Here is a 67,323-nt window from a genome sequence, read left to right as displayed (position 1 = left end):
ACCTGGGCACTAGCCTGGTCCTGCTCTTCCCAGACCTCCCCTTTCCTCCAAAGGGCTCTTTTTGGAGCCCTTTGAAGGGAAGGGAAGGGAGCAGGGAAGGCGAGGACTCGGCGGCTGTGAAGGACAGCTCCAGGCCTCTCCTCGGCGGCTTCATTTTCCTCAGGCCAAAGGGAGCCTGCAGAAAACGCAGCCGCCCAGGAGAAGCCTGACCCAAGCAGGGAAGGTAAGTAGGGAACTAGGGAGGGAGGAAGGGAAGGAGGGAGGGAGGAGGCAAGGTGAGGCAAGGCAAGGGACTTTTGTCCCCAATCCGAGGTCCCATGCTTCTTCACCAAGACTCTACTGTACACAAAAAGTGCATGTTGGGGGGGGAAAACCTTTGAAAATGGGCACGCACCTCCTTCTCCTCCTGTTTCCCCCTCCTCCATGCACTAAGAAAGGACGCCTTCCCCTCCCCCTGTCTGGCCCAGAGTCTCACTCCTCCCCCTCCCCCTCCAAGAGTCCACCTCCTTCCTTGAGGCTGGCCAATGGCAGAGTGGGGCTGGAAACAGCTCTGCCCCAGCTGCTCTGCCATTGGCCAGCCAGCCTCAAGGGGACGAGTGTTCCCTTTAGGCGCGATGGCTGCCGGCCGGGGCCCAAACCCGGGATTTAGAGTGAACCGGACCGTGACCGTGCCACTACTCCCAAAACCGTTACAATCACGGGCGCAGCCGGGTTATGGCATCCCTATATACATGTTAATCTGTGTATTCTTCTGTTGTTGAATGGCAAGGCCTCGGTGTCAAAGTAATGATCCGTTGTCTGCTGGGAAACCCCCTCACTCTGAGTAGTTTTTATTTGCATTTGCTGGGTCTTGATTTTGGTGTTTTTCAGGACTAGTAGCCAAACTGATTACTTTAAGGGTTTCTTCTTTCCTGTTGAAGTTGTCCAGGTTTTTTCAATGATTTCCCTGTGCTTTCTGGCCTGACAGTTGTTGGCAGGGTCCAGAATTTCAATGTTTCAAATGGCATTTTTGACAGCATTCCAAGCACTGCTTTTTACATTGGTAGTTTCAGTCCATTTGAAGAAAGGTTTCCAAGATGTGCTTTAAACAGAAGAATCCAAACTTTTTCCTGGTCTCTCTGGGAAGGGAGTTCCAAAGTCTGGGAGCAACCACTGACAAGACCTTTGTTCCCACTAAAGTAGTCTGGGAAGGTGGTGGGACAGAGAGGAGGGCCTCTCCAGATCATCTTAAAACCCTAATGGACTTATACAAGGAGATATGGTCCTTCAAATAGTCTGGACCCATGCACTTTTTGCTTTTAGTTAGTCTCAAAGGTGCTACAAGATCCCCTTGCCCATGATCTAGACTAACATGGCTGTGTCTTTGAATTCTCACATATTTGAAACAACCCCCATTTGCTGATTCCTCTTTCACTTTCCAACTCCTTGCTACTTCTGGTTTTGTTTCTGAATCCCCATACATGCTCACAATGACATGAACAGAATGCTAGGCTAGATAGGCCTTCCATCTGATACAGTCAGGATGGCTCTGCTTATGTTCTTATGGGTTCACTCTCCACATAACAGTATATAGGATAAGTGGCTTAATGTTTGTTAAGGTTTTAAAAAGCTATAGCTATACTGTTTTATACCCTGTTTTATGAGATCTGTTCAATATAAACTGGCACGGAACTGCATTAACTGGAATGTGGCATATCGTTTAACTATAACAAGAACAACATAATAATGGCTATAGCAGAGCTGTCCCTCCAGATGTTATTGGGATGAATCACTTGTGACCCTCCAAATGTGGTTAGATTGCAATGATATTTCACCACTATTTCAGCTATCCAACAACATCTGGAGGGTCACATTTCCCCACATTTCCAGTAAAAGTAAAAATTGGCTAAAAGGCAACAAATTGGGCAGTACACAATGCATTATGCAATTAACTGCATATCTGTAGAGTTTTAAAAACAAGATGAATGATTTCAGTATAAAATTTATACTGAATTTATACTATAAATTAATAAATAGATATGTAACGCTATGTACATAACTATGTACAACCACATCTTTAATAAGCATGCATCATGTAAAGTACATGTGGGTGTTTATCAGACTCTGTATACAGGACACAAAACAGATACTCATAGTTCCAGAATGTGTGACTCCATGGTATATGCAAGGTTAAAAAAACCAAATTGTTTTGTAGGCATTTAAACCATTTTGTAGAGAGATCTGAGGGGAGAGATTAATGCCAGAAGACAGAACACAAAATCCAGACAGAGTCAGCTGTGCCTCAGTCTCTTTGAAGCCATAAATACAGATGAAGGGATTCTGAAGGTGGAGCTACCTATGTAGCAGAATGGGATGGCAAAATGGATAGCATCACGTCAGACAACACACAAGGGATGCTGCTTTTAAATACTGCTGCTATGTACTAAAGCAAGGAACAAACTGTGCTAGAATTTTTCCTTCTGCAGTTTCTATTTTATATGTTGGAGTGGGGGATTCAAAATGACATGCACTGCTTGACTGAAACAGTTAAGTAGTCCCTTCTTAGTACCTAACACTGCTGTATGTCTAGAGCAGGCCTAAAGTAATGAGTGGGAAACCTTTGGTCCTCCAAAGATTTTCAACTACAACTTCCACAACCTCTTTCCATTGGCTGTGCTAGGCAGGATTTAGAAGGAGACCAAAGCTTTCCTACCCTTGCCTGGAGATAATTATAGTAGTCACATCAAAACTGAAATACAGCATTACAACTTACTATCGACACCGACATAATAGTAAGACAAATGATGGATCAGCTTTAACTCTTGCCCTTAAGCAAAAAGCACACATACAAACAATTGCTTAAGTCTTACATGTCTGTTTATTAATTCATACTGAAACCAGTCACCTTGTTTTTAAAGGTCTGCAGACAGTCAATAACAGCGTGAATCCTTCTGACAGTATATTGGCAAAAGAAAACATGTTGCTTACAAGAGGCAAGTTGGTTACACAAGAGCTGCTAATGAATAGTCCTATTATAAATGTGTTTGGAAGAGAAGAAAATCAAGTTGGCTCAATGTAGTGTGTCATTTTACTGAATTCTGGAACATTAGCAGAGGGGAATGTGTTGGACAAGAAGTATTATTTATAGTCTAACACAGCAGCAGATGAAAGGTAGAGCAATCCTACAGGAGTTGAGAGAGGGAGAATGTGTGGCAGAGGAACCACTGCTTCCAATGAGGGGGTGGAAAGACTGGGCAGATGGAGGGGAAAATAAAGACACTAGTCCCAGGGTTGACATATTTTCCTTTTGAGGGGGATACATCAGGGGAATGGGTAGGATTTGGATCTTGTCATATCCTCTTAATATGCTTCAAGATGTGTCCTCTCAACCCTGCCTGTGGTAAGATTTTGACTCCAATGTCAAGGCCCCTGGCACTGAATCTTTGTCTTCACAGAGAAAGAGTCCATGGTATTCTACAGTACTCTCAGGGTCCATAGGATTGCTCCCTAAATGAGTTTCTTTGTTTATTAAATAGAGCCAGTGTGGTGCAGTGTTTTGGGTGTTGGGCTAGGACTCTGGGGACTAGGGTTCAAATCCCCACTTGGCCATGGAAACCCATTTGGTGACCTTGGGCTTGTCACACTCTCTCAGCCTCAGAGGAAGGCCAGTGGCATCACTGGTGAGGCCTGCACCAGAGGACACCCTAAGTGCTCCTCAGACCACTGCTCCTCAGACATCTACATTTTGGCAGAAATGGGCTGTGGCATTTGCCTGTATCTCTTTAAAACACTGAAGAGATGGTGTGAGTGGGGTGAGGCTCAGTGGGAGGAGAAAGGAGAAACCAGTTTTTTTTAAAAAAATTAGAATTTCAAATTTTAATTTTAATTTTTTACCAAAATTTTATTTAAAAATCACATTTTACCAAATGTTCATTTTAACCACATGAAACTACTGCTACGATTTATAAGTAATTTAGTACAAAAACATTACTAAGGATTCTGTATGGTGTGATATGGGAGGAGGTCAGTGTGGGGGGTGGGGGTTGACACCATGTGTTAATGCATTGGGTGACACCAACCCTAATGGCGCCACCAAGGAAAGCAAAGCCTCTCTGAACAAATCATGCCAAGAAAACAAACACTGTGATAGATTTGCCTTAGGGTTTCCATAAGCTGGAGGCACACAGCAGCAACAACAACACAACTGATTAAATATTGTCCAAGAGTTACATTATTTACAGATGAGGTATACATGTGGAGGTTTGGGCAAGTGATCTTTATAATTCAAATATTTTTTTAAATTACCAAACAAAACCATATCAATAATAGCAAAAATGCTCCAGGAATTCGATATACTGTGATTTTATTGTATAAACTTTTAATATATATGGAAGCCACATTAGGTTTTTTGTTTGATATGGTTTTGTTTGGTAATTTTTAAAAAATTGAACTATAAAGGTATGATAAAAAATATATATTCGGTGGGTTCTTGTTATACGCTGGGATTTGGTTCCAAGATCCCCCGTGGATAACAACATCCGTGTATGCTCAAGTCCCATTAAATATAATGACAGCAAAATGGTGTCCCTTATAAAAAATGGAAAATCAAGGTTTGATATTTGAAAATTATACTTTTTTTGAACATTTTCAAACCATGTATGCTTGAATCTGTGCATAAAAAATCCGTGTATAAGAAGGGCCAACTGTATCTTTAAAGGTAAGTGAATAGTATTTAGTTGACATTACAGCCATTAGTCAATCAGCTCCATCAACAGCTGTCCCCTCCTGCCATTCACAGTGAATTGAACCCTAAAGCTGAAGCCCTGGCTTTTTCATAACTCAGCCCCAGAAAGAAAAGGGTACACCAAATGTGCCAAGGGCACTTCAAAACCCACCTCCACTCCTCTAGAAATTTTTATATATGTTTTCTTCCTCATTATCAGTGGGGACCTAGAAAATATCCTTGGTGCTGAAGGAGGTAAATTGTTTATTTTTCAGTGAAATAAAGTAAGGAATCAGTTTTAAATGTTAAAAAAGTTTGCAAGTCTTCAATTATAATTACCTTCATAATAATAGTGTGAATAGCTGAGGCTAAGATAATAACTTGCTCAAGACCTCCTAGTGAGCTTAAAAATGAAAGGGAACAGTGTTGGCATTGGAAGACTGTGCTTAAGCATGACAGTGAAAGAAAATTACTGGAAATTGCTGTTCCAGTGAGATCCCATTAAAGCCTGAACAGATGTATAATTTGGATTCTGAAGACAGTTGGATATGTCAGGAACTTGGAACAATAATTTTTGATATATTTTAGCAATGTCCAGTTATTATGATTTATTGGAAATAAATTTTGGAGAAAATAAATGAAGTCCGGATATGAGACTCCTTTTAATCTGTGCAATGTGTTCTGATGTTATTTTAGGGGACCAAGTTAAAAAATTTGGAATTAGCAACATGTTTGCTGCTCTCAGAAAGAATGTGACTTGCAGCAGCTTCAAAGCACATGGACCTTGTTAAAGTATTGCATATGAGTAATGCAAAAACATTACTTATTAAATTGACTTGCTATTGAGGAGGGGAAAAAACAAGTAGATTACCAATTAAGGTTGCAGAATGGTGGATTTGAACAAATCACTGGTGAATAAATACAGCCTATTCTGCAATATCTATGACCAGGCTTCATTTTTTCTGGACTCTGTATTGATGAAATGTAGCTGGCATATGACTCTACTGAAGGTTAACTTACCACTAATTAACTTTGATTGAGTCACATAATCAATAGAACATCCCATAGCTCTTCAACTATATACAGTACGTCCTCCGCTTGCCTGTATCCTGCCTGTGGATGGGCTCTAAACTTGGGTGCCCTCCCACCCCCATGGCACAAAGCTTCTGCATTTCTCACGCCCTGTTAGGCGAGGCTTAGAGAGCTGGGCATGTTTAGCCTGGAGAAGAGAAGGTTAAGAAGGGACATGATAGACATGTTTAAATATTTGAAATATCATACTGAAGAAGGAGCAGCTTTGTTTTCTGCTGCTTTAGAGACCAGGATACAGTGCAATGGAATCAGGCTACAGGAACAGACATTCCACAGTAAGAGCTGTTCAACAGTGGAATGCACGGCCCTGGAGTGTAGTGGAGTCTCTTTCTTTCGAGGTTTTTAAACAGAGGCTGGATGGCCATCTGTTAGGAGTGCTTGATTGTATCTTCCCTACATGACAGGGAGTTGGGGTGGATGGCCCTTGTAGTCTCTTCCAACTATAATTCTATGATTCTATGATGCATTTTCCCACCCAAAGCCACAAATCTTTCTCAACCAGCTTTATTATAGCACCCTTACTAATGCTATGTTTTGTTTTGTTTTAATTGTTGGAAGAAGGCTGAAGCCAGGAGTCATTTGGCATAGATTTGATGGATAGCTTCAGCTTGTGCCAGTCCTTCTGCCCAAAGGTAAAGGCTTAGTTATCTTTATCATTTATCAGGTACACCATTTCAGTACAATTGTTTAAAAGTAGGGCAGGGCCCTTTTCCTTACCTTAATTAGACTATAACTCATTGGCTCCAAGTGAGCCTTCATTTTCTAATTATTTAGTACACAGTTTAATGTCATTAAATATCTTTTGAGTGGATGGAATTGCTCTAAAAGCCTTCACTCCAGCACTCTAATGTTAGGTTCTTGGCAACCATCCCTGTGTGTGGAAAAGCAGCCAGTTTGTTTACCAGGAATTCAGACTCACATTACAGGGCAAATTAGCAGCCAGCTATTAGTCTGATTCAAGCACTTAACAATTACTGATCATCTCCTCCTGGTCTGTGGATAATGGAAGTGATCAGCTGCAAATGGAAAGAATGAGGGGCTGTTTGCTTGTGTTCACAGTAACCTCTCTTGACCCCAAGCTCTGCAAAAAAGAAAGATCCGAACAGGGGAGGCCATTCTGAACTTGGATGAACATCTCCATTAGAGACCAAACCATCTCTCACTCAACTATCTTTCCTTTATCAGAGCAAAAGTTCAACCACAGTGTCTCAGAGGCAGATGTAATTAGTTGCTACTGCTGCTTACCATGGGGACTATTTCACAAGAAATAAATGCAGGACAACAGTAACTGTATAATACCTTGACTGAAGCCCCAGAACCCAGTTGTATACTGCAGACTAACCTTGTTGATGTCTCTGTAAGGTCACACAGGCCTAGGTTATAGAACCACGCTATTGTACTAGGAACATGAGTTCAATAAAAGTGTACATAAGAAATTGTGAACAGAGAATCACCTCCATATCACTAAAAAACCTATTCTCACTACCATATAAGCAACCCCATAGTCAGAATACAATTGGGATACATGCCTGTGAGGGGGCAAGGAGGAATGGAAGGTAGAGCTCACAAAGTACTGTGCAATTCTCAGTCCATTTCTGTGAAAACTTGTCTTATACTCACAGAGTCAAACTAGATATTAAAGCCATATTCCCTATGAATAACCCAATTATCCTGTACAATGCGATTTACTCAGAGATACATGCCTCAAGGATGAGGGACTGCTTGCCTGTGCTCCGAGTAACCTCTCTTGATCCCAAGCTCCGGAGAGCTAGGATGATGGAATGGTTTGAGTGTTGGGTTAAGACACTGGGAGACCAGGGTCCAAACCCGCCTTGGTCATGGAAACCCACTGGGTAACCTTGGGGAGATCACACTCTCTCAGTATCAGAGGAAGACAAGGCTAAACTCCATCTGAACAATTTCTGCCAAGAAAATCTGGCAATAGGTTCTCCTTAGGGTCACCATAAGTCAGAAATGACATAAAGGCACAAAACAGGAACAAAAATATGCCTCAAACTTGCATATTAAGTCCATGTTTATCTTCCAGTACCCAATTAAAAATGCTAAGTGCAAGATATATAGATAAAGAAAAAGTTATGCTGTTGCAGACATCTTTTCAAACTTGAGAGAGCACTTGTGTTTGTGGTGGAGACGATGACATACTAAACAGATTATTCAGTGGACTTTTAAAGACAAATTATTTAAACTAACTAGCCTTAAATTAACTGTAGGTAACTGGGTGGAGCAAACACCAGGATTACTCCTTTAAGGTAATAATTATACATATCTGGGGATAAACCCTACTGACCTCAGTGGAGCATACTTCTTCTGAATATACATGTTTAGGAGTATATGTTTGAATAACAGAGAATTTACAAATTCCATATTAGAACAGTAAGTCAGTATTGTATATCACTTCATAATTAATTATAGATCAACAGTGTATCTTCAGAGCTCAGAGAACTATCCCTGATAGTCATCAAGAAGGACTAATTTTAAAAGAGCATTAAGTAACAGAGCCATTAAGGAATAATCTGTTTGTTCAAAGCTACTGGAAGGTATTTGGGAAATTAAGAGATATTTTATATGCTAGTTGTGACTGACAGACCTATCCTTCATTAACTGACCTATCTGAAAATAAAATTTTGGTTTTGACCTTCAAAGTAGTCTCAGCCACTGATGGCTATTATATACAATATATGATTAACAAACCACCAAAGTTGCTTCATTGATGAGAAAACATATATCATGAAACATGTCTTTGCAAGTATGTTTGCATTTGATTATTTTATTTATTTATTTATTTACAGTATTTATATCCCGCTCTTCAACCCTAAAGGCTCTCAGAGTGGTTTACAGATTATTATTCAGATTATAACATAGACCACCTAGTTATATATATATGTGTGTGTGTATGTATCTATGTATTGATATACCATCTTAGGGAATGAAATTTCTCTAGGCAGTTTACAGCAATTACCCAACTTATTAAACAACCAAAATACCTATCTGGAGTATTTTAGAAATAACAATTTGGTGTTTTTTTTTAATGTATATATTAAAATCTTGAGTACTTTCTCAAAAGTGATGTGTGATGTGAAACTTTAGATGTTCCTAGACAATGCTTAAATCTATGGATAAAGAATTCATGGATATGGGGTGCCAACTGTACATCCCCAGCAATCTGTTCAGCACTGTTGTAATACATGTCTGTCCTTTTTCTGTGAATTCAGTGGGTGCCTGTCGGAGAGTGCCTACCATGAACTCAACCACATTTACTCTGTGCCTAGTATGCTTGGTGAAATACAACTGGATGACCAAAATGTATTTCTGCTATCCTACAGCATAAATCTAGTACTCGAACCAAGAAGCTACATATGATTTGTTTAGCTCACTCTCCACCATTCCACTGATTTTTATAGGATCTGTGGAAATCCTTAGGCATTAGGAAAACACAAAACAGTGTTGCCCCTCCACTGCTATCTCCTTCAGTAATAGTCCCCTCCCATATTCCATTATATTTGCACTTATCAAGCTACTGGTGTGGGATTAGAAGATTAATGCATTCCTGGCAGTCAGATGGTGTCACTTCTAGGGCATGAGAGTTACAACAAATGCAGGACACCAAGTAACTGCTGGGGAGGTTCCTGGGAAACATGTTTTTCCTTTCATTTTATTGTAACTAGATAGTTACCCATACTTGTAGAATTCTTGTTTATTGGCCAATGTATCCAATTTAAAGCCTTTCTATTCTGCTTTTCAGCTTTTCAAGTAGTCATCTTACAAAGCAATAAAATCTAATTAACAATAAAATCCATCAATTTAAAAGAAAAAAGTAAACAACAAAAGAAAGCATTAACAGAGGCATAAGCCATCACCCATTAAATGCCTCAGACAAATAAGGCTGAAAGTGCCTGAAAGGTAATATAACTGGTGGTGGGCAAACACCTAACAGATGGAAGGCAGCAGTGGGGATCCCAACATTAGTCATAAGGAATATGCAGCAGGTGCTCATGAGGAAGAGGCAAGCCTTCAATGCCCCAGGATTTATTGGTTAAAGTTCACACTTTCAGTTGCACCAGGAATCAAACCAGGGTCCAGATAAGCTATTTTAGGTCTGGCACAATATAATCGGTTAGGTGGGTCTGTTAGCAATCTGGCCACTCAGTTCTGAGGCAGCTGTAGTTTCCAAATGCCCCTCCAATGTACAGGGCTTCACAGTGATCCATCCTTGATGTTGAAATTTGGACAATTAGGATAAGGTTCTCTCCAAGAATTGGTGCAGCTGGCAGGGAAAGAGTCACAATTCAGTGGCAGAGCATGTGCTTTGAATGCAGAAAGTACCTAGTTTAATCCCAGATCTGTTTGAAAAAACTGCTGCCAGTCAGTGTTGACAGGGTCTGAGTGGCCAAGGAGGATTATGCTGAGGGGCTGAAGGTTGCTCACCTGACCAATACTGTAGCTGAGGAACAATGTTTCCAGCATCTAATTAGATAAATACAACTGAATTCTAACCATGTAGGCTGACAGGAGGGAACAGACAGATCTTTCTGGCTGTTTTATTTTTATACCTGTTGTGAAAGCTGGCTGCATTGTGCTGTCATTACAGGGCAGAACATGACATTCAATGCATCTCTTGCAGAATGCAAAGGAAAGAGACTCCCAGAATTGTAAGGTAAATTTTATTTTGGATATTATGGGCTGAATTACTTTTCTAAGATATTGAAATTTACATTACAGCAGCTGTGGATGCTCCCACTTCCTCTATGTTTGCCAAGAGACACAGACTGTAGATTGAAGATGATTGATAACATTTTAGGGATTTCTATTGCCCTGCAATTTCCCCTTTCAGTAGAGGCATGGGAGTTGCTAATGGATTCAGTACAGATGAAATTTAACTGTTATAACCATACAGGTAGTATGAAATAATTCAACAACAGAGAAAAATCAACAAAGACTCAATACTCCAGTGACAAATACTGGAAGTGTAGTTTTACCAGAATGTACTAGACACAAAGACATCTAGGAGATGGGACATGATCCAGTCCACTGCAAGTACTGTGAGCATGGTTTTGTCTCATCCACAGGTGCGGAAGCAGTGCAAGAGACCAGTCAAGTGAATAGTAGGGTGCAGCTTCGGTGCCTGCTTCCCTATTGTTATCCACTTTCTCTTGTCAACAGTTTAAGTGGCTAATGATTTGGAGCATAGTAATTTGTGTTGGAGTCAAAGAGAGGCATGAATGAGGGTGAGGCAACACCCATTCATCCTAACTAAGGATGGGGAGCTCTACTTACTTTCTGCACATGGGTGCTGCACCTACCCTGGACTGGAGTGTGCCCTTAAAACCCTGCATTGAGCTTCTTCTTGTGCAAATTAATAATTTCTATTTTGGTAATTGATCTTAGTTGCTCTATTGTTATATCTACATATGTTGTGAGTTCACATGAATTCACATTAAGTGCTATAACTTTAGAAGAGAAAATAGAAATAAACCTGATCAGACAATTGAACTAGTAAAGAAAACTGTGTTCTGAATTTTTTAGTTAAACATTAGGACTTAACTTCTTCTTCTTTTTCTTCTTTTGCAGCTGCAGACCTGGTCACCCTAAGGAAAGGTGCAGACCATTTCTACTTCTGAAAAAGCCCTCAGCACACATGGATTTTAGTTCTGTTCTACAGTCTGGATTCACAGAACATTTCAAATACAGGGGATCCATCCCTATATTGTGTTGTTAATATTATATTGCCAAACCCAATATTCCATAAGCTTTTGCTATTAATACTTTTAGTATTTTGTCTTTTTGCTTTTTAAGAAACTATGCTGCCAAGTTTACTTGTATAGGCATCACAGGTGCCTTTCATAACCACCTTTGTTAAGGATCTGAAATAATGAGAAACACAGGAACTACTGCAGAATGTGTTGGCAGTTCTATGCAAATCATACCTCACCATCCTACACTTAGTATACATTGAATGAATATAGAAATAAAGTGTATATGCTGGTGAGCAATTAAAAGACCCATTCATTGAGCAGGAGTAGGAAGAGACCAATGCTCAGCTAAGAAAAATGCAAAGCATAGTAAAACTGAGCAGTGTTATTATCACAGAAGCATTACTATGTGATCCAGCAAGGACAGAGAATCTACAGCTCTAATCACATGAACAATGACTGATGGGAGCTATACCTGCGAGGCCACAGGTTCCCCACTCCAGTGAAACGGCCCTGATCCTTGCAAGTATAACAGTTAACTCTTGTAACAAAACCACCATATTCTGTGGGGAAGGAACAGAATGCATTGTTGACTCTATCTTCCACAGTCACCAAATACCTACACAGAGAAGTTGCTGGGATTGGCTTGCTAAACTAGTCAACAAGGTAGTGATCACATGTAATGGTTATTAATATAGCTTCAGAATTAACATACCACTGATTGCAGCATAGAAGAAAGCAATTAATGCCACACAAATCTTTACATCCAGACTAATTAGACCATGGATAAGAAGTCTAGTGCCGTACAGAAAGACACAGGATGAGATGCTAGATCAGTCCAAATTGGAGAACATCTTTGCTCTGTGGCTGTTTGGTGATCCCAGGGAACGTCGATGAAGAACCTTCTTTAATGAATATTCCTATGATTGCCTGAAAGGTTAATACAATACTGGAAAAGGAAGACTGATGTCATTTAACTGAAGCTAACCTGGATGCATTAAATTTTTCATGAGTAGTAAAAGATGAAGATAATTTGGGTAAAAAGGGAACACTACAATTCAGCATCACAGCCTTTATAGAGGCTGCAACTTTGTTTTGTATATTTAAAAAAAACTGGACAAGTATACAACATAGTCCCAAAAATCAAGACTAAGGGCAGTGATATAGATATTGCTACATCAAATTCCTCTCCTTTGCCTTAAAATGAAACCATGACACCTTGGGAATACACTGAAAACATGATTACTCTTATTTCAGTTTTGACAAACAGGTCTTCAAAATCTTCTGTCTGCCAGCTTCTTTTCCTCTTTCCTGTTGTGGGCCCTGGAACCAGCCCCAAGCCTGGGATGCACAGAAGAACAAGTGAAAGTGTCAGAGGTCTGGACAAAGGCTGCACTTTGAAAAGAGGCTTGCAGTGATGGCTGCATCCTCTTTGGCATGAAAGAGTCCAGTTTCCCTTGCCATGAAAATACATGAAAGAAGCATCACCAGTTATGTTATATTAAGGTGGACCAAGTAATAAAAGGAGAAGTGTTGTGGGCAGAATGAAGGAGGAAAGCCAACCTCTGGAATAAGAAGAATTAGAAATATGGAGTTGGTTATTCTTAGGACCTTCTGACTGAATCTTCTTTTGCTCTGATTCCTAGAAAGAGAGAAGGAGAAACTGTCAAATTAATGCTTGGATGCATCTCATTGAAGTCTTCTTAAGTCCTGTACATACTGGCCATGGGGGTGAAGTTGGGGCATAGCATCCTCATAATGCATGCCTAGCTCTGCCCCCAGGACACTCTGATACTCTGTGCTGCTCCACATGGCGCACAGCATCATGGTGCTCCTCTGGCACTGTGTCCATTTGACACAGTGCTGAAGAAGTGCCATATAGCCACAGCACTTTTTGCGGCTCTGTTTTGTGCCCTCGAAAGGCTGGATCAGGGCCGTGACGTGAGGTTGCCATGGCCCCAATCCGGCTAGGAAAGAGGTGCCATCTTGCCACACCTTAGGGGCTGTATGTACAGCCCCTTACACTGTAAGGTGTCTCTCCTTTGCAGATGTTTCTTGTTTCACATTCAAAGGCCTCTCTCATATCAAAGGTAACAGTTCCTTGGGAAGCTAGGGATGTGAAAATCTGCTCCCTTTATTTTCATTGTGTTTCTTAAAATCCCACCAAGATTCTTGTCCTATCCAAATTATATACTGGGTAGTGATGAGCCTTTTCTACCTCTTCTTGCATGGATTTTCATTCTGTTTTGGTACACACCTTTCTTAATGCATGTATTTTATTACAGACTTTCTGCACTGACCAAAGCACATGTGCAAATACATTTTCAAACATACATATTTATAGCCATGCATATTTGCATACTTATAATTTTAAAAAAACCTCATGGCTCCTTCTTATGATGGAAAACCAGAGGATATATGAGCATTTTCATTAATAGTCTCACACACCACAAATTGGATATGGTCTAAAAGTGAATTTATTTTCTATTCCTCTATTGAACTTTCACTCATAAGAGAATACATCTAAATGACAATTGATTTAATGCTAAATCATTTGTATATTACATAACATTAATTATATTTTGAATGTTTCTGATCTATTTCATACCCAATACATTTTTGCAGTAAAAACTGTACTGGTGCCATCTCCCTGGATGTTTAGGGAAGGTGTAAACTGCAGCTGCTCCTGAACATCTGTATACACCTGGTATGGACTCATCTGGGACTGGATTGCACTTTCTGCAATGTAGAAAACACAGAAGAGATTATGTGAGGATCTGAAGCTATATTTACAATCAAGGTACAATTTCTGTGCTCTGGGAAGGCACTGGCCTTTCTGCTGCAAATGTGCTCAGCTGGAGAAACCATAAAATATCTCTGTTGCCTCTGGATCCCTGACAGGGCTCTGATCAGAAATAAGCAGACATTTTCTGTTCTGCTTCAGCTCTGTAGTCTTCTGCAATGATGAAATGATCTATTGCTAGGGATAGCTAGGCTAGAACTCCTGCATCTACATTTAATAGTAGTGTAACATGGTCTAGTGGTTTGAGCTTTGGACTATGATTCCAGAGACCATGGTTCAAATCCCTGCTAAAGAATCTCTCAGTCTCAGATTAAGACAAAGGCAAACGTCCTCTGAACAAATATTGCCAAGAAAATCCTGCAATAGGTCCTCCTTTGCGTTAGCATAAGTGGAAAATGACCTGAAGGCACACAGTACCTTCTTCTACACAACTGTTAAAAGTGAGCACAGGAGACATGTTCTCTTATTTGTTGGAGGAGCAATAATTGACAATTAATGCACCATCAACTTACTCTTGATGAACAAGATGTTTATACCCTATTCTAATGCAAACTGTCACTAGGCTGAAAACCCCAAGATTAGGCTAGGGCTGTTTTCCCCCCATGAGGTGGCATCATCTGCCTGGGACATAAAGCAGCCAATGTTTGCAGGGCTCTCTATAAATCCTTCCTGCTCCACTTCCAAAGGGGAAAAGAGTACTTAAGAGCAGTGACCACATCTTAACTGTATGGGCACAATAAACCTCTCGCCAAATAAAATCAAACAAATGAAAAGGTGAGACATTAAATATTTAAGAAGTTTGGTTCTTTATTTAAGTTCCTCATAAAATACTGTCTTTTACGTTCATAAAATATTTAAATCTTAATAAGGCTTAAGATTATAAGAGATGCACTGACAATGACAGATAAGGAGGAAGTCTTGGACACAGCTCTAACCCACATCTAATGTTCTTTCTCTCTCATTCTGAGGGATCAAGAGGGTCACTGTTATACTGTTCAGCTAGTTGGCACAATAAAAACTGTCAATTCTGTAGTGTTTAATTAATAATATATAAGTACAAGTAAAAACTTGGTAAATTGGAGCAAAGGTTCATTTAGTAACTGATAGTCATGCGGCCAGTGCCTACATTAAGGATAGCTTTTCACGCTCCCAAGCCTTTCCCTATTGGGGAGAGGATGTGTGCCAGATAAAGTACATCACTGGTTAGAGATAACAGCAAAACTCCCCACTCCTCCACACAGCACTGGCCTTGCCAACTGGGAATGTGTAAATGGTGCAGAGTTCCCTCACATTTAGTTCACCCATTGTGGAGGGAAAGAAGAACCTCTCCTCTGGAAGTGTGAACTGGGGAAGATGTCTCACTTTGCTAGAAGCCTCTGATGTTTGTTCTTTAACATCTGGTGTACAGCCTCTGAATGTGGAGGTTTCACTTAGCTTATACAGAAGTTTGCAGATCTGTCCTTGGCAAAATTTCTGCATTATTTTTTAAAAGCAATAACCTAGTGGCCATCACCACTTTCCTGCTATTTTGAACTCCTAGATAGAAAACAAAATAGAAATCTAATGTACAGATGAAGCCAGTTTTTGGACCACAACTCTCAGAGCCCACCAGCACCCAAGATCACTGATGGCTACTGGATTCTGCGAGTGGTAGCCCCCTCCGCTAATAACATTTCCATATTCTGCATTGTACAGAGAAGTACATTTTTGTTTGCCCTGAATCAGTTGCCAGTTGTGAATTGGAGTTCTTGGTGGGTTTTTGAATTCTAATTTTATATTTTATCTATATGTTATTATAGCTAGCTCCTTGAATGCTATTTTTCAGGAAAGTGTTATATAAATTTAATAATGTATGACTATTGTAATTATTATAATACTATCTGTTTGTATTTATTATAATCGTTGTAATGAAGGTAGAAAATATATTTAACTATTTGTTGTTATTATTAACAAATTAATAAAATTTATAATGAACTAATAAATAATATGAGATTGAGTGGGATAGTAAGCTAGATGAACCTAGTAGTCTGACAGTTGGTATAAGACAGTCTCCTATGCCCATGTGCACCTACTTAGACATCTGTTGTCAGCAAATGATCCAAGGATTTCATCACAGTCCTCCTTCTCATTTCCGCTGTTCTCGCAGGAGCACCAGAGAGTGACATTGGCAGTGGAATTGTTGATGTAATTGGGGGTCATGAGTGTACCTATTTCAAGTTTCAGAAAGACAGTCACAGTTTGGCCATGTACAAATCCAAGCAGATTAGAGACAGAACCACCAGATTATGTATACTTGTCATGAACATAATGTCTGTAATCTGGCAAATAATTCAGAGAATCAAAATCTTTTAAAAAAAATTATCAGTACAAATTGTGTCTCAAGATTAGGGAGGGAGAAAAAACTCTGAAAAATACTCTTTCATTCATTTCTTGATCGCTACCTGTAAATGCCTTGCCAGCGTAAGCCCTATTCTGGACATGGTGCACAACCTGACAGTTGCCCCAGGATGGACTTCTGCTGCTGCTGTGTATTGTTATGGACATCTCACTGCTTGTCTGTGAGAAGAAAAAGGTGGGTGCTCTCCATACAAAAGTGCACCTTCCTGTCCACCTCTCCCATGCAGAATGCAATAAAACCAGCCATTTCTCCATGATCTGAATACCACCCCCGCTCCCTCACTGCCTCACTAGTACAGGACAGCAGCAGGGGGCCCTTTTGGGTTTGTCAACTTCTGGGCAGCAGGAGAACAAGAGCCTGCATGGGCAGAGTAATGCATACATGTAGGATCTCAATCCCTGTCTCTTTATTCCAAGCTAGAATGATTTTAAAACCAGGAGACGAAGCAGAATTAATTTCTATGTGCATGCTTAATTATTTGGACTGTTCATTCTGACTGAAAAAGTTATCTTTGCACATAATGAACAGAGGCCTACATTCAGCCCTGTATTCTTCATTCAGTGCAGTTATTCATACTTCATCACACATACTCCATCCTTCCTTTGACTTTGCAAAGCCATGATAGGGGCTTAACAGACGAGCAGCTCCATGCTGCCCCTTTTAGCCCCACATCGTTACCGCAGCCACCAAATGGCGCAGCAATGATGCACTCCCTCCCGGGAGCAAAAAAAAGCTACCTAAAGCATCTTCTTGGAAGGGGCATGATTAATACATGCGCATGCCCCAATTGCGTCACTTCCTGCCAGCGCCATTTGGGCACTACCCAACACTTGCACCATCATGGCACCACCCATGGAGGCTGCTGGGCATCTAAATGCTCAGCCTCATCTAGCCCTAGTTCGCAGTGAGGACACTGCAAACTGCCTGTCTGTACTGGACCTTAGACTCTTAAGCATCACATTCATTTTTTGTATACTGCAGACACTGGCCAATTCAATGCCATGCTCTCAAAGAGTCCTCCATATGATGTTGGGCATCATGACCATCAACATCTGCTTGAACCAGGTGTGGGAATCACATGGCCCTCCAGATGTTGCTGAACTGCAGTTCTGACCATTCCTCCTCACTGGTGATACTGACTTGGGCTGCTGGGAATTATCATAGAATCACAGATTTGGAAGAGGCCACAAGGGCCATCCAGGCCAACCCCCTGCCACTCAAGAAGACACAACCAAAGTTGCAGTCCAACAAGGAGGACTGCACAATTCACACCCATGGATTAGATTATCCCATCTATGGACACTCCAAACACAATACTGGTATGGACACACCACAAATGTGTAACAGGTGATTAGTTAGAAGGAGAAATTAAAAGATAAATTACAGCTAAAAATATGACTGTTTTTCCAATTTCACAGTGAATGTCAAAATGGAAAAGTACCCAGATGCACAGCTGTCCATTGGAGGTAGACAAGCCAAGTCTTTATCAGTGGATGGACTTTGGGTGTTTTCTACAACATGATTAAAAGCTACAGCTAGAGACATTCATCAACCCTTACCCCTTCCTGTATCACACACCTTATGTAAGAGCACATCTGATAAATTTCTTGTTGGATAGGTCTACTTGGCATGACCTACATAAATCCCACCACCACCACCATTACATTGGGCTCAGCACATACCAATCATCCCCATATATGACTCTAGGCATACAGCATGATTGTGGCGATGAAAACAGCCATCTGAGGATGTGCCTGAAGGCTTGCATTGTTCTTGGAAGTCAGCCAGCCGGGATCTGGGAGAAGACAACCAGTATCAGAACATGAGCCCCTTTTCTCTTCCCAGAGCAACCCTTTTAGGGATCTGACCTGTAATCCAAGTAGATAAACTAAAGCCACTTTGTACGCAGAAAACAACCACAGTCATAGCACCTCTCCTCAGAGGAATATATGTGATAGAAACAGGCAACTGATGACCCATGGTCAGGATGTGGCCTCTGGCCCCTATTTGTCCTACCCAAATGCCCCAAATTATACAAAACAAGATATCCCACCATTTACTTTTACATCTCATCTGCCTTTGTAATGTGTAAATGCATACAATCAGCTCATACAATCCAAATGTGTCCATGCAATTCCTACGCCTACATGGTGTCCAATTTTATTAATGGACCTGATCAACATGATGCTTCTGGTAATTTGCTTTTCAAAAAGATTGCATTTTAATATAAAGTTTTAATTTGATCCTGTACTATATAAATTGGCACACTGGATGGGAGATTCTGGATGCTCTAATAACTCCTCCAAGTTCTGATTATATACAAAAAGTAATCTATCCAACTCTGACACATTGTTAGAAATTCCTTTGCACACCATCAGGTCAGTTTCTTCCCTTATTTCATCACATTACCACTCTGAACACACCAAATCTCTTCTAATTTCAGAATTTAATCAGGGTTTTGCCTGGTTAGTACTTGGATGGGAGACCAGCAGAAAACATTAGGGACTTCTGGATAGGTTTAAGCGAGATTCCTCCCTGAAATCCTGGGGAAAATTGACAATACTGGCCTGTGGAACTACAGTCTGACTCAATATAAGGTGGCTTCTTATCATCCTAGGTGTAGGTCATGGCAAACTACCTACTGCATGATATAAAGTGTGTGATATCAGCCATCTCAACGCATTTAGTGAGAGACTTACCTGCAGATATTGTCCTTCCGGCAGGAGTCCAGCAGGAGGAGGCAGTTTGGTTTGCTGCTGCTCTGGAAAGAGCACTCAGGGACAATGGTGTTCCACCGTCGCTCTCCACAAACGTCATCTTGACAAGGACAGAAGAGTAGTGGCTTGGTGAAATCCACACTGACCTTCTGAAAGAAGTGCCTCAGACCTCGATGGCATCTGCGCTGGTCACAGGTGTATTCTGTGCTGCAGATCTGGGCATAGGCTGAGCGGAGGCGCATGCACTTGTGGTCCAGATGGCAAATATTAGCAGCTTCCAGGCAAATGTTTGTGCTATCCCCAAATATACGAGAACCTATAAAGCCACAAAAACACAAGTAGAATATAGCAAATGCCATCATAGTGAAGATTAAAAGCTCAATCAAGTAACCTCTAGCAGCTTTTCACAAGTCAGAGCTATTCTCTTCCACTTTACTTCCATGTCCCTTTGAATTGTTGTTTGTTCCTGTTTCAGATACTTGATTGAAAGCCTGGGGTAAATATCCCTATCCTTACCCCTACCCCACCCCTACCCCCCACTGCAATATTTCTTAGACTATCTGGAAGAAAGCAAGTTCAAGGAGGCTTAGTAGCTTCGCCGGTGAGCTAAACAAAAGCTGTCTAGATTAAAATTTACAGTCCCAATAAAACAGACTAATGGATAGAACACAATATGGATTTGTAATTGTTACCCTGCTTTAATTCCAATGAGCATGTGACAATGATAAAGAAAGAAAATCTCTTGTATCCCAATAAATTAAGTTAACAGACTAGTCACTAAAACTGATTAGCTTCAGGATAAATCAGGGGTGGGTGGCTGCCTGGGGTTGGGAGGTTACATTAGTCCCCAGCAGCACTCTGGAGGGCCACCCTGCTGCCAAACACATCCTGTTGTTTTCTCCCCTGAATCCTTTTTCCAAAACAAATTCTGGAGGCTCAAAACACATACACACATACTAGGGGATCTGGGAAGGCCAATTTCACTATGTTTCTGGGGGCACGTTCCCATTATGCTCTAAAGTGAATTGCTGATCGGTTTATAGGACCGTTGTTTCCATTTGAAACTGGTTCTGATCCTACTTTGAGCAATTTCTGTCATGATAAAGTGGGGCAAACGCAAAAAAAAATGGGGTTTTGCAGTTTTGGAATAGATTCTGAAGCATGTTCAGCAAGTGGGAATGTCAGATCTGAATCGCATCATCCTGGAAGGAGGGACTAATGGTAGAGGGGTGTTTACCATCCCTTCTCAATTTTTGGTAGATCCACCCTTCCTCCCCCCCCCCCCCACAAGTGCTTCCTTTGCGCTTGTGGTGTGACCTATGGGCACATGATTTTTTTTAAAAAATAAAATTGATAGAAGATTTTATTAACTGATTTTGCAACTACTTGCAATCAGTGAAGCAGGTAGTTGCAAAACCAATCAATCAAATCTTCTATCAATTTTTAATAATTTTAATAAAATTTTAATAAAATTTAAGAAAATTGATAGAAGATTTGATTCACTGGTTTTGCAACTACTTGCCTCACTGATTGCAAGTAGTTGCAAAACTACTGAATCGCATCTTCTATCAATTTTTTTTTAAAAACAAAACTATATAATAGTTCACAAGCTGGGCTACCCGGGCTGCCACTTACATCACTGATGATGCACAGATGACATGTATTTTTAAGTGGTGCAAACTAGTGGGGATGACAATCGTGCCAAAAAAGAAGTGATTACAAGATGATAAATAATAAATAAATAAATAAATAAAACTTTTATTTTTATCCCGCTTTTCTGTAATAAAACAAAGCAGCTAACAACAAGTTAAAACATTCATATACAATATTATATCACAAAATCCTCTCCTTACAAAAGAATTAAGCATAATCCAGTTAAAATATTAAAATATCTATTAATAGTGAACATAACATGACTGGTGTGGCAACCTAATACATGGAGTGAGAGGGCAATCATTCTATGAGCAGCCAATCATTCTATGGCTGCTTTCAGAGTGGGAATGACAGATCTTTTGGAATCGATTTACCAACATGGAACAAAGGCGAATCGCACACCGGTTTAAATGTAAGCAGGAATGAGCCCTGGGACTGTTTTAAGCCCAGGAGAGGCTGCTATTTAACAAGGAAGTAAACTGGAACTCAGTTTCTGGTTTACTTCCTTTTTTAGCATAGGCATCTCCTGGTCCTAAAAGAGCTTTGGGAGGGGGATGTGGAAAAATTGTCCCCCACAGAGTGGTGTATTCCCAAAAATGTTTTTGGAAAGACTGGGGAGAGTCTTGGTCTGTGTGTGCTGGAGCTGATTGTCATCCTTGGCTGCACCTTCCACACCCCTGCGGTAGATGATGATTTGTTATTCTTTCTGAAAGAATTAAATCATACCCTTTTGGTTAATTCCTTAACCCAGCTCCTTTTCTTTGCTATGTTCCTATTTGAGCAGTGGGGATCATGGGATCAGTTTGTGATCTCCTGTGTTGGTACACACACTCTTCTTGGTTCCCTACATTTGTCCCTTGCCATTCTCATATCCATGTCCTTTAGTCTAGATTTAAAAATATAACTACCTATAAGACAATTCACTCTCCTTACAAAAATTCAGTCTTGAACATACCACCTAATGAAAAGAAAGGAATCTAAAAGAAAGGAAGACAAATACACAATGACTTGTCACAAGTTCTACCTGAGGCCAAGGAAGCCAGCTTGTTGTATTTAATCTTTGAAGACTCTTCATCTGCTATATCCTCATAGGGTGACATCTCCAAATGAAAGTCAGCTGTGCAGGATTTAAAAGAAAATACATTATTGTCTGTTGTGGGTATTTGAAACATGGGCATGAAAGAGGCAGTTTTAAAGATTGGATTGCTTTCTCTCATTCCAACTGAATATGAAGGGGGGGGGATTTCTTTACCGAGCAACATCTGATGAGGTACAAGAAAGCTTATGCCGAATAAAACCTATCTTTACATTTGCCACAAGACATTTTTTCAGTTCTGCTTTATTTGCTCCCCAATGTTATCTCTACTATGCTAAGGATGTTAATCTTATGTGGAGGATTCCCAAGCAACATTATTGTCAAAGTTAAGATTTCTAAGATTTCCAAAAGCTGAATTTTCTAGACTCTAGATACTGAAGCAAAAAATTATGTGATTTTGCAAAACAGCTCACATCATTGGCAAATTTCGCAAGAGAGATTGTCAAAGACAAATTATAATTTTATTTATATTAATTTTTTTTTGCTGAACTTGGATGATGTTTTAGCAAACACTCTTAATTTACAATACAGTTTTAGCAAGATTTCTTCATTTATTCCTAGCTACGCCATTCATGATAAGAGAAGGGCCAGCATGGTAAGCAGGGTATTAATGTTGTTGTTTTGTGGGCCTTCAAGTTGTTTTCAACCTATAGTGGCCATAAAGCAAGCCTATCATGGGTTTTCTTCTATGATTTGTTCAGAGGGGGTTTGCCTTTGCCTTTCTCTGATGTCAAGCCCAGTGGGCTTCCATGGCCGAGCAGGAATTCAAACCCTAGTCTCTGGAGTCTTAATCCAACACTAAAACCATTACACCATGCTGGCTGCCAAGCAAGAGATGCTTTAGACCTAACTCCAACACTAAAATAAACCTCCAATTACTGCAATCAAAATGCACAAATTATCCAGATTTATTATTTTGTACACACACACACACACTATATGCAATTTGTATGTCAGAAACTGGGCTTCTATAAAGCAGAAGCTTTCCTGAGGGGGCAGCGAAGGAAAGTCCAGCCTGCATTGCACACCAGCGTTTTGTAATTGCATCATTAAGCTTTGACACTGCTCATTTCAGCATTACTGTAATAACCACAATGGGTTCTTCCCAAAATCGAAGGATAAGAAAACCCCAACTCATTTGAAGCCTCAAAGCCCTTCTTTATTTGAGCATTTCTAGTGGTTTGCAAGCTATCTAGCTACTTCTCTTCTTCAGTACAGTAGTTTCTCTTCCTCAGTAGTCATCATAAGCAGAACATGTAGCAGCCTTCTTCTACATCATGTCATTTCCTTCCAGCTAGAGCAGTGGGAGACAGCAAAGTGGTGACTGCTCCATCATCTTGGCTTTGGAATCCTGCTTCTTTCCCTTCCTCAACTGGTCATACACATAAATTGGTCACTGTGTAAGTTCAAAGACTGGCACCTGAGTCTTCATGCCTTCCTCTTCCCTTCCTACCCCCCCCCCCCCTTTGTGCCCTTTAGGTTACATGCCTGTAGACAGGAAATGTTGTATTTTAATGTACCACACTCAATAAATTTTGATGTTTTATAGATTATTAATAATACAATTAGTGACCCAGCATGATCTAGTGATATGAGCACTGGAGTAGCACTCTGGAGACCAGGGTTTGAATCCAGGCTCATCCATGTAAACCTACTAGGTGATCTTGGGCAAGTCACACTGTCTCAGGAGATTATCACATTAGGGATGGGGCATCATTGTGCCATCCCTGTCCTATCCTTCCTGCCCAGTTGCAGGAAGGACTTTCACAAATGACCTGCACTTGACCCAGTAGAGAAGAACACATGAAAGTGAGCATGCAAATCACTTTCACACGCAAGCGCGCTGAACCTGTCATTCAGCCACTCGGGAAATGTGAGTGAAAGTGATAGCACAAATCACTTTCACATGAAAGCGGGCTGAAAAGCACTTTCAGCCGTCGTTTCCAGGCCTTTGTAATAAAGGAAGAACACATTACTGCAACAACAACAACAACAACAACAATAATAATAATAATAATAAATTTTATTTGTATACCGCTTTTCCATAGATCAAAGAGGTTTACAGACCATATAAAAACCATTAAAAACATCTCATAAAAATAGATAAAAATAGATAAAATCCACTAATACAAATTATACAAAATCTGAACACAATCATTCAACAGAGTAAGGCAGAGAATCGATGGGAATGGGAATACACAGCTTCATTTTACAGGGGGGAAGGCTTGACAAAAGAGGAAGGTTTTGAGCCTCTTTTTAAATGTTACCAGGGAGGTCACAAGACGGAGCTCCTCGGGGAGACCATTCCAAATTTGTGGGGCCGCCATTGAATAGGCCATCCAGGATGTAGAAACATGTTTGGAAGATGGAATTTCCAACAAGTTCTTCCCGGACGTCCTGAGTGTGTGGGGCGGATTATATGGGGAGATGCGGTCCCTCAAGTAACTCGGGCCCAAGCCATATAGGGCTTTATAGGTAATAACCAACACCTTGTATTGTGCTCGGAAGCAAATAGGCAGCCAGTGGAGATCTTTCAGAATAGGTGTTATATGGTCAAACCCGGATGCACCGGTGACCGGCCAAAGGTAATGATATCTGGAAGCTGCTGTCCGAAACATCTGGAAGGCCAATGGATGCCTATTCCTGGAGCCGTGTAAGACAGTAGCTTTTTGCTTTTGGCAATGGGTTGAAAGATTCCCTTCTCCCTGAATTCTGGGTATTGTTTTGGGGAGGGGCTCTCATTACTATTCCTTTCCTTCTCCTGTTACTGATTGTATAAAATGTGGGGTGACTGAAAAGTTTGTTACCTGGGATCAAAGTAGAATGAACAGTCCAGTAGATTCGCAGACACCGCTCCTCCTGTTTCCCTGTGCGCCGGTGACATTTGCATTCATGAAAATAACTGTTTCTAATAAAGGTTTCAGCCTCTTGGCATCTATCCTTCACTCCATGGTGCAGAAAGAAGGAACTGCTCTTAGCAATGGATTGGGAACAGTTTTGCAGGATCAGATAGGTGGCATTGCACACAGGGTCAGTCATACAAAGGTTCTCAGCAGTTATGCAGTTGTTTGACTGTTCAAGGGACAAAACAAGGCCTCCTGTTCGAATAGAGATAATGTGTTAGCATTATATACTGTATATGAATACACACACACACACACACACCACAATCACCTTTTTGTTTCACAGTCCAGGTTTCCAAGGGAGCATTTACAATCTTATTCTTTTTTCTTTATTTTCAGAATTAATCTGGAATGTTTATTGTACCTTGATATCATTATCACAATCACTAACGTGAATTCGAAGCACCATTTACTTAATTTCAAAAGCACAACATCTGGTGGGAACGAGTTTCATTACTGGAATGCAGTAATAGAGAGGTATAACCCTTTTAAGAGAAATAGACCAAACAGGAAAGGAGTAGGAATAGCATTATATGTCAGTGATATTTACACCAGTGAAGAGATCCAGGACATCAGTCCTGGAAGCCAGGTGGAGCGTATCTGGATAAAAATTAAAGGGAAGGGAAACAATGGCGATGTTATTGTGGGAGTCTTCTACAGACCCTCAAGTCAGATGGAGGAATTGGATGATGCCTTTCTAGACCAGATGACTACACACTCAGAAAGGAGAGATGTAGTAGTGATGGGGGACTTCAACTATCCTGATATTTGCTAGATGTCAAACTCAGCCAAATCCTCAAGGTCCAGCTTTGCTTCAAAAACAATTTCATGGTCCAAAAGGTGGAAGAGAAAACAAGAGGATCAGCTATTTTAGATCTGATCCTAACCAACAAGGATGACTTGGTTAATGGGGTGCAAGTGGTGGGATCCTTAGGTAAGAGTGATCATGTTCTCCTGAAGTTTATTATACAATAGAAAGGAGAAGCCAGGCATAGTCAGACACGCATTCTAGACTTTAGGAGAGCTGATTTCAGTAAACTTAAGAGAAATACTGGGGGTGATCCCATGCTCAGGAACACTAAAAGAGAAGGCAGTTCAAGATGGATGGGAGTTTCTCAAAAGGGAGATACTGAAGGCACAATTTCAAACAGTTCTAATGAGGAAGAAAAATGGGAGGTGTCTCAAGAAACCAGGATGGATGACGAAGGAACTTTCAACTGAGCTAAGTTTAAACAGAACACGTATCAGAAATGGAAAAAGGGGAAATCACCAAAGAGAAATTCAAACAAATAGCAAGCATGCATAGGAATAAAGTCAAAAAAGCTAAAGTGCAGAATGAATTCAGGCTTGTTAAAGAGGTTAAGAAGAATAAAAAGGGCTTTGGGGGTATGTCCGCAGCAAAAAGAAGAAGGAGGAAATGGTAGGGCCACTGAACAGAGAAGATGGCAAAATGCTAACAGGGGACAGAGAAAAGGCAGAATTACTCAACACCTTCTTTGCCTTTGTGTTCTCAGAAAAGGCAAATGGTACTCAACCTGAGGAAAATGGAGCAGAGGACAGAATAGGGGAAATTCTGCAAAGAATAAGTAAAGAGATAGTACAGGAATCCCTGGTTAATCTAAAGGAATATAAGTCTCCAGGACCAGATGAACTACATCCAAGAGTATTAAAAGAACTGGCAAATGTAATATCGGAGCCATTGGCAATCATATTTGAGAACTCCTGGAGAACAGGAGAAGTCCCAGCAGACTGGAGGAGGGCAAACGTTGTCCCCCATCTTCAAAAAGGGGGAAAAGAGGATTCCAACAATTATCGTCCAGTTAGTCTGACATCGATACCAGGAAAGATTCTAGAGCAGATCATTAAACAGAGAGTCTGTGAACATCTAGAAGGCAATTCCATAATCACAAAAAGTCAACATGGGTTTCAGAGAACCAAGTCTTTCTTTGATAAAATTACCAGCTTGTTAAATGAAGGGAATGCTGTGGATATAGTATATCTTGATTTCAGTAAGGTCTTTGACAAGGTTTCTCATGACATTCTTGCAAACATGCTTGTAAAATGTGGGCTGGACAAAGTAACTGTTACATGCATTTGTAATTGGTTGACCGGCCGAACCTAAAGGGTGCTCAACAATGGCTCCTTTTCATTCTGGAGGGAAGTGACCAGTGGGGTCCCACAGGGCTCTGTCCTGGGCCCAGTGCTATTCAACATCTTTTTCAGTGACATGGATGATAGAATTGGGGGCATACTCATCAAATGTGCAGATGACACCAAATTAGGAGGAATAGCTAATACCCCAGAGGACAGGATCAAAATTCGAAATGACCTGAATAAACTGGAAAGCTGGGCCAAAGCTAACAAAATGATATTCAACAGGGAGAAATGTAAGTTACTGCACTTAGGGCTTAAAAATGAAATGCATAGATATAGGATGGGGGGCACTTGGCTTAAGGAGACTACGTAGACCACAAATTGAATATGAGTCAACAGTGTGATGCAGCAGCTAAAAAGGCCAATGCAATTTTAGGCTGCATCAATAGAGGTATAATGTCTAGATCAAGGAATGTAATAGTGCCATTCTATTCTGCTTTGTTCAGGCCCCACCTGGAATATTGTGTCCAGTTCTGGGCACCAAAATTCAAAAAGGACATTGAGAAACTGGAGCGTGTCCAAGGGAAGGTGACTAAAATGGTGAAGAGTCTGGAAACCATGTCATATGAGGAACAACTTAAGAAGCTGGGGATGTTTAGCCTGGAGAAGAGAAGGTTAAGAGGTGATATAGCCCTGTTTAAATATTTGAAGGGATGTCATATTGAGGAGGGAGCAAGCTTGTTTTCTGCTGCTCCAGAGACTAGGATTCGGAACAATGGATGCAATCTCCAGGAAAAGAAATTCCACCTCAACATTAGGAAGAACTTCCTGACAGTAAGGGCTGTTCGACAGTGGAACACACTCCCTCAGAGTATGGTGGAGTCTCCTTCCTTGGAGGTCTTTAAACAGAGGCTGGATGGCCATCTGTCGGGTATGCTATGATTGAGAGTCCCTGCATGGCAGGGGGTTGGACTGGATGGCCCTAGTGGTCTCTTCCAACTCTATGATTCTATGAAAATTAATTTACATCTAAATATATAAACAAGCAGCCAATCAATATACATCCTCATCCACAATAAAGTAGAAACAAAAGACTGCAGGAACTATAGGAACACAGCATTAATTTCCCGTGCTAGCAAATTCTGCAACATAGATTCCAATCATACATGGAGAGATAAATCCTAGAGGTGCACCATGGTTCAGGAAAGGAAGAGACGCTAGGGATCACATTACAAACATATGATGGCTAATGGAAGGAACTAAAGAATTCCAAAAGAAAATTAATATGTGGTTTATAGACTATAGCAAAGCCTTTGACTGCATAGATTGCGGAAAGCTAGAAGATGCACTTAAAGAAATGTGAGTTCCACTACATTTGATAGTCTTGATGAGGAATCTGTACTTAGGACAAGAAGCTACTTTTGGAACAGAACATGGAGGAAAAGAATGGTTTCCAACTAACAAAGGGGTCAGACAAGGCTGTATGCTATCACCCTGTTTGTTCAACCTGTATGCAGAAAATCTCATAAGGAGAGCAGGTTTAGACTCAGAAGAAGGAGGAGTAAGATAGGCAGAAGGAATATCAACAATCTGAAATATGCAGATGATATCATAATACCAGCAGAAAACATCATAAACTTGGAACAATTGATAAGGAAAGTTAAAGAAGAAAGTGCAAATGTAGGCTTACTGCTGAACATAAAGAAAACAAAAATATAGTAATGACTATGTAGGATCTATATAAATTCAACCTAGATGTCGAGGAAATCAAAATAGTTGACCATTTCCCATACCACAGATCAAATATTGACCAAAATGGTGACTGCAGTCAAGAAATCAGAAGAAGACTAGTCATGGGAAGGACAGCTATGAACAAACTAGGTAAGATCCTAAAATGAAATATACAACTGAACACTAGTTAGAATCATCCAATCCATTGTATTCCCAATCACCATGTACAGATGTGAAAGCTGGATAGTGTTACTGAGTATGGATTTATATAAAATTTTGGGTGCCATGCGATCTGAAGCCATGACCCCTGACTGACCCCACAGCAAGCAACCATTAACCTAAAGGCGAGCAGATCATGTAGACAGCAGCCTTGCAAAGGCATGGTCTCAAGATTTGAAATTTTCCAGAGGAAGTTTTGGGAGTTGCTAGACCAGATTTGCAGAGACCCATTCACAGAGGACAATAGCTATGGCTCCCTCCCTCCTTAATGAGTCAGTGATTAACTTAACGGCTCAACCATCAAGGTAGCTGCTCTCCTAAAAGGTGTCAGACCTCTTGCATTGTACAACCATTGCGTAGATTTCAGTTTAGACAAAGATAAGCAATCAGAGCCTTTGTCCACCAGGCTGCAATCGCCTGAGGATACGTTTAGCAGTATATAAGGACCCCACTTTTCACCCTTCAGTGGGCTTGTTGAGCTTCCAGTTCCGAGCCTGAGTTCCTAGAGCATCTTGCTCTGCTGAAATCACTTGAGCGAAGCCAAGTTCACTGTCACTGGGCCTCTAAGTTAGCTTTGCCCGCCGCAACTCAGCTCTTAAGCCACCTCGACCGCTCTTTCCTTTTCCCCTTCCCGCAGCCATGATCCACTATCCATCCTACCTCTCATCCGGTTCCTTGGAGAAGGCGTCTAAGGTAAATATTCCCAACTGTGCCTCTCTCTCTTCCTTCCTTTACTCCCTGAACTCACCCCTCCCGCTATAGCATTGAATGTGTGTGTGCATGTGTGATCCCTTTTGTTGTGTGGTTTTAATAAATGTTCATATTTTAATTGCACCTCATTGGCATTCTAGTCTCTTTCTCTTTGGGGTTGGACTAGGCGACCTCTGGTATACACACAGGGACACGATCCTGTGCATGCGTTGTTAGGACATGCCTCTCATAAATTTGAGCTAATTAAAATTCCCCAAATTCGATCCTTCCTAACAATAGTGAAGAAGGCAGACAGGAAGAAAATCAACTCATTTGAGATATAGTGCTGGGGGGGAAAGTGCTGAGGATGCCATGGATAGCCCAAAAGACAAACAAATGAGACCTAGAACAGATCAAACCCAAACTCCCCTGGAAGCCAAGATAACAAAACTGAGGCTGTTGAACTTTGGTCACATCATAAGAAGGCTTGACAATAATGCTAGGAAAGGTAGAAAGTAGTAGAAAGAGAGGCAGAGTGGACACCAGAGGTCGATCAGGGCCTGAGCAAAGCAGTGGTGGATAGGCGGGCTGGGAGATGTCTCATCCACCAGGTCACCATGAGTTGGGGTCAACTCAAAAGCAGTTAACAACAAGAAATATGCTTACTGTACTTTTACCCTGGAGTGCAACCCTGTACTTGAGATATGCCAACTGGGGGCCAATTGCATACATCAGAAGCCCCACTAGTTTGGCCTTCTTCCAATAATGCTGGGCCAGTGAAACTGACCTGGTGTGTGACACTGTCTATATGGCTATAATCTGACTGGCCAAAAAAACCCCACCCATCTCAGAACACATATACACTGTTCACATGACACAGGCACCGCAACATGGTAGTTTGCATGAGGCCAGCCTTCAGTCCTCTTTGGTTGCTGTATGCTTACTGTCAGTCCCAAGAACATCCCTAGATGCTGAGTTCATAGGCAGTACGCCTACAGATTTTAGCTGTGCTGTCTCCCAAAATGCCCCACTCTTGCCCTGATATCAACAGACGGCTACTGCCTCAAAGCTACAGCAGCAACTGTTTGAGTCTTTGCAACAGCTGGCACCTTTGTTATCTGGCATGTGTGAGAGCAATATGGCTTTGCTATGCAACCCTGGTTGTGGGACGCAGCCATGGCTGTCATTCCCAGTGTGTTGCAAGTGGAGAGGGAGTTGCATGACTGTCTAGCCATTATCAATAACAGAAAAGATAAGGTGGAGTGGCAGGGTGTAGCTCCCACTTGTCCACTGTGCTGAAAAGCAGAAAGATTTCCCATACACCTGAACCGTGTGTATGTGCCACTTCTTTTTCTGTATGTACCAAGATGGGAAGTTGTTTTCTGTGAGGAACTCAAGCTTGGAAATGTGTTTCTCAAGTGCTTGTGTGTGTGCTTTTGAGGACTAGGCCTCAGGAACCCATTAGCTGGGTCCACTGTGCTGTGCACCATCCTCTAATCTGTGGTGATCTCCTGGACATGCCTCTTCATCAGCCTATGAGTGGCATTGAAGTGTTGCTGCCACCATCATGTGACCAATAACCCTGATGGCAACGGACACTGCAACATAGCTCCTGTTATCATTAATTTGCATTTTTTTACAGAGTGGCACCTCTTTCGCTGCCCATTCTGGGCTTAACAACTGGAGGATTCATCAGACATTGTTGTCTCTCTTTCTCTGGTATAATAGGTGAGCTGGATTGCTTGGTTAACCTTTATTTAATCTCATTGCATTGTATGCAAGCATTCTTATTTATTCTGAATTAATTATTTAGGACTCTTGGCATTCTCAATTGCTCAGGTTTTGTCCACCCACACAGGAAAAAGAAAGAGAGAAAGAGTTCATTCTCACATTGCACTTGGCATTTTATGGTTAAAGCCCACAGATCTATAATCTCAGTATGTTTCATGTCAGAGACGTTTCTCAGTTGACCACAAACTCTTCCATGGGGCTGTATTTATTTATAACCTACCACATGGTATGGCCATGGCCTCTAGATGGCCAACAAAAATGTATATAGGGCACTGCATATTAGCTATGGCTTGTTGTAATCAGCCCTGTGAGAAGCAGACAGAAGGAAGAAAGGATAATGAATTGAAATGGCATAATATTAATGTAGGCATATAGCAAATCTATTACCACTAATAAGAGCTCTGATGAATCAGACCAAAATCCTGTTTCCAGTTCAGCATCCTGTTTCTTTCAATGGCTGATCTAATACTATTTAATACTGTTTCTGCTCTTATAGAGAGTCAGTGGTAGCATATAGATGCTACAATACATTTCACCACTAATTACTCAATAATAAGAATATAAATTATTCTTATTGTTTCTTACCTGCCTCTCCCCATAGACCGAGGCAGGGAACAACAACAATTAACAGGCAAACAACATCAGTTAAAAATGTATCAGTTAAAACACACATCAATTTAAAAGGACAAATAAGATTAAATTATATTAAAATAATCCACATTGTAAATTCATCATTTAAAATTCACAATTTAAAAATCATCTGGATAAGCCTGCCAGAAGGGACTGGTCTTCAGGGCTTTTTTAACATTCAGACAGCGTATTCAGCTGGCGAATCTCTTCCGGCAGCTCATTCCACATTCTAGGGGCAGCTGAAGAAAATGTCCTCTGGCTGACAGTTGTCAACCTCTAGTCCTGGTTGACTGGAGCAAATGTTTGCCAGAGGACTTGAGTGCATGGGGTGGATTATATGGAAGGAGGCAATCCTGTAGGCCCCCCTCGACCCAAACCATGTAGGTCTTTAAAGGTAATAACCAACACTTTATACCTTGCCCAGAAACTAACTGGCAGCCAGTGGACTGGATGTCCCAGTAATCAATCTGGCTGCTGTGTTTTGAACTAACAAGTTTCTGAATTTGGTACAGAGGTAGCCCAGTGTACAGAGCATTGCAAACATTCAGCCTTGAGGTTATCAGCACATGCACTACCATCTACCATTTAATAGTCTGCCTACAATGCCTACATAATGACCTCCTAAATTAGAGACAGCCTGCTTTAAAATGATCAGTTCCAGGGGAGAAATAGGAAAAGTGGGTCCTGCCTCTCTCGTGTCTTCATTGCAGGCTTCCCTTATGCCTCAGGTTGGCCACTGGGAGAAACAGGATGCTGAACTAAATACAAGACTTTGATCTGATCCATCAGAGTTCAGTAATTTCAGTCATAATGGAGGATAATTACCACTTATCTCAGTGTAAGTGGTCACACTCATGTATACCTGCCACTAGAAATGTTTCAGGAAGTGGACAGTAGTATATCTACCTATCAAATTTGTAGATGACACTAAATTAGGAGGGTTACTAATACCCCAGAGGACATGGATCAGAATTCAAAATGACTTTAACAGATTAGAAAGCTAGGCCAAAACTAACCAAGTGAATTCCAACAGGGAGAAATGTGGGACACTAAGGCAGTAAAAATGAAATACTGTACACAGATATGGGATGGGTGACACCTGGCTTGACAGCAGAACATGTGAAAAGGTTCTAGGAGTCTTAGTGGACCACAGGCTGAACATGAGTCAGCAACGTGATGCGGCCGCTAAGAAAGCCAATGCAATCCTAAACTGAAATATGGTGTTTAGACTGAGGGAAGAAATAGCACTACTCTGTTCTACTTTGGTCAGACTTCACCTGCCATATTGTGTCCAGTTCTGGGCACCACAATTCAAAAAGGATGTGGACAAGCTGGAGTATGTCCAGAGGAGGTGAAAGCATGTCTAAAATGTTGAAAGGTCTGGAAACCAGAGCAGGGTATGCTTAGACTGGGGAAGAGAAGGTTAAAAGGTGATATGATAGCCATAATTAAATGTTTGAAGGGATATCATATTGAGGATAGATCAAACTTGTTTTCTGCTGCCCCAGAGACTGGGGCACAGAACAATAGGTTCAAACTACAGGAAAAGAGATTCCATCTGAACATTAGGAAGAATTTCCTGACAGTAATAACTGTTTGACAGTGGAATATGCTGCCCTGGAAAGTGGTGGAGTCTCCTTCTTTGGAGGTTTTTAAACAGAGGCTGGATGGCCATCTATTGGGGATGCTTTGATTGTGAGTTCCTGCATGGCAGAATGGGGTTGGACGGGGTGGCCCTTAGTTGGCCTCTTCCAACTCTATGATTCTATGATTCTACCTAATTGTACCCTGTTCTACATTTTCTTTTCATATTCAGGTCCATGTGTGCAGTTAATGCACAAGATGGCCTGTAGAAGACCTATATTTAATGAAGTAAGCGTCAGCTCTGTGCACCCGTCTTCAAAAGCAAAGCCCATTGTGTTCTGGCAAATGCACACAGGCCTTCAGCCTCATATTTGTACTGCACATATCCCAAGAAAACACATGCCTTGTATTTCCCCAAATGTAGTTGCTAATATTATTTCAGACTGGAATGAATCATTTTTAAGTGTTGTTTGTACAGGGTAGAAAACAGAGGAGCGGTTTCCCATTTGACCTTCTCTCCTACAATCTATGCATCTGTCAATATTGTTAATGCAGAAAAGTCAACAGAAAAGATCCTTTTCAATCAATGTATGCTTTATGTTTAAATTGCAGGCACAAGGAAAACAAAAATCACCTTTAAGATATTTTTCACTTCCCTGGTTTATGTGATTTCAGAATACACCAGACGGAAATACTGTATGAGTTTAACTCTGGGATGGTTCTTTTGGGCTTTCTGGCAGCATGGATAACTTAAGTTTGCTCATCTCACCAAGGACCTGTTTAATATAGCGTTTTCCATCTGACAGATTGTCCTGGGAAACTCCCAAACAGAACAAGCGGGAGACAGCTCTTCCTAATGATTGACCTGACAAGGGTGAAAGGAGGCAAAGAGGAGTGACTGTAAGGCAAAGCCAGTCTAGCCAGCGTAGGCTAGCTATACAGCCCCAGACTGGCACAAGAGAACATAAACAGTCACCCATGGTGACACACCTCCTGTGTGAAAACTCTCTGAGTGGATGCCATGCTTCAGCACCCCAAAGTCTAACTAGAGCTGCATCCGCACTGAGGAAATAATCCAGTTTGACACTGCTTTCATTTGCCTTGGCTCAGTGCTAGGAAATTCTGGGAATGGTAGTTGCTTGTGGCACCAGAGCTTTACTTTACTTAGTCTGGAATAGCAGCAGGCAAAGCTTTGCTCTGGAGCCCCACCAACTAGCATTCCCAGAATTCCCTAGTATTGAGCCTGAGCGGTTAAAGCCGTGTTGAACCAGATTATTTCCACAGTGCGGATGAGGCCTTAGTAGCCTTACTTTGGGAAAACACCCTCCCAAAACATGTCTTTTTGCTTTTTGTTAGCAGGAAAGCTGCTGCTGAGCTGTTCTAGTCACTCCAGTCCGGAGATGGCTGCCCTTCCCTCGCCTGGAAATAGTTTCACAGGCACCTGCTGCTTGGAAAGTTCCTCCGAGGAGGATGGCACCTGCTGCTCCGGATGGAAAGCGAGAAGCAGCCCTGGCAGCTCCCGGGATCCCCTTCGGAAGCCGGGCGGCGGAGGGCAGGAAGGCTCCTCAGGAATGATCTTCCCCCTCCGTTCGCATGAAGCGCCTCCATCCATCCATCCATCCATCCATCCATCCCGCCATCCCTCCATTCACCCCTGCATCTGTCCTTCCTTCCTTCCTTCCTTCCTTCCATCCGTTCCTCCGTCCGTCCGTCCTCTTTTCCTTCCATCCATCCGTCCCATCCGTCCATCTCTCTCTCTCTCTCCTCCTTCCCTTCTTCCTCCGACAGCGGAGAACCCACCCGAAGCGCCGGAGAGGAGCCAACTGGGGATGATGGGTGGGCCAGCCTTTGGAGCGCGCAAGGCACCCGAAAGCGGGCGGTGATCCTCCGGGGCTGGAGGCAGCCCAGGGGAGAGCCCCTCTTCCCCCCCCAAGTCCTCTCTGTCTCGAAGGGGGCCGGAGGGGAAAGAAGCGCCGGGAGAGCGAGGGGGAGCCCCGGAGATGGAGAGGCGCCGCCGGAGGGGAACCAAGCCCTCCCCCCGTCCTCCTTCTTTGCAGGACCTGTCCTCCATCCCCAGCTTCTGTCCGGGAAGGGCCCGGGGACCACAGGCCCTCCTTTTCCAGGACGCGTCCTCCATTTCCGGCTTCCGTCCAGGAGGGATGCCAACTCAGCACAACTCAGAAGCACGGGTTTACATTTAGGATTAACGATTATCCCTATTATCACTGATGATGATGATGATGATGATGATGATGATGAATGTGTCCTGTGTTCAGGACAGGTGGGTCTCCCCTGTCGGGGAGAGAAGGAGGAGAGACAGAAGGGGAATAAAGATGATCATCCTAATAGCCTCTCCTTGAGCCAGGGCAGATACAGCGGTGTCAGATGATTGTTATTAATATTGTTAAGATTATTATTGGCAGAGGCGGGTAAGAAATAATTAATGATGATGATGATGATGATGATGGAGGAGGAGGAGGCCAAGGGAAAGCTACCAGCCCTGAGGCCGGGGGCTGTTTTGAGGGGGGCCACCTGCTGTGTGTCCTTTGAAAGTGAGGTGTCTTTGAAGGGAGGTTTGTGGCTGTCCCTCGCCTGGATCCGAGAAATGACTATTACTAGTCTTCCTTCCTTGCCCTCCTCCTCCTCCTCTGCTCCCGGATCGAGGCCAGGGAGGGAGACCAACAACCAAGGAACCTCCCTCCAAGCCCTGAAAGCCCCCTCCTGAGTTTCAAAGGGCCCGCGGTGGCGGCGCCGCCGGGGCTGGGAGCCTTCCTTTGGCCCGGTCCTCCCTCCGCCTCCCGTCCGGGACCAGTCCCCCCTTCGGACGCTCCTCCTGGGACCCCTGGGCCTCCCTCGCTGCCCCCGACGGGAAGCAGCCCCGCTCCCCCGGGAAGACTCAGACCCCTCCCTCCCTCCCTGCGGAGACCCCCTTCCCGAGACCCACCGGCTCTGGAGAGGAGGAAGAGCATCCCCAGCAGCAGCAGCAGCAGCAGGCGCGGGAGCCCCATGGCGGCGGCGGCGGAGGGCTGGCTGCTGTCTCAGGCTCACATGCTGGGCGGCGGCGGCGGGAAAGGCAGCCCTGGTCCCTGGGCACTCAGAGCGCTGCCTTAGTCGGCTGCCAGCCCACCTGCCGCCCCTCCAGCAGCAGCAGCCGCCGCCTCGTCCTCCTGCTCTGCTGCTGGGCGCCGGAGTGGGCGGCAGCAGGTGCGCGCGACCCCCGGAGAGGGAGAGGGAGAGGGCGCGCGCCAGGGAGGAGCCCCAGCAGCAGTGCTCCCTGCCCTGGCCCCCTTCAGCCAGCCAGAGGCAGAGGCAGCAGCCCAGCTCTCCCCCCCTCCTCCATCCTCTCTCCGCACCGCCAAGGAGGACCAAGCAAAGGCAGAAACCCCCAGGACAAGAAGAGCTAGTTCTTAGTCAGGCTCAGGACGGAGGGCGCTTTGGAACTCCTTCCATCCCGGACAAGAGGAGGACATGGAGGACAGGGCCCTGGACCAGCAGGAGGAGGAGGAGGGCCTGCCTGAGGGCCACCCGGGTCCAGGAAAGACGAGCAAAGACAAGCTCAAAACCTACGCTAGTTCTTGGCCATGTTCGGAGTGGAGGGCGCTTTGGAGAGTCCTCCTGGAGGGGAGGATAAAATGGAGGACACGGTCCTGGACCAGGAGGAGGAGGAGGAGGGCCTGCCTGGCCATGCTCACCCTGTTCCAGGAAAAATGGAGAAGCTCCAAACACTCCTAGAGATACCAAACCCCTGCCAGTTCTGAGCCATGCTCAGAAGGGAGGGCGTTTTGGAGAGTCCTCCTGGAGGGGAGGCTAGAACGGAGGACATGGTCCCGGACATGCCTTGCCCTTTGGAGGACATGGCCAAAGAAAAGCTCCAAACACGCCTAGAAATGTAAATGTAAATCAGCTCCAAATGGAGGACATTGTGGAATTCCTCCCAAGGTCCGGGGAAAGGAGGGCGCCTGGCGCACCCAGGGCCTGGGAGAGGCGGAGGAGAAGGCAGAGAGGCATCCTCGGCCTCTTTGGGGCTTGGGAACATTGAAACCCGGCTGGGGCTCAGGCCTAACTCTCCAGGGCTTTGGTGGCTTCCTTGCTGGTGGCCGATGGAGGAGTTACTTCACTGCTGCTAATCGTGTTTACACTTTACTATCTTTTGTCAGCCTATGATCTAAAGAAGAGTGGCCTCTGCCTGCATTGAGATCCCCCCCCAAAAAAAACCATCTGAACTACAACACACAGAACCACAATATCTGATACAAAATGTAGGCCTGTGACTCCAACACCATCAAACACCCCCCCCCCCATGTATGGTTTTTAACATCTTATGCCTGGTGTAGAAGCCAGTGGAGCTTCAAAACCTTATAGGATCTGTCTTGTGCATTTTGGCTGGCCAATAAAGGTAGCACTCTCTTGTGAAATTTGGATTTTGCTTTATTTTATTGTATGGCCAGCATGGCTACCCCTGAATATGTTTCCAACTGTCAAATCATTACTCCAGAATGGCTCTCATTGATCATCCAACCTTGCATTTTGTTTTAGCTGACCTTCCTCCACCAATGCACCGTCCCAAACTTAAACCCGACAGGCTGGATAGACTCAGCAAGTATTTGGGAAGTGTCCTTATTTGGAGTTCAGCCCATTAGGCCAGCCACCTCAGAGCTCTTTAGAAAGGCTTTCCCAATTAAGATGGCCAGATGTACTGGAAGGGGATGGCTGGACTAATAATCCAACATGTTAGGATCCCATCAACACTGGAAAAAGCTCCTGTTGCCCAAAGAAAGGTGGGGGACTGTTGGGGTCCCCAACAATTGTGTCAGCTTCTCCTTAAATGTTGGGGGAATTAAGCTCACAAGAAGCTGGGTAACTTTAGGACCTTTAGTACCTGTGTATATCAGTAATAACTGAAGAGGATTCCAAGTTTGAGTGAATTAAGGTTTTATTTAGACATATGCAGAGTTCATTTGTACAGAACAATAGCAATTCAAACAAACACAGCATTTGCAGCTAACCAAAATGGAAATATGGAAATTGGATCATGGAGTTTCATAGGACTGAAGAGGCTGATAATCACCTGTCCGAAAAGGAGACCACAGAAAGCGAGAGTGGCTCAGACTGGGGTCTGAGAAGATACAGGGATCAAGGAAAACTCTGTGTGCACTGTGCTTTTATACCTGATAACTAGCTTCTTGGGGTGTACTTCATGATCTCTGGCAATTTAACAAAGATCTGATGGCTTTCCTAGGAATCAGCAATAGGATTTTATGGACTGGGTGGTGGTTTTAACTTCAGGGTAACAAAAATAGTGATTGGATGAGGACAGTCCATGGTAGATGGACATGAAAGTTGGCTGGAACATGCCAGGGGGTTGACAGAAAGAGATGGCTTACTACTTTGGCACAATGAGATCTCCTTTGTCTCTTGGTGTAAAAGGAAATGCAAAGGGACTCAGGGAAAGGAAGCAGTCAGCACACCCATTTAGCTTTGATTGTAGCATTACCTGGATCATATACATGTCCTTACATTTTTCTCCTTGTGTTCCAAAGGTCATTGTGACCTCTTAAGAACATGCTAGCTCCAGACATGAAAATATGGAGACCATCACGGGGTTTGTAGGGTTTACCAACTCTCCCTCCCACTGGCTGCCATTGACTCCCCTTCATAGAGACAGAGAGAATTTCCAACACTACCTGGAACATTGGAGGATAGAAGTTGAGACTATTTGCATGCAGCATGTATTCTCTTTTGTCTCAGACACTGAAGTAGGCTAGAGAAGGGGAAGGGCAAAGAAGTTGAACAGCAAAGTGTCATGAGATTATCAGCAAATTATTCCATCATGCTGTCTTCAGGTACTTCATGTCCTGACTACATTTTGCAGCTACATTGTGGACAAATCTAGTGGACACTGTATCCTTGTCATAGGTTTTCTTTTTTTGGCGGGGGGAGCAGACTTTTGTCAATTGCTTATGCCATAATAAATTTGGTCGTCTGTAACAAATAAGTAACTGTGTTTATCTGGGTGTTTATTTGGCCTACAGCTCTCATCAGCCTTGGTGGGCATAGCCAGTTGGAGAAGTCATGTAAACTGAAGTAGAGGGCAGACCACAGTTGACCATACCTGGCTTGTCAGGTACTACACAACTTTTTCTTTAGCTGAAGAAAAGCTATGGAAGAATAAATCAGTATTTCCCTATGAAGAATAGTATACAATAGAATTCCCTCAAACTGTGTTGCAGCAGGGCTTTTTTTTTGGGGGGGGGGGGAAATCCACAAACAAGAAAACCTCCTAACCAGTACCTTGGCCAAATGCTGCCAGGTAATGCTAATATTTTATAACTGAAGAACAGACAGGAATTCTAAAAGTGCAGTTTTCTGAAGTTGTTTCCGTACACTTAACTATAAAGTGCCATTTTACAGTGCTTCAGTCATACATGTGTGTAGTAATATCAGGTCACCCTAAGATCCACAAGGGCCGATGAGAATAGGACACAATAACAGAAGATGAAAGGTAGAATTGTCCAAGCTATTGCATTCCCCATCACCATGTACAGATGTGAGAGGCCAACAGTAAAGGAAGCAGACAGAAAGAAAAATGCATTTGAGATGTGGTGCTGGAGAACGCTAAGGATACCATAGACAGCCAAAAAGATAAACAAATGGATGCTTGAACAGATCAAGCCTGAAATCTCCTTGGAAGCCAAGAGGCTCTCATAGTTTGGCCCCATCATGAGAAGGCACGTCTCATTGGAGAAAACAATAATGCTAGGAAAGGAGAAGGGATGTAGAAAGAGAGGAAGGCTTCACACAGATGTTTGGAATCAATTAGGAGGACATGGTCATATGTCTGCAGAACCTGAGAAGAGCAATGGAAGACAGGAGATCTTGAAGATGTCTCATCCACAGGGTCACCTTGAGTTGGGAGCGACTTGAGGGTGGCTAACACACAAGAGATGCACCCTAAAATGCACTACAATCATGAACAGATATACTAGCACCAGGTCACCCTAAGATCCACAAGTGCATTTTGATGCCTGTGAGAACAGGACGATGAAGGCTCCTTGAATTTACAGCGATTCAGCTTGAGCTGCATGATTAACCTTGTGGACCTTACGGTGACCTGGCGTTGTTACACCACTTTATGATCTTAGTGCATCAGTAATAAGCATCCAGATCCTTTTGCATAGCCATTTTGGTTGTCTTGATGTTCAAGTACTCTATGATGTGAGTTACAATGGCATAAATGTTCTGTGGGTTTTGGTGCCAGGGAAGCCATGAGCTGGCTTAGGAGGTCAGCAACTGTTTTGGTTGGTTTATAAGAGGACAGGTCAATATTGAGAACATTTGTCATGAGAGTGCTGTGGGAAGGCTTGACACGTCTTGCTGGATCAGGCTGAAAGCTCATAAATCCCAATAGCTCATTTCCCATGGTGACTAACAAGATCCTCTATGTTAACCCTGCAAGTAGGACAGAGAGACATTCCCTTCTTGTTGGCTCCTCTACCATTTGTATTCAAAGGTATAGTGCTTTTGAAAGTGTAGGTTCCATTAGCTGCTGCTATGGCTTATTGCTGTTACTAACCTGAAAATGCATGGAGAAAAGTCTGTTAAAGCCCACAGGCATCCTTACTTTATTTGCAGTGAATGCTATGCAAAACAGTACTTTACTTGATCTATTCTGAATCCACTGATGATCAGTATTATGCATTGTGTGTGTATGTGTGTTGTGTGTCTTCACATCATTTCTGACTTATGGCTCCCCTAAGGTGACTCTATCATGGGGTTTCCTTGACATGATTTGTTCAAAGGAGGTTTGCCCTTGTTTTCTTCTGAGACTGTATGACTTGCATAAGGTAACCTGGTGGGTTTCATAGCTGAGAAGGAATCAAACCCTAGTCTCCAGTCATAATCAAGACACTGCTCCATGCTCAAGACACTGCTCCATGCTGACTTACACCTTTTGTAATTTTACAGACTCTGTCCTGTCATCACACTTTATCTTTTTGATGAACTTCAAAGATAGGCTTCTCTGCATCTGGGTGATGCATTTGATGAGGTAGACTGAGTCTTAGAAAGCTTACAATACAGACTCCTTTCATTCTCAAATATCTACACCATATCTTTGTATTAAAGTCCATAAATGCTTCAATCTTTCTTCATAGGAAACTGTGTCTTTATCCTCTGACAATTTCAGATCATTTTTAAAAAGCATTTCCCAGTTTTTTTGAGATGGGATGACAAGAATTTTACACCGTATTCCAGTTGCACTTTCATATGATAATGATGATCATCAGAGAAATAACAGTTAAACACTATATACATAAATTAGAAAACGCTATCAGAGCCTAATCAGTTTGTTGATATCATTTTCTTTGCAGCAAAAGTGTTAAGAGAAATAGTGTTCAGCTCAGTTTGGATATGGAGTTTCACCTGTTGTGAATTTGTGTTTGAATGAAATGGCGCTTGCTCAGTTGATTAAGCAGGTGCTCCAGTATATGCTGAACTGAGGGTTGGTAATTTACTACATCAAAGTAATGATTCTAAAAGTGGATTGAACGATCTTGTGAATGTACCTGTCAAGTGAGCTTATTTCTCCCAAGACTGTTTCATGCAACAGTGGCTATTGAATGTTATAATATTAACCTAAACTCAGATTTGGGGGGGGGGGGGAGAAAGAAAGAAAGAAAGAAAGAAAGAAAGAAAGAAAGAAAGAAAGAAAGAATCCTAAGTCATCATCTGCTTTGGATAGTTATTAGCATTTGACAGCCTTGAGAATATGATTTGGACAGAGCCCAAAGTATTATCATTCAAGTAAAACATTGTTGTATTGTAACAACAGGCTGCTATTGCAGTTAACCCAGCCTTGTCCCAAAGTATTTCCAGTACTATGATGTGGTTGTGCTCACAGGGATGTAGCCAAGGGGGGGTGTTCTTGGGGTCCGGACCCCCCCCCCTTCCATTAGAAAAATGAATGGTGTGTGCTGCTGTGCAGCTGCACCCAAGCACCATTATAATGGTGGCACTTAGTCTGGAACCCCCCCCCTTCCTAAAATCCTAGCTACGTCCCTGGTGCTCAGGTCACCAGATGGCCTCTTACAACCAGAGCTGCTAGTGGACTCCATTGTTTACTTCCACATAGATTGTCAGGAAAATTCCTCCATGCTATTTCTATTTTGAGTATTGTGGACTTGGTTTCATGTGAAAACAAGCCAACTATTTCAATGCCAGTTACCTCTGATGTGTGTTGTATGTTACAGGGAGGGGGTTAGACTCTAAACAACGCCTTCTGTGGTGATGTGCAGGTCCATCTGGGCCTAAGGGGAGTTCTTTTGTTTTTTAATGTCATGGCAGTTCAGAAAAATAAGGTCATGATAATTTTGTAATTGACTTGACCTTTTTTATCTAACGATATCTGGTTTGCTCTGCTCCCTTGGTGAGTTCATTCATTTTTTTAAGTTGTTATATTTATACCCTGCCTTTTTCCCCAGTGAGTTGTGAAGTAAGTGAGGCTGAGAGAATGAGAATGGCCCAAGATCAGCTGTTAAGTTTCATGACTCATTGGGGGTTTATACCTGGATCCTCCAGGTGCAGTTCAGTACTCTGAACAATAAAACACATTGAACAAACTTAGAAGAAATTCTTCTTCTAAGAAGACAAGCACTGACAACCCCTAGTGCTCAGAGGAGTAGGAGGCTAACAAAGGATCGCACTGCTAATCTTGTTGATATTTCACAAAATCTCTTCTCAGTCAGTCAAAAGCAGAAGCAATCAAGACAAAATATGACCAGTTTCCTCAGCCTGCACATCCATCCTTTCACATTCATTGGTTAGTGAAACAAAATGTTCAAATAGTTGTATTGAATCATTTTTTTCTCAATTTGAAATGGAATTGATAAGTAGTGCGGAGTGAGGGAAGTGAAGATATTACAGTTACAGCTAAGGAAAAGAAAATTAAACTAATGATATGGGAGATATCAGGTACAGCTGTCTTTTGGTAAGTGTCCTTTTAAGTTTAGTTGTTTTTTGTTAAATAAAGGGAGGTAAATGCGATTTCCTTTACATTATTACAAGTATCTGAGTAAAATAATTTGCACATAAAGCTTTCAGTGTGTTTCATTTAATCCCAAATGTGATAAATCAGATAACATTAGCTACAGCATTGGAAAATTTTCCAGTTTTACTTTTTCTGGAAACTCACATCACTGGGTGGGACCCCTCTTGTTTTCTGAAGCTGTTACATGCTGCCAGAGCCGAGTCAGTTATGAAGAGGGACAGATACAAAACAATTTGACAATTCTGAAATCAATTTTTTCCGTATCTTTGTTGCTAATTATATTCTTGGAGCTGTTTTCTCGGTTGGTGCTGGTCGTAATTTTAGGCTCAATTATTTTGTCAAGATGGATCCAGTATGTTCAGGTTACTTGAATATTGTCTTTCTGCTATAGAATTATTTCTTCATACTCAGCTAAACATTAAATATTGTTTGTGGTGTTCAGAGTGTTGTTGTTTTTTTGTTTGATGAGAATTCTTGTAATGTTATGCAAAATGGCAAAATGTAGCAATGCTTCATACCATAGTTTATTTTGTTTGCACAGATATAAAATGCATAGCTATAGAATGGGGGACACCTGGCTTAACAAGACTACATGTGAAAGGAATCTAGGAGTCCAGTGGACCACAAGTTGAACATGAGTCAACAGTGTGATGCAGCAGCTTAAAAGGCCAATGTGATTCTAGGCTGCATCAATAGAGATCTAGTGTCCAGATCAAGGAAATTAATAATGCCACTCTATTCTGCTTTGGTCAGGCCTCACCTGGAATACTGTGTCCAGTTCGGGGCAGCACAATTCAAAGAAAAATATTGCAAGCTGGACTAAAATGGTGAACCGTCTGGAAACCATGCCCTATGAGGAGAGACTTAGGGAGTCAGGAAGAAGAAACAGTTAAGAGGTGATATGATAGCTCTGTTTAAGTATTTGAAGGGATGTCATACTGAGGATGGAGCAAACTTGTTTTTTGCTCTAGAGAATGGGATCCAGAATAATGGATGCAAGCTACAAGAAAAGAGATTCCACCTAAACATTAGCAGGAACTTCCTGACAGTAGCCTGGGACAGACGGGCGTGATAGGGTGCCCTCGTCACATGCGAGGGGCGATGTTTACAGACGCCCCTCGCACGTGATGAGGGCGTCAAAATGGCAGCACCCTGTACAGATGGGTGCCACCATTTTGACACGATGGATACTTAGCTTAGCGTCCGCATGTCGTGACGTCATTATGGCGCCACAAAAAGAACCCGCTTTTTGCGGGTTCTTTTTGCTGCGCGAGGAAGCCGCACGGTTTGTCTGCTGCAGCTTCCTCGCACAGCAAAACAAGGCGCTAGTGAGAGCTATTTGACAGTGGAACACACTCCCTCTGAGGGTGGTGCAGTCTCATTTGTTGAAGAGCTGTTTGACAGTGGAACACACTCCATCTGTTGGTAGTACTTTGATTGTGAGTTCCTGCATGCAGCAACATAGCCAAGGGAGGGTCTGTGGGGTCCGCCTCCCGTTAGATACAATGAATGGTGCATAATGTCGTGCCACCACGCCCAAGCCCCATTATAATAGTGGTACTTAGTCTGCCCCCCCCCTTCCCAAAATCCTGGCTATGTCCCTGCTGCATGGCAGGGGATTGGAGTGGATGGCCTTGTGGTCTCTTCCAACTCTATGATTCTATAACACCAAAGCTCAAAGACAAACAATTTGCCCGTGGATCAGGCAAGAAGATTGAGTTTTGTAAAGAAAAGGTAGAATGTCAAAAAAGTCACTCTGTGTTCTGCACATTCCCAATCAAGCTCCAACAGATATTTATGTATGTTGTTGTTCCTCAAGTGGACAAAGTCACTTTTGTCTGCACATTATAATTTTTAGAGTGACAGAATAGTATACAGTAGAATTTCCCAGAAAAAACTCAATTGCAGCAATTCTAGAATCCCATATTAGAGGGCTTCCCCCCCCCCCAGATGGAGAAAGCAAATTTGCTTTCAATGCATTGATGAGAAATTCTTGATAGGTGAACACAGTAAATAGATAAATTCAACTCCACTGCTAAAAGTTATATAGCGGGAGTGACAATTGTATTGGAATGCTATGCGATTCCAACCATTTATATAATTCACTCTCTTCCAGTGTGCTCCTCCTTGTATGTTTGGGCATATCACACTTTTTAAGTAGACATAATTCCAGCAACCTGACCACATAAAAAACTGCTTGAGTATCAACTGGAAAAACAAATGCCAAAGAACAGGTGCCACATACGTAAGTTCATTCTTCTTCTGTTATACGATGCTATTTTTATTTTAAAAGGGACAAATAAGATGTACCATAAGATGTACAATCCATATTTAAAATTCATCATTTAAAATTCACAATTTAAAATTCACAATTTAAAAATCATCAGGATAAGCCTGCTGGAAGAGACTGGTCTTCAATAATCTTTTAAATTCAGACAGCATATTCAGCTGTTGAATCTCTTCCGGTAACTTATTCCACATTCTAGGGGCAGCTGAAGAAAAAGTCCTCTGGCTGACAGTTGCCAACCTAGTCCTGGCTGACTGGAGTAAATGTTTGCCAGAAGACTTGAATGTATGGGGCAGATTATATGGGAAGAGGTGATCCTGTAAGTAACCATGTAGGATTTTAAAGGTAATAACCAAAAGTTTGTACCTTGCCCAAAAACTAATTGGCAGCCAGTGGAGTGATTTTAATATTGGTGTAATTTGACCACTCCTGGAGCTTCCAGTAATCAATCTGGCTGTCATGTTTTGAACTAAATGAAGTTTCAAACTTGGTACAGAGGTAGCCCAGTGTATCTAGCACATTGCAAAATTCCAGCCTTGAGGTTACCAGCAAGTGCAGTATCATCTTTAGATCCTCCAGCTCTAGGTAGAAGACAAAGCTGATAGTAGGCACACCTGGCTGTTGCATCTATTTGAGCTGTCATTTGGAGCAACAGATCCAGAAGCACCCCAAAGCTGCAAACACAGTCTTTCAGGGGGAGTGTAACCCCATCCAGAAGTGGGTGACACACCTCCAGCCCCAGATTCGGACACTTGACAGTAAGCACCTTTGTCTTGCCTGGATTCAGCTTCAATTTGTTTTTCCGCATCCAGCCCATTACCTCCTCCAGAGGAGACATACTATTCTTAGCTGAGGCTGTATATGAAGGCATGGAGAAATAAATTTGGGTGTCATCTGCCTATTGATAGCACCCTGCCCCATACTTCCAGATTATCTCTACCAGTAATTTCATATAGATTTTGAATAGCATGGCACCTTGTGGTATGCCATATAACAGCTTCTTTTTTAAAGAAGCAGCTATCCCCAAGCACCACCATCTGGAACCTGCCTGAAAGACTGGACTGGAACCACTGAAGTACAGTGCTTCTGATTCCTAAATCCCCCAGGCAGAAGGATATCATGGTCAATGGTACTGAACGCTGCTGAGAGTCGAAAAGCACTGGCAGGGACACACTCCTCTCTCAATGCTGAGGTGAAGATTATCCACTAAAATGTCCTTAGCAGTCTCACCACTGAATCCTGCTCTGAAACCAGTTTGAAATGGGTCTAGATAATTTGTATCATCCAAGATTGACTGGAGTTGGAAGGCAACTGGCTTCTTGATCACCTTGCCCAAAAAAGGAAGATTTGATACTGGTCTATAGTTGTTTAAGTCTATGGGGTCCAGAGAGGGCGCCCAAAACTCAATCTTCCCATTTATTTTTTAGCATGCCTTCAGATTCATCATTCAACAGATGACGTAAATATAATCTCTTTCAATGTTTTCCTGTTGCTGCAAAGTTCAAGCAAGACATTCTTTCATAATAGAACAATTTGTGCTCTTCAGTTTTCAAGAAACTAAAATCAAGACATAAACAAATTACTCAGAATCTGTGCTAAATTGTGACTGAACCTGATGTTTCACACCCAAACATCTTGCTTGTGTTTTGGGCCTTCAAGTCAGTTCCAATTTATGGCAACCTTATCCTAGGGTTCATACCCTGAACAGGGATTTGAAACCTGGTGTCAAAGACTTACTCCAACACTTAAACCACACTGGCTCTCTTACTTTGTATTATTTTGTGTATAAAATCTTTTAAAATTAAAAAAATTCAAATGGATGGCTATCCTCCTTTTGTATAAAGTATTAAAATTAACATGTGCACCCACTAGAGCCTAGATTCAATTGTCTCAACTAAAGTGGAACCATTGACTAAATAAAGCCTGAACTCTCTCTTGAAGCCAAAATGACTAAACTTTGGCTATATCATGAGAAGACATGACTCACTAGAAAATACAATAGGAGAATAGTATTTCTGGATGGATAGACTGAATCAAGAAAGCCACAGCCCTGAGTATGCCAGACCTGAGTAGGGCTGTTGGGGATAGGGTGACTTGGAGTTTCTCATTGTTAGAGTCATAAAGTCAACTTGACAGCAGTTAACAACAAGTCAATCCAATTGATTCAGTAGGTCTGTTCTAGATGCATAGGACTAAGCATGCAGGTTTGTTGAGTATTACCAAAAATAATGTCTTAGACATCAGCTTCTCTAAGCACTTGACATCTCAATGAACGAATTCATGCACCTTTGGAATCAACCCCCTTAATTTCCTCACCTTCTCAAACAGTAACTGTAACTCAAACAATTGGTAGCTAACTTCCACTGGTCTTGAACTCTGAAGTGTTTGTGTTTACTATGCCAAAAAACACCTACACCTAATCCAGGAAACACTGAACTTTTCTTCCTGCCATTCAAAGGATTAGGAAACCAACCCTATTTGTTCCAAACTTGAGCTTCTTGTACCCAAAGTGTAAAGAAAAACCTTAACCCTTGCATTGAGCTCAATGTCCAAAAAGTGGCATAATTGAAAAGATTTTAATGCAATCACTTTCTATTATTCTCTCTCCTCTTGTCTGTTTTATTTTCCCATTCAGAAGAGACTTTTAAAGCTGTATTCCTATACTCTTAAAAAAATAAACTTGGAGTAAGCCTCTCGGAATTCATTTCTGAAACGTTGAGAACTGCACTGTTCATATTCTGTTTCTGATTATGTATCACCAGTAGTCCATATTTCCATGTTCAGAATATCCTTGCCTTCTTCCTGTGATCACCATAAACAAGGCAGTGTCTTGAATAAGAAGCACCATTTGTATGTTATCATTGGTGCACAGAGAGCTAGCACTTGCTTCAGCGTAAGCTGTTTCTTGAGTACTGTATTCCTAATGCTATGTAGTTGTGTGCCTTCAAGTCATTTCCAACTTATAGTGATCTTAAAGTGAACCTATCATGGTGTTTTGTTGGCAAGATTTGTTCAGAAGAGGTTTGGCATTGCCACCCCTGAGGCTGAGAGCATGTGACTTGCCCACTATCACCCAGTGTCTTGCGTGGTCGAGCCAGTCTCCAGAGCTGCAGTCCAACATTTAAACCACTATGCCCCACTGGCTCCTTCTAATGCTATACCATGACAAAAATGTAATTTTATTATCATTTTCTATTAATTGAGTGCAAATGCTTACTAAAATGCACCGCAATCCTGTACATGTCTGTTTAGAAGTGAGCACCACTGAGTTCAATGCCAGAACATGGAAATCTTTTCAGACTAGAGTGGGCCCTTGGTATCCACTGGGGTTTGGTTCCAGATCCCCTTGTGGATACCAAAATCCATGGGTGCTCAAGTTCCATTATATACAATGATGTAATAAAATTATGTCCTTTATATAAAATGGCAAAATTAAGGTTTGCTTTTTGGATTTTTTTTAAAAAAATTTTAAGCCCAGAATGGTTGAAACTATGCATGCAGAATCCATCGATACAAAGAGCTAACTGTACAACTCTTCAAATTCCTCAGCCAGTACATCCCGCAGGAGCTACTACCAGTAAATGTATAGGATTGCAGCCTTAAGCTTGCCTGCTCACTTGAATGGATCTTCTATAACCTGTTCATCTATAGCTAGTTCAGGCCATGCTTTCATTGGCCAGTAAAAGACATTGTTCTTTTGTGAACCTAGCTGCAATTTTTGGTGTGAGGTTGAAAGAACCAAGGACAACAAAAACTATCACCTCAAATTACTGGTTTAGGAAGTAAAAGGGCCACAACTTTATTGACCTTACATCTGTACAGGTTGGCATGACATGAAATACAAATTCAAGATTGAATCAAGGTATCAAATGATCCAAAACATTCAACCTAGCATGATCTCTTGACAGGATTCAGGCAGCAGCCAAGTGAATGGTCACAGAGGATGTCACTTGGGTGTACTGTCACTGTGTTGTTCCATTGCCACTTGGGTTAAGGCAGGTCATGCCACCAAGTTGGGTGTTAGCCAGCATGCCTCCCACTCAGTCTCAAAAGGGATTTTTTTTTCAAACTGGAATGCCTTAACAAGTGGGGCTGACCCTAAATTTATACTTCCTGGGCAGACCTGACTGAAGCCTTCAGCTCCACAGGCACAACGTGATCCTTGAAGGAAAGTATTTTAAGTTGGTGTATGTGGTAGCTATAGGACTGGAATTGTCTTTAGTGATTAAACAATTCCCAGGCTCTACTAGTCTCATGAGGAGACATAACCATTGCTGAAGGAAACTTGGAGCTCTAGTTCAGCTACTCTTTCACCATGTCCAGCCTGTGTTTTATTATTAATGAATCTGGATAAGTATATCTTGGCAAAAAAAAGAAAAAAAAAAGAAAGAAAGAAAAAGAAAGAAAGAAAGAAAGAAAGAAAGAAAAAGAAAAAGAAAAAGAAAAGAATAAGACAACATATTTGGAAACTTTAGACCAGTCACATGCAATTTACTAAACTGTTTTCATATGCTTTGTCTACAGGACTAATGAAAAGGACAATATTCCCATCCGTTTTATCTGGCATTTGGCCAAGAGCTTGTGGAAAAGTTGATACACCTTTTGGCACAAACCTTTTCTTAAATCAGCCAAAAACAGTACTGAAGAAACATCCGGAACGGGATCTGAGTAACTCCCCAGGGCTGTAAAAACTTCACATGACCTTTAAATACAACAGTAGTTGGAAGACAACCCCCTCTCATCTTGGTTAGGAGCAGCCCATCCATTTGACAAAAAGTCTCTGAAGAAACTCTTTGAGTATCCACACTTTGCAAGAAGCCTGACATGCTACTCTAAAGGTAGCTGTAAAGGTAGCTGTAAATTCACTGTGATTTTTGTCCCACTTTTCTCCAGTACTAAGATCCAATGTGGCGCTATATATATATATATATATGTAGCCACACACACACACACACACACACACACACACACACACACATATATATATAATGGTAAAAGTTAGAAATTCAACAACAGTAATGACAACTGGAATAAAATCACTGGGAAAATATAGAATTCCTAGAACTTTTTGCTAATGAGTGAGTTCTGTTTTTCATCAAAACAGATGTTGAAGGGGATAGCAGGACAACTTAGAACATATAGTGTTTTGTCTGATTTTAGTAGGGATGTCCACTGATTAATGGAGCTTTTTGCTGATCACAGAGCCTATCCTGCAGTGTTCTTAGATCTCATTTTATAAAAGAAATGTAATCACCATCACAATTAAAAGTTATTATCGTAACATGAAGTTCTAAAGACTCAGGAATCATAGAATCATACAGTTGGAAGAGACCCCAAGGGCCATCCAGTCCAGCCTCCTGCCATGCAGGAACTCACAATCAAAGTACCCCCTGGGACAGATGGCCATCCAGCCTCTGTTTAAAGACCTCCAAGCAAGAAGACTCGGCTACACTCCGAGGGAGTGTGTTCCACTGCTGAACAGCTCTCTTACTGTCAGGAGGTTCCTCCTAATGTTTAGGTGGATTCTCTTTACCTGCAGCTTGCAGCCATTGTTCCGTGTTCTAGTCTCTGGAGCAGAAAACAAGCTAGCTCCCTCCTCAGTGTGACAGCCCTTCAAATACTTAAACAGGGCAATCATATCACCTCTTAACTGTCTCTCCTCCAGGCTAAACATCCCCAGTTCCCTAAGTTTCTCCTCATAAGGCTTGGTTTCCAGACCCTTCACCATTTTAGTCGCCCTCCTTTGGACATGCTCCAGTTTCTCCACATCGTTTTTAAATTGTGGTGCCCAGAACTGGACACATTATTCCAGGTGGGGTCTGACCAAAGCAGAATAGAGTGGCACTATTACTTCCCTTGATCTAGACACTATACTTCTATTGATGCAGCCTAGAATAGCATTGGCCTTTTTAGCTGTCACATCACACTGTTGATATGTTCAACTTGCGGTCTCCTATGTCTTCTAGATGCCTTTCATACATAGTCTTGTTAAGCCAGGTATCCTCCCATCCTAAATCTTTGCATTTCAATTTTTCACTCTAAATGCAGTACCTTACATTTCTCCATGTTGAAGTTCATTTTGTTAGAAGTCTATGAAGATAAAGTTTGGAACTGCTGATGAAAACTCAGTGATTCCTGCCATGATGTTACAAGCCAATGATTGCAACAAGAGTTGAGACATTTTATATTTTGGATTTTGTTATTGTTGTGCGCCTCAACACCTCCCCTAATACCCTACAAGCTGATTTGGGAATTTTCCAAAAGGCAATGTATCCAAAATCTGATTATAATTAACTACCCCTTGTTTTCCTAACATCATACTGAATCCGAAGAAGTGGGTATATACCTATGAAAGATCATGCAAAAATAAGTCTTAAAGGTGCTGCCACATGTTTTCCCTCTCCCTTTTCCTTCTTATGCATTACAGTGGCATACTTAGGGGTCATTCACACTATGGAAATAAACAAGTTTGAAACCAGTTTATTTCCATGACATTCACACTTGCCCTGACCACAATCTATGAAGTTTGCGGGAAGTCGGCCAAAAAGCCCACTTAAACCGGTGCATTTGGTACCAGCCCCCTTAGTGGTTCTTTTTTAAAGAGCCACAATGATGAGCATCTTTGGTAGTGTGAGTACGCTACTGAATTGATTTGGATCATACTGTATTGTTCCCAGGAATGGAGGTGCCTCGATTTTAAATTGGCAAATTGGCAAATGTGAATGGCAACAGGGTTAAAATGGCACAGAGAGATTCCATTGTGTTAAATGTAGTGGGAGCATGGAATCGATTCTGAATCGGTTCTGGATTGGTGCGGAGATGCAATTTTTTTCATTCAAAAAAGTACAAATGACCCCAAAAACATCTACCTCATCTCAAGTGAGAAGCTGATATTTAATTTAGCTGCCACACAATGGAAAAGGCAGTTGCATCTTTTCAGGAATGTGTCTCCAGTAGATGGACCCTTTCATCAAGACAGAAACATCAGAGTCCTGACTAGAGGAAGCTGTGCAAACACCACTCTGCTTGGGTTAATATTTAGAACAATGTGGTCCTCTCATTATAGGGACAGCGACAGACAGACACACAATGGAAGCAAAGCATGTATTAGCAGCACCTGGGCCATATGGAATTATTACCTGCTAGCAAACAGCCCAGCAAAAGCAAATGTCAACATTTGAAGGACACAAGCACAAGCAGTGTTGCTTCTTAACATCTGTTCCTTATGTACTTCATAAAGCACAATTTAGAATTTAGCACAAGTTGTTAAGAGAGAACAATTGCATATGTGGCTTCAAATATCTTTGCTTTTATCTTTGGGTGGAAAATGCAGGTTATATTATTCCAGGATATTCCAGTGCCAAGGTAGTGCATCTCTAGGGCTAATTCAGAGGAATTAATTTGTGATATTTAAAAAGCAAGTTGCTCCTTTTCACTAATCATTTTTACACATAATGGAGAGACTGAGGTAATAGGACTGACTGAGGGGCCATTCAGACTACTGTACTTTTTACCCCGGATCAGAACCCGGATTAACCATGGGGAGTTCATATTGGCTCCGATCCTTCCACAAGCAAAAATGAGGCTTTCACACCCGTTCAGCAGCAAATCCCCCTTGGTGCGGGTCTTTTGAAAGCAGACTTTCAAACCGGGTCTGGCAAATATGAACTTGATTGACAGCAAAGGATCATAGAATCATAGAGTTGGAAGAGACCGCTAAGGCCATCCAGTCCAACACCCTGCCATGCAGGAAATCTCAATCAAAGCATCCCTGACAGATGGCCATCCAGCCTCTGTTTGAAGACCTCTCAGCTACGCCTCCTAATTTGGTGTCATCTGCAAATTTGATAAGTATGCCCTCAATTGTGTCCTCCAAGTCATTGATAAAGATGTTGAATAGCACTGGGCCAGGACAAAGCCCTGTGGGACCCCACTGGTCACTTCCCTCCAGGATAAAAAGGAGCCATTGTTCAGCAACCTTTGGGTTCAGCTGGTCAACCAATTACAAATCCATGTAACAGTTGCCTTGTCTATCCCACATTCTACAAGCTTATTTGCAAGAATGTCATGGGGAACTTTGTCAAAGGCCTTACTGAAATCAAGATATACTATATCCACAGCATTCCCTTCATCTACCAAGCTAGTAATTTTATCAAAAAAGAGATCAGGTCTGGCATGACTTCTTTCTCTGAAACCCATGTTGACTTTTTGTGATTATGGAATTGCTTTCCAGATGTTCACAGACTTTCTAATGATCTGATCTAGAATCGTTCCTGGTATAGATGTCAGACTAACTAGACAATAATTGTTGGGATCCTCTTTTTTCCCCCTTTTTGAAGATGGGGACAACGTTTGCCCTCCTCCAGTCTGCTGGCACTTCTCCAGGAGTTCTCAAAGATTATTGCCAATGGCTCCGATATTACATTTGCCAGTTCTTTTAATACCCTTGGATGTAGTTCATCTGGTCCTGGAGACTTATATTCGTTTAGATTAACAAGGTATTCCTGTACTATCTCTTTACTTATTCTGTGCTGAAATTCCCCTATTCTGTCCTCTGCTCCTTTATTCTCAGGTTGAGCACCCTTTTCCTTTTCTGAGAAGACTGAAGCAAAAAAGGTGTTGAGTAATTCTGCCTTTTCTCTGTCTTCTTTTTTTTTAAATAATCTTTATTCAGTTTTTCATAATTCCATAAAAAACATGAAAGACATCTCGACCATACAACGACAATCACAAATAACATTCTAATATTTAACAATTACATAACAGCCACCATCTCCCCATCCCTCACCAACCCTTCAAGGACTTTACACAAAACACAGACTTGACCTCCTATGGAGAACTTGGGACATTATTCGCCCAGCTATCATCCTTAATACTATATCCGAAAAATCAAAAAAACATCCTTGCTTTTTAATATATTACCGTCTATACATCCAATTGTTTTCTTCTTATGTATTTGCTTTGGTTTTAACAAACAAACCTTCATCGGCAAAACATATTGTTAATTTGTAATCATACAAGTTACCTCCATATTACCAAATGAATTTATATATTATATTATCTGATTCCATATAAGTAACTAAGGGATGCCAATCTTTCTTTCTACTTTCCCAGTCAAGGTTTAAGACAAAACAGGTGAGTTTGTCCAGTTCCATATAGTCTAAAAGTTTCGAAATCCAATCATTCCATGTAACCATTATCTCCCCTTTCCAATGGGATGCAAAGATCATTCTAGCAGCCGAGATCATGTAGAATAATAATTTTCCGAATTTATTTTCCAATTTGTCATCTGCAATTATATTTAAGAAAAAATTTTTGGATCAAATTTAAATTTATTATTAATTATTTGCTGTATCTTATTATGAATTTGAACCCAGTATTTTTTCGCAAATTCGCAATGCCACCACATATGTATAAGGGAACCTGATCCCTTCCCACATCTCCAACATGAGGGACTTCTGATTCTTATATATTTTTGAGTTTTAAAGGCGTGAGATACCACCTGTTCTGCATCTTATAATAGTTCTCTTTTATGGCTATACAAGCTGTGTGTTTTAATCTAATATTCCACATTTTTTCCCATTGAGACATCATTAATGGTTCATTCAAATCCTGTGCCCATCTGATCATGGTGGGTTCAACTATTACTTCTTGCATATCTATTTTCAACAGATAGGCGTAAAATTTGGCTATTTTTCTTAAAAAAATTTCCAAAAATAACTTTATCAAATTCCGACATTGTTAGATCAATACCACTGGACTTAATATCCATTTGAAATCTCTCTCTAACTTGCCTAAAAATAAACCAATTCATATTTAATCCCTCCTCTACCAGACTGTCTTGTGCCTTCATCGATAGTGTATTAGTTTTCTTATCTACCGTAACAATGTCTTTATATGTAAACCATCTTTTCTGACATACTTCCTCGTTCCTATAAAAAGCTTCATTTACGGAAGTCCATGATGGGAGTTTGGGGTATATGGTTGATTTAAATTTAATGGAAAAACACAGAGTTTAGGGGAAAATGAAGCTAAAAAAACTATAATTTTATTGGAACAATATGTTAAAAACTAAACCAGAACTAAAACCAGCTGTGAGGCTTATTCTGGCCTATAAGCCACACTCTGAAAGTGAATAAGCAGAACTGGGCTTGGAAACTGCAATTCCCAAAATAATACAAAACTATAACAATTCCTCTGTGTCTCACACCATGTATGGAAACAAATAAACACAATATTAATATAGTTACAGAGTGCACAAACAGAGGCTTGGATGAAAAGGGATATACAGTATGCCCAAAACAGATAAAAGTGTCAAAAGTTTCAAAAAAAGACCAAACGCGTTTCGACAATTGTCTTCATCAGTGGTCCAAAGAATTAAGCCACCTTGTCAGGTAGAGCATGTGGGAACCACCTGTGCTTTTGGTAAGTGGAAGGTCAACTAAGACCTTGAGCCGTGCCTAAGGCTGGGGTGTCCCACAAATACTTGTCAGCCATACCCTAAAAAGAGCTTTTCTTACAAAGTGGTTTAAAAATTCCTTATTAGCCTTTACCTTATCATAGAACAAAAAAGCATGTATTCCAAAAACAGTCCCTGTCAACTCCAGATTTAACAGTTGGCTATTTTCCAGCTTAAACCATTCTGACATCCATTCGAAGCAACAAGCATAGTAGTAGATTTTTAAATTCGGTAGTCCCATGCCTCCTCTCCTTACATCATCCTGCATGGTTTTAAAACGGACTCTAGGTTTCTTCCCACTCCATATAAATTTGTTAATGTCTCTATTCCACAGCAAAAAGGATTTTTCATTTACAAGAGTTTGGATATTTTGGGGGAAAAAACATAATCTTTGGAAGCACACACATCTTTACAGTCGCAATCCTCCCCATCCATGATAACCCTACTTTATCCCAACGATTCAGATCCTTTTTTACATTTTGCCATATCTTAACATAATTATTTTTAAATAAATCCGAATTTTTAGTTGAGATCCAGATACCTAAATATTTGACCTTGTCCGCTTCTTTATATCCAGACAGTTTTTTCCAATTTCTTTCTTTCCACATCGTTTAAATTCATTAACAGCATTGCAGTTTTATTGTTATTTACCAACAGTCCTGAGACATTTCCAAATTGTCTCAGTATTCTATTCAGATTTTCTATATCCTCAATAGGTCTAGATAGGGTTAAAACCACATCATCAGCGTAAGCCTTAATTTTCATCTCCACACCTTTATATTTCACCCCTCTGATTTCTTTATTATTACGGATTTCATCCATCAAAATTTCCAAAAGCAAAATAAACAATAATGGGGAGAGAGGACACCCTTGTCTTGTTCCTTTGTATACATTTATTCCTTTTGTCCTTTCCCCGTTAATTATTAACTTTGCAGATTGTTTTTGATATATTTTATTCAACCAGTTCATGAAATTTCCTTCGAACCCTATTTTTTTACAAGCATTTTTCAAAAATAGCCAATTAACCCTATCAAAGGCTTTTTCAAAGTCTAAAAATACCAGAGAGAGTGGTCTATCACAACTTTTTCCGTGATAATAATAATAATAATAATAAAATTTTATTTATATACCGCCCTTCTATAAAATCAGGGCGGTGAACAACAGGAATAAGAATACAAATTATACAAAACCCGATAAGATACATTAAAAACAATTCAATAAAAATAATAAAATAACATGTCAGCAAAACAATGCTGACATGGGGGGGGGAGAATTACTGGTCAGGGTAAGCTTGTTCAAATAAATGGGTTTTTAACCCCTTCCTGAATTGGGGTAGGGAGGTGGCTGAGCGGAGCTCAAAGGGCAGCGCGTTCCAGAGGTTGGGGGCTGAGATGGAGAAAGCCCTCCTAGAGGTGGAATTATATTTCACCTCTGGAACTTTTAACAATAGCTGCCCTGAAGATCGAAGTGCGCGGGGCGGATTGTACGGAGAGAGGCGGTCCTCCAGGTATCTGGAGATCTGGATAATTATATCTATTATATGTCTGACATTGTTTTTAATTTTCCTTTCTGGTAGAAATCCCGCCTGATCTGGTCCAATATATTCCTTCAAAACTACTTTGAGCCTGTTTGCTAAGATAGCCTTTTCTCTGTCTTCTATTAGGAGCCTTCTTTTAAACCGGTACCTGCAAATGTGAACTCTCCACAAAGAGCTGCAATGGCATTCAGGGTTAAATTACTCCGATTAAGGTAAATTATAGTGGGCACTTGCTTCTGGAGAGATTCAGGAGGGGGGGACCCGGATCTGCTCAGTTCCATCCAGGGTAAATGGGCCAGTGGGAATGGGGCCTGAAAGTCAATTGTACTAAGAATCAGAATATCACAATGGTTGAACTACAGGTTAGCTGCTCTCAAGTCGACCTATGAATGAGAGACCTCCAAATCATCCTATCATTAACAGCCCTTGCAGATTCAGGGTCGTGGCTTCCCTAATTGAGACTTGTCTGACCTGGAATGTGGTTTTCTTCTTTTCCAACTGCATTCTACTCTACCATTACCATTATTGTCTTTTCTAGTGAGTCATGTCTTCTCATCAAGTACAATAGTCTCCATTTAATCATCATGAATTCTAGGGAGAGTTTGGGCTTTATTTGCAGTAGGGCCCATTTATTTATCTTTTTAGCAGTCTATGTTACATAGAAATTGGAAACAGATTAGTATGGACAATCCTAAATTTAGTGTTCAACAATAAATCTTTACACTTCAGCAGCTTCTCTAGTTCCTTTGTAGCTGCCCTTCCCAGTCCTAGTCACCTTCTTATTTTGTGAATGCATTACTTTTATTAACATCACAATGAGCAATGACAGCAAGTTAACCCACTAACTGTAATGAGAATGAATTAGTTTTGAAAAGGAGGTCTTCCGAGCTCCATCTTTTCACCAGGCTGATCAGATGGTAGTACTGTTTTGAGAATTCCAAAGGTTACAGCAGAAAGCCATGATCTTGAGATCACTTTAATTGCCTTGCCTAGCTCAATGTTAGGGATTTCTAGGAACTGTAGTTGTGTGAGACATTTAGCCTTCTCTGTTAGAGAGCTCTGATGCCACAATAAACTACAATTCCCAGGATTCCCTAGCACTGAACCAGGTCAGTTAAAGCAGTCTCAAACTAGATTATTTTTTCAGTGTGGATTGGACCACAACCTATTTTCTGGTCTAAAATCTAGCCAGCTGGCATGATAGAGAATGCCATTTTGTTGCTTGTGTTAACTACATTGGCTATAAGTGAAATCGAGGGAAGCATCATCTTGCCTTTTGCCTCTGGCAGGAAAATAGCTCAGGAGAGCTCCGTTGGCCAACTATGACTGGAAATATAATGAAACAGCTCAATCCTTGTAAACTCTCCCAGCTAGTCAACAGGCATATGCAACGAGCAACAAGTCCATCTTTCTTGGATCAACAATAAAAATTCATAATTGCTGAAACATTTTCTTTTATCCGAAGCAAAATGGCAATTAACAATTGGGGTCAAAAGATATCAGTAATTAATGTCTGGATAATTTGAAGATACCAAGAATATATAGCTAGAACAAACAGGCAGGACAAACAATCTGTGCTAGGAAGGAATAGTCCTTGGCTCGATGCAGATAGTGAATGGCTCTCATCAACTCTTGGAAACATTTTAAAAGCCATCAGCACAGTTTCATAAATTTGTTAGAAAATGACTATGCAGAGGTGGGAATTGTACAGTCCTACAGATGTTGTTTGACTGCAATTCCCAGCAGTCCCAGTCTAAATTACCAGAAGAGAGGGAGGCTGGGAGTTGATATACTGAAAGTCCACATAATTCCCACCCCTCTTTAAATCCACATCTCAAAAAGGCATCCCTCCCAACACAGACAACAGGCTATAGTGCAACAGACCTGGACCCTCCCTCATTTATCTAGCCTGTGCATGAAGTGGAAGCACAAAGGAAGACAGTATGAATGCAAACATTAAATGGAAAATTGAGCAATCATTGGCTAATAAAAAACAGAGGTACCATTAAGATAAAGTGTAAAGATAACCCTAAAAAGAGATATCAGGAGCTTTGAGGTTATCCATCAACAGCAGACGGATTAGGCCAGGGACCACCTGGTCATAGTCCCCCCCCCCCCCAGACACTATGTTGTTTATCACACTATACTCTTATAGTGCTACTATTCCACTTAACTGCTCTAGCTGCCTCCTGTTGATTCTGGGATTCGTTTAAGGGGTACCCCTCCCAGAATGCAACAGGAGGCAGCTAGAGCAGTTAAAGTGGAATAGTAGCACTATTAGAGTATAGTGTGATAAACACCTATGATACCATGTATTGTATTTCTATTTAAATTGGGGAAGACCAACTGCAGAGTTTTTTTTAGAATTTGAGGGTGTCAAGGTTTTGGGGGCTGCAAGGCTCACACCTTGATGCTTAGCAAGGCACATGGGGCTTATTGGCCACCCTTTTGCAGACCTAATCTAAAATTATAATAATTATTTCTAAATTTGGACTATCCCAATAAATTTGCACATGCACACTTTATGCAAAATAGTGTTGCCTTGACCTCTTTTTAAGTGGTGTATTCTTCTTCTTTGCACTGTGTAGAAGCCTTTGTACCTTCAGGACTGATTAGAAAACCTTCAAGTGATATTGTCTGCCTTTTCATTGCATTAGTTTGGTAATGCAGTATGCACAATTTTAAACTGGCATTTAACCAAGACATTTTCCATCTGGTTGATTCACTAAAACAAAAAAGTTCAGCACTGAGTAATAGATGCAAACTTTCTGCATAATTTTTAGTAATTTAATGGGCTATTTACAATGACTAAAAATTGCATTTTACTTGAAGCCGCTAATTGTGTAGTTCTGAGTTTTTGACAGAGGGACCCCAGGGAAGGATAAATTTGTCAGATTTGGTTTCTTTGCATTTCTCATGTTTCCAGTGTTAAATCTGTTTTGTCCCTCTCCACATAAGTTTTCAACTTCTAAAAAGTCTACCTCAAAATGTAAACACATTTTTGGATGCCAGTAGACACAGTTTTGCAGGAAATTTTGCCTACTGTGCATTTCTGCAAGCAAATGTAAAGACTATACACAGCTTTGTGCATACTTTCCCCTGCACTGTAGATGTTCTATGATTATTAAAAAATTTTGACAAGAGAACTGCATTACATGATTTGGCAAATTGTATTTCAATTAACACATTGATTTTAGAGGTGCACGTTAGACAAGTTCACAATCAAATTAAGTGTACCTATGTCAGTTATGGATAGGAGAGAAATCCGGTCAATTCACTGCTGAGTTCTCCCTTATCTTTACCTGACACCGGTAAACAAAGAAGATGATGACAATAGTTAGAACACAGAGACGCATGAGTGCTGCTCAGAATGGTGATCTGCTGACTGGTTGTGGACTATGGCACATTTCTAGGAAACAGAGACCTAGGGTGGTGTAGTATTTTGAGCGTTGGACTATGACTCTGGAAAGCAGTTTGACTCCCTGCCCAGCCACTGAAACTTATTGGGTGACTCTGGGCAAGTCACACACTCTCAGCCCCAGAAAACTTCACAATATATTCTTCTTAGGGCCTCCATAGGTTGGAAACAACTTGAAGGCACATAACAACAGCAACAATGTGAATAGGACAATAATATGACACAAATGTGATACCAGTCCCTGGTACATTGGGGGGGGGGATTGTTGGTTTGGCAGATCAAATAACTTGAGAAGCACTGGTTTTAGCAACAAGAACACACTGTAAAACAAAGAAAGAGCTGTTTTCATTTCAAGCTGTACCTTCATGTACTTTTCCTCTATCTCCCAATTTGCAAATGTGTTGGAGCAGAACTGTGCATCTTTTTGCCTAAGGCAATACTGATGTAGTGTGCATTAATAAAGGTAGAGGGGGAAGGGCAGTGCTTCAGGACAACAGCTGCTGAAAGGGATGGGTCCTTCACTGCAGGGCCCATGATCATGAGCAGGAAGCATAGAACAGAAAGCAAGCCTTCTGAGCCAATGACATTTCCAGAGTATTATAAGGCAGAGTGTCGAAAACTTCTATCCTAGCATCATTTAAAAGTAATCTGGCATCTGTTAGCAAACACAACCACAACTCCATGCAAACTCAGAAAGAACAGGTGATGCTTAGCTACACACACACACACACACTAGCTGACAACAGTCCAGTTTCTAGCTGGTCACAGGGAAATCCTTTCCCTGTTCACTCCTTTCACTTATACTCAGCATGGACACCTGGAGAGGCAGTACTCACAGGGAAAGTGTTTGCCATTGTCTTTCTAAACATCACTGGATGCTCCATTGACTTTATCTGGAAAGAAGAGGGCTAGTGACCTTTCTCTGCAAGAGGACTTTGAACCTCCACAGAGAACCGGCTGTTCATACAAGACTGTGGCTAACGCTGAAACTGTTTCCCTGATAACCTAGAGATCCTGGTTCAGATTTCTTTAATAAAGCTGTTGAACACAGAGCTCATGTTTACCCATTGTTTAAGAAGGTTCTGCTACTGCTCCTTACTGTATATACTCAGCCAAGAGAGATGGGACAACACTGTAAGTATCTGAGGATAGGGCAGAAAGAGATTCAAGTTATAACCTTAGGCAGTGGCAGCCCACAAACACTGCAGCCTGCACTGAAATAGTAAATTATTTCCCCCCCCCCCCACTTCTCAAGCGAAGGCACATAGTACCTTAGGCCAACCAGTGTGTTTTGCCCTCTTGTGCAGAAAGTAACAAAATGAACTTCAACAGGGAGAAATGTAAGACACTGCACTTAGGTAGAAAAAATGAAATGTGTAGATATAGGATGAGGGACACTTGGCTTAATGAGACTACATGTGAAAGGGATCTAGGAGTCCTAGTACACCACGAACATGAGTCAATAGTGTGATGCGGCAGCTAAAAAGGCCAATGTTATTTTAGGTTTCACCAACAGAAGTATAGTGTCTAGATCAAGGGAAGTAATAGTGGCAGGATACAGACTGCCCCTTTGCAGAGGCCTGCAGGCGCCACAATCCCCGCTGGATTGGGGCCTGGGCAGACACAGTGGCAGCCCCAGACGCCCCAATCCACTGCTTTTCCAGGTCTCAGGGAAGCGGCAAAATGCCGCTTCCCCGCGGCCTGAAAAGGAGTGTCCTTGGGGCTTCATGCCCCAACAGCTGCGGGGAAAGAGAGAAAAGGGCCGCTCGGCCCCTTTCTTTTCCACATCGCTGGGGTGGCCGTGTAAAGACCACGCCAGTGATACGCACAGCAAAAAGGAGCTCCGTTTTGGAGCTCCTTTGCGCGCCGCTGCCAGCGCCATTAGTGGCCTAGGGCGGTGTGCATACATCACGCCCACGCCATGTCATTTAGAGATGGCATGGTCGTGACGTCATAATGGCGGCGCCTGTGTATACAGGGCGACCCTATTATGCCGCAGTAGTTACGTGCTAGGGTTGCGGGGCATTTGTAAAAGACGCCCCAAGGCAACCCTAGCATGTATCCAGGCCCTAGCATGTAGCCAGTCTGTATCCCGGCAGTGTCACTCTATTCTTAGTTTTTTGTGGGTTTTTTTGGGCTATGTGGCCATGTTCTCAACACAGAACAATACATATGCAAATCACTCCTGCATTCCCAGGCTCACACAGTATATATGCACCCAGTTTTTCCAGGCAAAGCATTCTCTGAAGATGCCAGCCACAGATGTTGGCGAAATGTCAGAAAGAAACTCTGCTAGAACATGGCCACATAGCTGGAAAAACCCACAAAAAACTATGGATGCTGGCCATGAAAGACTTTGACTTTACATTCACTCTATTCTGCTTTGGCCTCAGGCCTCACCTGGAATACTGGGTCAGTTCTGGGCACCACTATTCAAAAAGGCGTTTGACAAACTGGAGCGTGTTCAAAGGAGGGCTACCAACATGGTGAAGGGCCTAGAAACCATGCCTTATAAGGAAAGACTTAGGGAGCTACGTCTTTTTAGCCTGGAAAAGAGATGGTTAAGAGGTGATATGACAGCCCTGTTTAAGTATTTGAAGGGGTGTCACACTGAGGATGAAGCAAGCTTGTTTTCTGCTGCTCCAGAGAATAGGACCTGGAGCAATGGATGCAAGCTACAGAAAAAGAGATTCCAGCTCAACATTAGAAGGAACTTCCTGGCAGTAAGAGCTGTTTGACAGTGGAACACACTCCCTCGGAGTGTGGTGGAGTTTCCTTCTTTGGAGGTCTTTAAGCAGAGGCTGGATGGCCATATGTCAGGGATGCTTTGATTGTGAGTTCCTGATTAACAGGGGGTTGGACTGGATGGCCCCTGGGATCTCTTACAACTCTATATGTGATTCTATATGATTCTATAAGACTCACAAGAGGCTCTCTTTCTTGGCAATAAAAAACAGAAGCATGATCAAATCCAGTAACTTACCCTCCAACATTTCACAGCTCAAAATTGGGACACATAGGTCCAATCAGCATCACAGTATGTTCATGAAGATGGCCAAAAATAAAAATAAAAATCTTATTCTTACTTCTTATTAATAAGGAGGAAAAAACAAGCTAGGAGAGGATACAGTTTGCTTTTGCCTGAGTCTATGGGGAAGGAAAGAGTCAACCTTATATAAACTGACAAAATCAAGGAAAATATATTTTTGGAGTATTTTCAGTCCATAGTGAATAAAAAAAATCCATGGAGGACCGACTGTAATTTGAACTTAGTTTGCAACAACTAAAGTAAGCAAAAGACAAAAGGAGAAAAGAGGAGGAGGAGGAGAGAAATTGGGGCACTTTAAAAAGTGAAAAACTTGGAAGGAGGATTAACCTTGAAGAAATGAGGAGAAGACTAACAGACAAAAATCATGCATGTAAGTACATTGTGGCAAATAAAGATCTGAATCATCTTGGTGATAGTGTGTGTATGTATTTTTTCAGTCATTTATCATAACACACAGCATCAGCTTGATATACCAAAATACACTCCCATGGCAAATTATTGATCTGGGGAGCAGGGGGAGGGGGCTCCTAGGAATTATCCAGCGGAGCCTTTGTCCTTAACCCTCATCCTACTTCCCCCTTCCCAGCATGTTTGTTTTTCTGGCTGCACATCTGATCAGTCTTGTGATTTTAAGCTGAGGTTGTGTCACTGAGTGCAACTTTAAGATGAGGTTGTGCCACTTACACAGTGGAACTACACTGGCAGAGCTTAACACTCCATTAGCACCTTGGCCAAAGGGTACTAAAAGGTTTCCTACAAAAGAGGAGCTCTGCTAGAGCAGACTGGAGATCCTAGTCTCAGTTGCATCACTAGGCACTGTGGGGGGTTCAGACCGCACCAGGTGACACTCCAGAGGGGAGTGTCATCCTGTGGAGTGATACACCCAGCCCAGTTGCTAGACAAGCGAGAAAGGGTGTCATGTCCCCTTCTCGCTTGCACAGCAGCCATGGCAGTCCCTTCCGTTTGGCCTTCAGTGTGTTACAACCACGCTAGAGCCCAAACAGAGCTCTCAGGCCTGGCACTACCTCCTCCAGCAGCTGTAGCTACTGGGGGAAGCAGTCCCTTCTGTTTGGGCTTTGGCACAACTGCAGCCATGCTAGAGCCTAAACAGACCTCTGGGGACCAAGGCAGTCTGTTTCCTTAGCTAACAGTTGTAAACTGCTTAGACACTGTTAGTTCAGTAAGAAGCGGTATATAAATGAAGCTACTTTGTTTGTTTGTTTCCACTGCTCCCCTCCGCGCCCCCCGCACCAGGTGATGCCAACGCCTGGTACACCACTGCCTAGTCTGGGAGCCTTTTCCACACTAGGAAACATAAGCATGACTGGAAGTCAAGATCCCTGCCAAGCTGCTGCACACCCCTCTCACTTTGCAGCTGGCATCCTGTGGCATTTAGCCTCTGAAAACAGACTCCATATATTTATTCTTTCTTCGTTTATCGCAGGGGTGGGGAATGGTGGGAGGCTAGGGGGCGGCATTTTCTCTCAGCATATCTTGAAGGACCACACCTGCTCCCATCCAAAAATAACTTTTTTAATTCACATTTTTTTATTCCCAAACACCTCTAGGGGATGGGAGAAGCATTTTCATCATATTTTGGGTTTTGAAAAAGAGCCTTTCTTGAGCCTAAATTGGTCCATATATATGCTTGAAAATTTTTGTAAAAATTGTTTTCGACCCCTGAGAACTTCCAAATATGGTGGAAACGTCCTCCACACATCTTAGAATTCAGAGATTTGGGGAAAATATTTTTGACCCCAGGGCCATAAAAATGGTCTTGGTGGGCATATGCAGCTCACAGGATGCACATTGCCTACCCCTGGTTTATTTGTTACTTTCATATCACACTTCCCTATCATAAAATTGAATATGGCATATGTGATTCTCTTCTCAGCTTTATCCTCCCAACCCTGTGAAGGAGGTCAGGCTGAGTATTATGACTTGCCCAAGTTTAGCCAATGAGTCTGATGACTATTTGATTGATTGATTGATTGAAATTTTATTTATATAACGCCGTTCCTATGGTCACGGCGGTTTACAAAACAAAATGAAAATACAATACAGTACAGATTACAGATTTTCCCCCGGGAGAAACGCCGCTCCGGCGGCAAGGAAGAGTCTCTCTGGGCCGCTCCTGCCCAGGTGGAAAGCGGGCGGGCGGGCAGTTAGGGAGGGAGGAGCCTCCTTCTTCAGGCTAGCCCCTGATGGTACTGGGCCAGCCTCTCCCTCCAGAGGCCCCAAGATGACAGTTGGGAGGGAGGAGCCTCCTTCTTCAGGCCTAGCCCCTGATGGTACTGGGCCAGCCTCTCTCTCCCTCAAGGCCGCAACGAGGACAGTTAGGGAGGGAGGAGCCTCTTCTTCAGGCCAGCCCCCTGATGATACTGGGCCAGCCTCTCTCCCTCCCTCAGAGGCCGAACGATGACAGTTAGGGAGGGAGGAGCCTCTTTCTTCAGGCCAGCCCCTGATGGTACTGGGCCAGCCTTCTTTGAGAGCACATACCCCCTCTCCAATGAAGATAGGATAATGCAATGTTGTGAATAAGTGAAATGGGTATTTCCACATATATATTTTTTAAAGTACTGTACATGGAAAGATAGGATTACAAAATAGTTTGGCAGCTCAGTTCAAGTATACTGAGAAGCAAGTCCTATTGAGTCCAGTGTGGCTTTCTTCTAGGTGTGCAGAGACTATAATGGAGGGAAACCATCATTGAA

The 67,323-nt window shown here is 41.9% G+C and overlaps 2 protein-coding genes across 2 annotated transcripts in view; both read right to left on the bottom strand.

Moving 5' to 3' along the window:
• Window positions 1-10,459: 10,459 nt before the first annotated feature.
• GFRA3 (GDNF family receptor alpha 3) lies at window positions 10,460-37,048 on the bottom strand. The gene is made up of 8 exons (XM_042451780.1): window positions 36,759-37,048; window positions 24,980-25,270; window positions 22,101-22,193; window positions 19,406-19,739; window positions 18,389-18,501; window positions 16,381-16,515; window positions 14,114-14,244; window positions 10,460-13,147 (listed from the first exon to the last, which is right to left on the bottom strand). The coding sequence occupies exons 1-8, from the start codon at window positions 36,820-36,822 to the stop codon at window positions 13,007-13,009; spliced, it is 1,302 nt and encodes a 433-aa protein (XP_042307714.1). The 5' UTR covers window positions 36,823-37,048; the 3' UTR covers window positions 10,460-13,006.
• Window positions 37,049-67,031: 29,983 nt separating this feature from the next.
• Window positions 67,032-67,323, bottom strand: part of CDC25C (cell division cycle 25C) — a 33,409-nt gene continuing 33,117 nt past the window's right edge. Inside the window, exon 17 of the mRNA XM_042451440.1 lies at window positions 67,032-67,296. The gene's annotated coding sequence lies outside the window, so the exon portion shown is untranslated. The remainder of the gene's footprint in view (window positions 67,297-67,323) is intronic.

This window comes from Sceloporus undulatus, chromosome 2 (genome assembly GCF_019175285.1).
Source record: "Sceloporus undulatus isolate JIND9_A2432 ecotype Alabama chromosome 2, SceUnd_v1.1, whole genome shotgun sequence".
Classification (NCBI taxonomy): Eukaryota; Metazoa; Chordata; class Lepidosauria; order Squamata; family Phrynosomatidae; genus Sceloporus; species Sceloporus undulatus.
The sequence above is the reverse complement of the archived record's forward strand: the minus strand, read 5'-3'. Positions and strand labels throughout refer to the sequence as shown.

What these genes read in the sequence shown, in the direction of transcription:
- GFRA3 (XM_042451780.1), bottom strand. Translation starts at nt 36,822, where the DNA reads ATGGGGCTCCCGCGCCTGCTGCTGCTGCTGCTGCTGGGGATGCTCTTC. An exon ending in CGGAAGGACAATATCTGCAG is followed by an intron (nt 18,502 to 19,405) that starts GTAAGTCTCTCA and finishes GTCTTCTCCCAG; the next exon opens with ATCCCGGCTGGCTGACTTCC. An exon ending in TTACTGCAAAAATGTATTGG is followed by an intron (nt 13,148 to 14,113) that starts GTATGAAATAGA and finishes CTCTCTTTCTAG; the next exon opens with GAATCAGAGCAAAAGAAGAT.